Below are 68512 nucleotides of genomic sequence, written 5' to 3'. Positions count from 1 at the left end.
CCCTCATAGACCTCCAACCCATCATTCAAAATCTTTTAAACAAAAATTACCTCAGACCCACTCACTCCCCGTTTAATACCCCCATATTAGCTGTTAAAAAAACCAACAGATCTTTCCGCCTTGTCCAAGACCTTCGCCTCATTAACATGGTCATTGTCCCTATCCATCCCTTAGTCCCAAATCCATATACCCTTTTATCGCAGATCCCTGCCTCGGCCTCCCACTTCTCAGTCCTAGATCTCAAGGATGCATTTTTTTCTATCCCTCTGGACCCCTCCTCCCAAGATTTTTTCACCTTCACCTGGACAGACCCATACACAAGACATTCTGAACAACTCACTTGGACAGTTTTGCCACAAGGCTTCTGAGTCCACCTTATTACAATACGTGGACGATCTTCTACTCTGAAGTTCCTCGTGGGAACAGTCTCAACTTGACACTGCCTCCCTACTTAACCTTCTAGCTTCCAGAGGTTACCAGGTATCCCCTGTCAAAGCTCAAATCTCTTCCCCTTCTGTCACTTACCTCAGATTTCTTCTATCTCAACAAAGAAAGTCCATTACCTTAGATAGAAAATGGCTCCTCTCTGACATGCCCATTCCCAAAACCAAGACAGAAATCCTTTCCTTTCTAGGCCTGGCTGGGTATTTTAGAGCGTGGATCCCTAACTTCTCCCTGTTGGCAAGACCCCTATACGACCTCAGCAAGGGACCCCCTGAAGAACCATTATCCTCCTCACCCCGACACTCCTTCATTAAGCTCCGTGGAGCCCTTGTGGAAGCCCCAGCTCTCCATCTTCCTGATTTGTCGAAGCCCTTCTCATTATACATTCATGAGAGGTCCAGTCAAGCTCTAGGAGTCCTAGGCCAACATTATGGCCCATCCTTTGCCCCAGTAGCTTATCTTTCCAAGCAATTAGACCCCACAGTTCGGGGATGGGCCCCCTGCCTACGGGCATTAGCCGCTGGACAGCTCTTGCAGAAGGAAGCTCATAAACTGACATTCGGTGCACCCCTTACCATTCTGTCCCCACATCACCTAAGGGATCTCTTAACCTACAAAAGTTTACAGACTCTCCCTCCCTCCAGACTCCTGACCTTACTGTCCTCTTTCCTCCCAAATCCCGTTCACCCCCTTTGCCATCCATACCCGAATCATGACTTTTTCCTCCTTTACTGCTCCCTCGCTCTCTCTTGCTTTTTTCCCCTCATTCCTATTGTCTTCCCTGCCTCCCCAGCCTCCTTTGTATGGCGATTCAAAGTCAGACAGACTTACACACAGCATCAAACAAAAATTACTGCCCTCATTGCCACATCAGACTGCCCTCTGAAAGGCTTCTCTGAGCCTTTATACCTCCACTTTCCTCCCTCCACCGAAGTATTCACTAGCAGCTACCTTTATTCTCCCTACCTCTGCTTCCTCTATGACCAAAAACAAGCCTGTTGCAGGCAATGACCAGACACCTATGAAGAATGTCCCTACAAGTCTTGCATCATTCACTACATGGGTAACTCCTGGTACCCACAGTATTACTCCTCCAACCCATTCTCTTCAATACTAACAAACCCCTTCCTTACCTGGCTTTAGCCCATTGCAGGCCCTATAATAATCATTCTTCTCGCCTGTCTCTTCTTACCTTGTATAGTAAAGTTTATCAAATCCCAAGTCAGTAAAATTTCTAATCAAACTTTCAACCAGATTTTACTCAGGAACTACCAGCTTTTAGCCACAGAAGATCCCTCACCCTCACATAACCTCCTCACCACACGCTGAGATGGACCCCTCTCTCCGCTGGAAACTGTTCCTGGAAACAATGGCTGCAGACGCCTGGCTTCTGGCACCCGTATCCTCTTGGCACCATTAGAATCAACAAGTCCTCGACCTATGGTTACAGGGAACCTTCATTGATTTCCAACCTGAAGAAGTCCACATCTACTCGCCCTTACTGTGGGGAGTCCTATCAACCCTTTCCTCCCAGTCCTCAAGCCCTCACTCCCTTCTCTGCCCCCGTTCAGCAGGAAGCAGTCAGAGAGAAAGCAATGTCAACAACCCCATAGAGGAGAAAGGGGGGAATGAAGGGCCCCCACCCATAAGATGGCGTACCTCCTGCTTCTCTTCTGGGTCCTCAGTTCCTGTTGGCGCCACCTGAAGCCCAATGACCCCTCGCCCCCCTAATCCCAGCACCTAGCCAATAGCCACCAGCCCCGTAGAAGTAACACCACAATCACCTCATGCCCCTTCCTATATAACCCAGCACCTTTCCCTAATAAAGCGGAATTCTCCAGTGAATTGCTGCTGTGTGTCGCTCCTTTCCTTTCATTTATTGCTAGTTCGAACTAGGGTCTCAGCAGCTCGTCAACACAGGACACAATCTGAGACCCTGAACAAAGTTCCCTTTTTGCTTTTATACTCCTTTTGAAAAGTAGCAGATACAGCAAAACAGCTAGCGGATGTAGCAAAAATGGTCAGGGGTTAGGGGCTTTCCAAGGGGCTCAGCAAAAAATGGATAATTACTCATTGTTGTTTCTTTTCCCGGTATCTCTAGCTTGTGGTTTTTCCTGGAACGGGATGTTTTCTTTTCTTATTTTGCTTATGTCTGGGATCTTACTGATGTTGCTTAATTGGTTTTAAGACAAAATGGAGTTAGTTAGGCTAAGCTTGCAAAATGGGGTAGGTTAAGTTAAGCTAACTTCCTAGGGGTCCCACAGGAGTTAGGGATGGTGTTGTTAGAGTTCGGGACTCCAGGGCTTCTCCAGAGAATGAACCACACAGGCACGGAGATGTAAATCCAAGCAAAGTCTTTATTCAGCCAGCTAGCTGGGGCCGACAGCACCTCCCCTGACATGCAGGTCGAGTCCGAGCTGTCGACCCCCAAGCAACTTTAGGTATAGATTATATAGGATTTTCACAGCCGTTGCACCAAAGCCCACACATTAACATAACCAATGAATTTAAAACACATCCCATACTTTAACCAATAAAGTTGAAACGGGGACCCACCGCTTGCCTGACCTTTGCACAAGCATTCCTTAACGTCTTATCACGAGTTTCGTCCCCCTTAGGGTTGCCCACTCCTAGTTATCTAGCTTAGGGCAGGGGTCAGGGATGTTAGCCTCGAGTATTTTCTATGGAAACTGGGTGGCTCTCGCTCTAGGGTGTTTCCTGCATTCCTTTACATTCCCCCCTTTTCTTGACTAAACTGAGGAATCTTCCACAGCGGCATCTAGGGCCTGATACCTTTGACGAAGCACTAAAAGTTGGACAGTGTCAATCCTTTCCCGCACAAACCTAACAAGCCTGTTAATTATGCATGGGCCAATCGTAAGCAGCAACAGCAGGATGACCAGTGGCCCTGCAATGGCCGAGAGGAGGGTAGCGAACCAAGATTTGTATTTGAACCAAGACTCAAACCATCCTTTGCTACTTTCATATTCTCTAGGTCTCTTCTCTAGATCTTTCTTCAGTTTGGCCAGGGAGTCTCCTACTGCACCTGTTTTGTCTACATAGAAACAACATTCTTCTTTTAAGGCTGCGCACAGCCCACATTCTCTGAAGAACAGGAGGTGCAGGCCTCTTTGGTTCTGTAGAACCACCTCCGACAAGGAAGTGAGGGATTGCTCCAGGTATGACATTGTCTGTCGGAGTTGTTCTAGGTCCCTATCAATTGCCAGTCTCAGGGCTGTGAGCCCTTGTTCCTGAGTTACAAGGGCTGTGACCCCAGCGCCTGCCCCTGCTATCCCTAGGGAGAAGAGGGTCCCAATTGTCAGGGCAGTAACAGGCTCCCTCTTTCTCCGGTGGGGGCTCGGCACTTCTTCCCAAAAAGAAAGGAGGGATTCATGAGAACAATATATTAGGCGAGTAGAATGGCCACAAGCACACAAAACTCACTGTTAGCATTGAACACGAGGGTGGATAGGGCCGGGGTGAGGCCTGTCTTTGAACAGAGCCACCAACCCGAGGAGGGTATAATCCACTTTCCCGGCTCCCACGTGGTGTTATTATAGGAGGAGCATAACTGACTCTGGGCCGTAGGGACTGTGCCCACACATGTACCAGCGATTGAGACCTGAGCGATCGTAAGTCCCCTCAGTCCCCTGTCCCAAGGAGTGGGATAGGAGTCGTTGATAGTGTAGGACCCATAGAAGGGGGGTGAACCTGGGTAGCATAACCAACAGGGATCAGTGAAGGAGGGAGTGGTGTGGTTCAGAGTTTCTGCTACTGCCTGCACCATCTCCCACAAGGGGTTATCTAACCCGGACGGACCCAAACCCGGTCTTCCTGTGGGTTCTGGAATCAGCTTCACAGATGTGGTTCCCTCGAAAGTCCATATTAAGGCGCTTATCAGCAGGATCCCCTTCATCTTCGGCTTAGGTATAGTTTTAGAGGATTCGCAGGATGCTGCTGCACCTTCCACTCTTCCTCACGGGCTCCTGGATCCCTATGAGGCAGGACCTTCCAAACGTGGGTGTGATGCACCCAGGGAGCGATACCATCTACCTTGAAGGCAGTGGGGGTGGTAAACAATACAACGTAAGGTCCCTTCCACCTGGGCTCGAGTGTCCTCACTCGGTGTCTCTTGACCCACACCATGTCCCCTGGGACTATGCCATGTTCCGGGCTCGGAATCTTCCCGCCCTCATAATATGCTCTAATCAGGGGCCACATTTCCTGTTGCATTTTAGCGAGAGCTTGCAACACATTCAGGTAGTCAGGGGCCGGGTCCCCTGCCCTGGAAAGCTGTACTTGCCGAGTTATGGGTGCAGGAGCCCCGTACATGATCTCAAATGGAGTTAAACCTTGTACATAGGGGGAGTTTCGAGCATGGAAGATGGCTAAGGAAAGGAGGGTCACCCAGTCCCCGCCAGTCTCTAATACTAATTTAGAAAGGGTCTCCTTCAAGGTCCGATTCATTCTCTCTACCTGCCCAGAGCTTTGTGGATTATAAGCACAACGTAACTTCCAATCTACCCCTAAAGCCTGGGCCAGTCCCTGCAGGATCTTGCTAACGAAAGCTGGGTCGTTATCTGAACCTATGGCTTCAGGGACCCCATATCGGGGGATAATTTCTTCAATTAATCTTTTTGCTACTACCTGGCTTGTCTCATGCTTGGTTGGAAAAGCCTCCACCCACCCTGAGAAGGTATCTACCATAACTAGCAAATACTTGTACCCATACTTCCCTGGTTTTACTTCGGTGAAGTCTATTTCCCAGCTCCTCCCGGGAGCCCTCCCCCTTTCCCGAGTACCTGTCGGGTGGGGCCCTCTTGGGGCTGGTTTCAGCCTCGCACAGCTGCTGCATTCTCTCGTGATCTGACGAGCTGCCTCATTCTGGTGGGGAAACACCAACCGCGCAGAGTGGAAAAGGCTGAGCAGTTTTTTCCAGCCTAGATGGGTGGACTTATGCAGATTAGCAAGCATGTACTGTCCTAATGCTTCTGGCAGGATCAATCTACCTTCTTGGTCCCTACTCCAATTTCTCTCTTCAAACACTTTACCCGAGACTTGTTTCCTAATCCACTCAAGATCCTGAGGGGAATACTCAGGTTTGGGTGGCAAGGCGGGCAGTTCAGGTATGGGTACCTCGAGGGCTGCAAGTACAAGGGAGTCCGAGAGGGCCGCCCTCCTAGCTTCTGCATCAACATGTTTGTTGCTGATGGCCTCGGGCGTCTTCTTTGATTGGTGGCCCGGTACATATATAACTGCTACTGCCTTCGGTTTTTCGATAGCAGCTAGTAATCTTTGGACTTCTTGTAGATTCCTCATTTCCCTTCCTTCTGCGGAGCGGAATCCTCTTTCCTGGTAAATGGCACCATGGACATGGACAGTGCCAAAGGCATATCTGCTATCTGTGTAGATGTTGGCCCGCTTGCCTTCTGCTCTCTCCAGGGCCTCAGCAAGAGCAATAAGTTCCGCCTTCTGTGCTGAGGTGCCAGGGGGCAGGGCTACGCTCCAGACTACTTCCCCCTCTTGGGTCACCACCGCTGCCCCTCCTCTCCTGACTCCCTCCTGCACAAAGCTGCTCCCATCTGTGTACCAATTTAGCTCACAGCTTGGTAATGGTGTGTCCTTCAAGTCTGCTCGCATCTGGATAATTCCGGAGAGGATGTCTCTACAGTCATGGATGGGGGTCGACAGATCTGGGTCTGGCAGAAGAGTGGCAGGATTTAAGGTCACAGGGTCGGAGAAGGCAATTCGTGGAGAATCTAGTAGGAGCCCTTGGTAGTGGGTGAGTCTTGTATTCGTCATCCATTTCCTGGAGGATGTCTGAGGATCCCCTCCACAGTATGTGGGGCTGTTACTCTCAAGTTCTGGCCAAAAGTGAGCTTGTCTGCCTCTTTTACCAGTAGAGCAATGGCTGCTAGGATACGCAGACAAGGTGGCCATCCGGAGGCCATGGGGTCTAGTCGCTTGGACAAATAGGCCACAGGTCTTTTCCATGGGCCTAGCTGCTGAGCCAAGACTCCTTTAGCCACTCCCTTCTTTTCATCTACAAACAGGATGAAGGGTTTTTCTGGGTCTGGCAAAGATAAGGCGGGGGCCCGGAGGAGAGCTTCTTTTAGTCTGTCAAAAGCCTCTTGTTGTTCTTGCGTCCATTGCCAGCCCTGCCCTTCTTTGGTCGCCTCATATAGCGGTTGGGCTATTTCTGCGTACCCTGGAATCCAGAGCCTGCAGAACCCGGCTGAGCCAAGAAATTCCCTCACTCCCCGGGGTGAGAAAGGGACGGGGATAGTCAGAATAGTTCGTTTCATGGCTGGCATTAGCCACCTGGCTCCGTTAGATATTTTGTACCCCAGGTAGATCTCTGACCTTTGACAGATGTGGGCTTTCTTGGTGCTGGCTCGATATCCCAGTTCGCCCAGTTCAGCCAACAAGTTCCCTGTGGCTTCTTCGCACTCCTCACGGGTTTCTGTGGCCAGCAGCAAGTCATCCACGTACTGCAGCAATGTCACGCGGGGGTGGCTCCTGCAAAAGGGCTCCAGGTCCTGGCTTAGGGCTTCGTTGAATAAAGTGGGAGAGTTTTTGAAACCCTGTGGCAGTCTAGTCCAGGTAAGCTGCCCGTTTCTTCCTCCCCCTGGTTCCTGCCACTCAAAGGCAAACAAAGGCTGACTAACGTCAGAAAGGGGGATACTGAAGAAGGCATTTTTCAGGTCCAGAGTAGTATACCACACATGTGAGGGTGGCAGGTGGCTGAACAAGGTGTAAGGGTTGGGCACTGTGGGGCGGATGTCCTCGAACCTTTCATTAACCCTTCGCAAGTCTTGCACCGGTCGGTATTCTCTGCTGCCAGGCTTCCTTACTGGAAGCAGGGGCGTATTCCATGCAGATTGGCAGGATTTAAGGACTCCAGCCTCTAACAGTCTGTGGATATGGGGTGCTATCCCTTTCCTAGCCTCTTCCGGTATTGGATACTGCCGGACTCGGATGGGCAGGGCCACAGCTTTGAGCCGAACAACAACTAGGGGCAGATGTTTGGCGAGACCAATTCCTCCGGTTTCAGCCCATGCAGAAGGGAACTTCTGCAACCAAGAGTCTATTTCTCCCTGGCCCCCCTTTTCTCAATCTGCCTGAAACAGGTGATGCTCGTCGGCTAGGGATAGGGTTAGCATGTGCACCGGTTGTAGGGACTTCCCTTCTCTGTCCATGATCTTTATCCGTTCGGGTTCAAAATGAATGCGCGCCCCGACCTTGGTCAATAAGTCTCTGCCCAGTAATGGTGCGGGGCTTTCGGGTACAACCAGGAATGAGTGAGAGACCTGATGTCTTCCTAGGTCCACTTTTCTATTAGTAGTCCAGGCACATTTCTTGGACCCTGTTACTCCCTGGACTACACTTGTACGTCCTGGGTTTAGGGGACCATGGGCTTGGTTGAGAACTGAATACTGTGCCCCCTTATCTACCATGAACCCAATAGGAGTCCCCTCCACACACACGGTTACCCAGGACTCGGGGAGGGGTGTCAAGTCCCGTCCCCGTCAATTCTCCTCTCCTAGGTGTAGGGTCTTAACGGGGTTCCCTCCTCCTTGTTCCTTCCTTTTGGGGCACTCTCTTTTCCAGTGCCCATATCCCTTACACAGGGCGCACTGATCTCGTCCTAGCCGGGATGGGCGGGGTCCCTTTCTTCGAGGAGATCTAGGGCTCCCCTTTACTCCAGCTAAGAATATCCTAGCCATCTCCTCTCTCTGCTACTTGTTCTCCCTCTTCTGAAATTCTCTGTCTTCTTTCCTATTTCTCTCCTGCACTTCCCATTTCTCTTTCTTCAGCCTTTCTTCCCTATCTTCCGGAGTCTCTCTAGCATTGAAGACTTTCTCTGCTTGCTGCAGCATTTCTCTAATAGAGATCTCTCCTAAGTCATCCCGCTTGTGGAGTTTCCTCCGGATATCGGGGGCTGCCTGGTTGATGAATGAGAGGACTACAGCTGATCTGTGTTCCTCTGCCTCTGGGTTTATGGGGGTATATTGCCTGTAAGCATCAAACAGCCCCTCCAGATACGTGGCCGGGCTTCCCTTTTCTCCCTGAACAATAGTTTTTACCTTAGCTAGGTTAGTGGGCCGGCTGGCGGCCGCCTGGAGACCAGTCATCAGAGTCTGGCGGTAGACCCGGAGACGCTCCCTACCTTCTGCAGTCCCGAAGTCCCAGTTTGGGCGTGTAAGTGGAAACGCCTCATCAATGATGGGCTGGAGGGTAGTAGGTCTTCCATTTTCTCCGAGGACATTTTTCCTGGCTTCATTGAGGATGCGCTCTCGCTCTTCCATTGTGAAGAGGGTGAGGAGCAACTGCTGGCAGTCGTCCCATGTGGGACAAGGGGTGAACATAATGGACTCTACCAGACCTATAAGACACTTGGGGTCTTCCGAGAAGGGAGGGTTCTGAGTCCTCCAATTATAAAGGTCACTAGATGAAAAGGGCCAATACTGATATTGCTGAGCTCCGCCCGGGCCGCCTGCACCGATGGCACACACGGGCAGAACCGGCACTGCTACTTCTGAGGTGGAGGAGGGGGCCTCCCCTTCTTGCTCCCTCGCCCCTCGAGGCCTCAACTGCATTCCTCCCGCTCTACCTGGCGCCCAGCGTGGAGCCAGGGCGGGAGAGTGTGAGGAAGCTCTTTCCAGCCTCCTGCCTTCTCCTGCTGAAGAGTCTGGGGAAGCTGTGGCCGCCAGATCCCTGCTGGGCTCCCCAACCACGTTCTCTACCCCTCCGGCAGCTTCACCCCCTTCTCCTGCATACAGGGGTGGCCGCTCAATCGGCAGAGGGGGGAACTGTCAGGGAGAACAGGCAGTGCACTCGGGCGCACAGGGTTTCTGGCCCTATGATCAGGGGGTTTTAGATCTTCCTGGGCAACTAAGATGGAGGTTTTTAGTGGGTCAGTGTGAAATTTCCCCACCAAAAAAGGCCTCAGCCAGGAAGGGGGATTCTTGGCCAAATTTTTCCAGACAAGAATATAGGGAAGCTGGTCAGGGTGGCCCTCAGGGTCTGGCCAGGAGATGATGGCTTTGACCTTGCCAATAAGGTCCAGGGAAAGAGACCCCTGGGTCGGCCAGCCTACTCCAAAGGAGGGCCACTCGGCTGAACAAAAGGTATCAAGCTTACTTTTCTTGATACTAAGACTCATGTTTAGGGCCTGTTCCTTGACCTTCAGAAAGTGGGAAAGGATCAGACCTTTAGGAGTAGCCTGAGTCTGGCCCATGGTAAATAATGCAAGGAAGACAAAAGGCGAAAAGTAGAAGTGCCACTTTAAACAAGATGATGACTGGTGTATGTGCTTGTGGATGGGTGCCTGTCGTTGCACAGTTTTTCTTCTGCGGGGGATGCGAATTTATCTGGGATTCGTGGCTGTGACCCCCTTATCCTGTCACGGGAGTCTTCCAGCGGCGGGTGCCCTAATGGCCCTTAATCGCCCGACCCGTGCCCGCAGGGGAATGATTTAGTGGCAGAAAGGAGGAATGGAAAGAACAGGAACAGGAGAGCCTCAGAGTAAGAAAAACTTAAAGGGAAAAGCGCAAAAAGAAATATAAACCAATACACAATAAAACAATCAACAATAACACCAAACACACACACCACATTTGATCACACTCAATTGGACCGGTCCTTCTCTCACTCTGGTGCGCACCACGCTCACCACTTTCAGGATCCTCAAAGACTCTTGTGATTCTCCCAAAAGGCGTCCACTCGGACTGCCGCAGGGTGACGAGCTTGATCCTTTCCTCCTCGGGTGCCAGGTTCCTGCTGCTCGGACTTCCCTTCCTAAGGCCGAATCACTCGGACCTTAGGGCCAGGATTGGTTACCTGGGCTTCACCCAGGGTCACTAACCTGGGGGCCGGGACTACCAACCCGGACTTCCTTACTCGGGATCACTAACCCAAGACCAGACACGGGATGGCGACTCCCGCCTTATACTGGATTTATGCAGACACGAGGGGGTGAACCTCGAATTACACTGCCCTGTCCGGACAATCAGATCTTGCCTCCAGCCATCCCTTGTTCTCTGGGAAGTTGCTCTGATCCCGGACGAGCCCCCAGAATGTTAGGGTTTGGGACTCCGGGGCTTCTCCAGAGAACAAACCACACAGGCACGGAGATGTAAATCCAAGCAAAGTCTTTATTCAGCCAGCTAGCTGGGGCCGACAGCACCTCCCCTGACACGCAGGTCGAGTCCGAGCTGTCGACCCCCAAGCAACTTTAGGTATAGATTATATAGGATTTTCACAGCCGTTGCACCAAAGCCCACACATTACCATAACCAATGAATTTAAAACACATCCCATACTTTAACCAATAAAGTTGAAATGGGGACCCGCCGCTTGCCTGACCTTTGCACAAGCATTCCTTAACGTCTTATCACGAGTTTCGTCCCCTTAGGGTTGCCCACTCCTAGTTATCTAGCTTAGGGCAGGGGTCAGGGATGTTAGCCTCGAGTATTTTCTATGGAAACTGGGTGGCTCTCGCTCTAGGGTGTTTCCTGCATTCCTTTACAGTGTTGCTTGGTGTTTGGAAAGGGCATGGTTTGGAGAAGTTTTTTCCTTTCTATGGTAATAGCCTTGTAGCGCAGGGAGAGCTGAATTCCCAGATATGTATGTGACGTGAGTGGCAGATAGCTGAACTTTGGAGGGTGAAACGTGATAGCTGTGTTCTGAGAGAAAGTTTAAAAGGAGAATAGTATCCTGTTGAGAGGTTTGTAGGGAGGGACTGCACGGGAGATCATCTACATATTGAAGGAGGGTGGAGCTCGAGAGAGTAAGGGATTTGAGGTCTTGTGCTAGAGCCTGTCCAAAAAGGTGGTGACTTTCTCTAAAGCCTTGGGGAAGGACTTAAGTGTTCTCTGGATATTAAAAATTAACTTAACATAAGGAATTTCCTGCCTTGATTTTTCTCTGGTATACCGGCGTCTTGGTCTGGGAGCATATCAAAAGGCTGCCTGCTCAGCTCCCAAGGTGGGCTGAGGTATTGCCTATTTGCTAAAGAATCCTGCCTTTTACTATGCCGTCTACAGCTGGGTCTGCATGCTAAATTAGTTGCTCAGTTTGCAAAATTACCTCGTCAGATCTGAAGGAGGAAAGACGGCACATAGGCTTGGGCCTTTTAGTATGCTAAAATGAATCTTATACACTATTACAAATGATTAGCATAATAAAACATGTGCTACTCTTCTTTATCTGGGGAACATTAACTGATCTCACGGAAGAATGTTCAACAGTTTTAGGGGAGGGGGGTTCCTAGCATGTAGTTACATCACTGACTGCAAATATCCTGCTCTGCTTTCTTCAGAGGCTCTCACCTTATTCTAAGCCTATGGTCCCTGTCTCATTCCCCCTTCTACAGATAAGAGACTCTAGCTGCTGCTAGGGGAAGGGGGCGACGACCGCTCTGGCTGCTTCATGTAAAAGGTGCAGCTAGGTCTCCATCACTGGTCAGTTGAGAGCGGCCCGGAAGGTTGGCGTTTCTATTCTGGGTTTCATTTCTATTACTATTTGCAAATTTGTGGCTTTTAGGCAAGATAGAACAAATTGTTATTAGGTTAAGTAGCAACATCTGGAGTTGGATTTTCTATTCTGGAAGGACAAACTTGATGAGATTAAGAATGCATGGCTGAATATGAAAACTAGAAATACGAAAAGTCTAATTGAGAATTATAGCCAGGTAGCATTGGGAAACTAGAATTCTGGGATCGAGTTTATATCTCAATGACTAGTATTAGGATTTAGTATAGATAAGAGTGCATTATTGAAACAGTACTTTTCTCTAAAATCACCCTCATTTTTATTAGAAGTAGCCAGATTAAGAAAATAATTAATAATTGGCTTGATTATTTGCATAAGTGCAGCAAGAAGAGTAATAGATTACATAGGATCTTTTAAATGTGCTTTGCTGGAACTTTTTGCAAGGAATTTCAGTTTGAACTTTTAAGGGCTTCTTGAGGCCAGAAAGCCAAGTCAGGCTTGCCATCAGCTTGTGCCTGCAGTACCTGCAGATTTGGATGAATTCCTCTCTTCTTGGGGTTCCTGCACCTGCCAGGAAGTGACCTTCCTTACTCAGTGTCTGCAGTGTCTTCCGGGGACAAAGCACAAACAATGTAAGAGTTGAGTAGATGCTGACGTTATGAGGTATGACAGAGACTAGAAAACAGGGCGGCCTGGGTGAGTTCGGAAGGCGGCGCCGCGCCACATTTCACTCAGCTCTGCCAGACAATCTGCGCCTGCGCCTAATGACAGCGCTTTGGCTCGCAAGGCCGCCAGGAGGAGCTATCACGCTCTCGCTTTCCAGGAACCCGTAGGAACGAGAGACGCTCGCTTTTTCCGGGGTGGGAACTGGGGAGAGAATCACTTCCTGTGACGGGGGACGTCACTTCCTCTCAGACTCGGCGCTTGGCAGGCGGGCACTCACGAGGATTCAGCATGCGTGTAGAGAAGTGTTATTTCTGTTCAGGTCCCATCTACCCCGGCCACGGCATGATGTTCGTCCGCAACGACTGCAAGGTGACGCGACCAGGACCAGTGCGCGCCCTCTGCGCTCCCGCGGGCCTGAGGCTCCGTCCCGGGCTCGGCTCCCGTTTCCGCGCTGTTCGGGCGGGAGGGTGGAAGCTCAGTCCCTTTGGACTCTCCTTGGGGGCGTCAACGGAGCTGGCCGCCAGGCCACCCTGGGGCGAGGCTGGTGCGGGAGGTTCAGGGACCAACCAGCGCGGGAGGGGATTCTGAGGGTCTGTTAGGCCTGCTGTTGTACTTTCGCCAGGTTCTCAAATTCACTAAACTTTGTAGAGCGCGTGCCCAGTCAGGCGTCGTTGCTAAGGTCGGTGTCCATAGAGATGAGTAAGACTGGACCGTCTGCAGTGTGTAGAGGTTGACAGAACTGTTGTATATGGCTCCATAGCAGTTATGTATCACAGAGTTATTGGAGGAGTGCACGGTAGGGTCGTATATGAAAAGGCTCAGAAAGGAGATGACATTTATTCCGGATCTTTAGCTTTTCATAAGAAAATGAGAGGGCATTCAAGATGGGAGGGAATTGAACAGTTTGAGCAGAGGCTCATAGCGGAGCAATGACTTCTCTGTTTAAGGAAGTGACGAGTGGATGGTGGAAGAGGCTTGGGGGTACGGCTGTAAACACGAATGTAAGTCTGTGTACAAAAAGATAAGTCTATAAGCATAAGATACAAACATGTAATTATAAATCCTGGTTGTGAAAGACTTTAAATGTGAATAAATTTCTCATCAAAACAAATCTCGTTTCTGTTTAACACATTGGTTCTCAGAATTTGATCTTCCATATGTGCTTCTGAAACACCGGGCAACTTGTAAAAAATACAGGTTCCTGGTTTCCATCAAATCTATTGAATTTATATTTAACGAGGTGATTTTGATGTGCTAAAAATTACAGTTTCGGCTTCATCACCTTATATTTCTATTATAGCTGGAAGATACTAACCTCGTTAAATTTAGGAGCAAGGGTTCTTGTTGAAAGTGAGGGACCAAAACTAGAATTATATAGAAATAAGATTTTTTCCCTTTTTTAAATTGGAATAAAGTTGATAATATAATACTGGTTTCAGATGTACAATGTAGTGACTGATAATTATGTATTTACTAGATGCTTGCCACAAGTGGAGTTACCCCATTGTAATAATAAGACGTTACATTATTGGTTATATTCTCTACATTGTACTTCCATTCCTATGACAACTTATTTTACAATTTGTAGTTTGTACCTCTTTATCCTTCACCTATATCACCCATCCCTATGGTAAGAAACAGTCTGTTTCCTGTATTTGTGGTTCTATTTCTTGTTTCTTAGATTTCACATATAAGTGAAATTGTATGGTATTTGTCTTACTGTGCTTGGCTTATTTCACTGAGCATGATACTCTCTAGGTCCATCCATGTTGCAAATGGAACGATTTCCTTTTTTTATATAGCTGAGTAATATTTACTGTGTAAATGTACTACATCTTCTTTATCCATTCGTATACTGATGAGCGCTTGGGATGCTTCCGTATCTTGACTGTTAAATTATGCTGCCTTGAACATAGGTGTGCATATATCTGTTGAATCAGAGATTTTATTTTCTACAAGTAAACACCCAGAAGTGGAATTGCTGGGTTGTATTGTATTTCTACTTTTAGTTTTTTGAGGAACCTTCATATTGTTTTCTACAGTGGCTGCACCAACTTACATTCCCACCAACAGTGTAGGAGGGTTCCCTTTTCTCCACATCCTTAGCAACATTTGTTATTTCTTGTCTTGTTGGCTCTACTAGCCATTATGACTGCTGTGAGGTGATAACTTCATTGTGGTTTTGGTTTGCATTTCCCTGATGTTCAGTGATGTTGAGCATCTTTTCATGTGTCTGTTGGCCATCTGTATGTCTTCTTTGGGAAAATATTTATTCAAGTCCTCTACCCATTTTTTAATTGGATAATTTGTTTTTCGTTGTGAGTTGTATGAGTTCTTTGTATACATTGGATATTAGCTCCTTATCAGATACGTCGTCTGCAAATATATTCCCCCATATATTAAGTTGCCTTTTTGTTGAGGGTTTCCTTTGCTGTGCAGAAACTTTGTAGTTTGATACAGTCAGTCCCACTTGTTTATTTTTGTTTTTCTTCCTCTAGAAAGAAGATTTTGTATCCCTGCTATCAAGAACATGATAAAAGTTTATAGAAATGAACTAAATGATTGCTAAGTTGGTGTGTAATTCACAGAGGGCAGTACGCTTTTTAGATTATCTGGTCATCATGAATTTATGATTTTTCTCAAGCAGTGCTTATTAATGGGGTATTGAAATTAGAACAACAGATTGTGGGAGCTCTCTAGAGTTGGGTGTTGATCTGAATCTTTGAATCTTCCACTTTTTAATCCAGCTATCAAGTCCTGTCCATCTGCCTTTGCAAAAGATGGTGGTGTCTGGTTTCTTTCTGCTCTCTTGCCCTGGTTCTAGATTAGGCACTTGTCACTTTCTGCCTTATTCTCTTAGCTTTTGAGATTTTCACACAGCCCTCTCACACTTTTCAGGTACCTTTTTAAGGGTAGAATTAATGTTAATATTTACTATTTTCACATACTTTCCAAACATGAAAAATACATGCAAACTTAATGAGTGCTTTATAGTGTTTGTTGAATTAGTGGAATAAGAAAGGGTTGAATAACTTTGAGGCTGAGATATTAGTTGGATCATTTGTTTGCATGTTGAAGACTGAGAATGATGATAAAGGACTGGATTAAAAGGGAAACGTGAGCCGGCCTGCGATGCTTTGCCTCACACAAAGTCCATCCACCATCATTCCCACCTCCTTACTGTGTGTTTTCATGTTTCTTTGTACATGATTATTGTATTTAACTTTATCCCAATGTTTATATCCTAGTCTGATCTGTCTCTCGTTTGTAAAGTGAGACTTTATTGCAATGCTGGCCTAGGTTCTCAAGGTAGGGTGTTACATTTTCACTATTCTTGTATCCCTAGCACCTTTTAGAATATCAGACACATGGTAGATCTTTCTTATTTGTTGATTGAATACCTTCACATATCCAGTGACTCCAGTCTCTTCAGACACTTCATTGTGCTTTTTAGATAACATCTGTTAGAAGCAGAGTTCAAGTGGACTTTCTTATAACTTTCCACTGGGTCTCTTTGGAATTGAGGAGACACAGGAAAAGTTCAAACTTCCCATCAGATATATCTCAGAAATGGGGATTTGTCTAGGAATTATCTAGTAGGTATTAAATGTAGGAGATGTTTATTTAAAAGAGTAATAATACTTTGGGCTGAAAAGACTAAAAAAAATTTACTGATAATGAATTCATACTGGGTTACTCCAGGATATCCACTCATATTAAATTTCTAGTTGCTTTGAAATTAATTTAACAATATGTACATGCTTTCACACAAGTCTGTTAGGAGAGGGCTCCCCAGGACCTATATCAGGTTAAACTAGTATTGACCATTTCTGAAAAATATGTATATTATCTGCTTAAATTTCCCTGCAGAACAAAGCTTATATAAAATGAAAAATATTTTGGCTTGTGATACATACACACAATTTGAAATGTTAATAGTTATTTTGACCTATTTTTTTCATAGGTCACATATTCTAGGTATGATAATTTAATTTTCTTTGCCAAGATCCATACACTAAAGCATTATCTTTTCTCTTCAGATTTTCTGTAGTAACACACACAAATTGTAATGTATTTTAAGATGTTACAAAGTAACAAAATAATGTGGTTTTAGACTTACATAGTGAGTCCCAAATAAGCCATTTCATGAGTACATTGAAGTATTAAATTGGATGCTGTTAGCTCTATTAATGAACCACATCTTTTGGGATGAAAATAAAGTAGTGAAGGATCTTTTTAGTAGACCTGTGAATAAATACTTTAGAAACAAATCTATAGCCAGATTTAATTTTTTTTTGAAAATTACTGTGTGCTTTTAACAAAAAGGGTGAAGGAATCAAAGGAGATTTCAGAATGATTGTTTGAAACTGTACCACCACTAAGGTATATATAGGAAGTGAATTTTGAGGATTACTCTGAATTGAGAAGGGATTTAAAGAAGTGACTTTCCTTAAAACTATTCATTTTATTCAAGATTATTGTAAGGCTGTACTGTAATTCTCTAATAATGATTGGTTGTTTTAACCATATTTTTGGGGCACCCAGCCTTTAGTTGTGATGATGTTTGATAGTCAAAAAATCGTTCAGTTTACATTTAATCTGGTACATCTCACAACATTTCTAATGGTGACTAAGTTGAAGGAATTGTGAGAACTGTTATTTCCCAGACTTTATTTTCTTTGAGCAGGGCTAACATCCTATGATAGAAAAATCTTTAATGTTGACTTTTCACTACGTAATTTTCTTGTAGGTGTTCAGATTCTGTAAATCCAAATGTCATAAAAACTTTAAAAAGAAGCGCAATCCTCGCAAGGTCAGGTGGACTAAAGCCTTCCGTAAGGCAGCTGGTAAAGAGCTTACAGTGGTGAGTATAGTGAACTATCAATATAATTTTCATAGTTTAAAAATTTTTAATTTGGAATGGGGAATATGTCATTTAATTAATAATTTTGTGTTGTACAGTTATAGTTACATCTATAATTTTGGATAACATTCATTGGTTAACAGTAAAGTGACAAAAGGTCAAAAAAAAATTCCTAACATGATTGATGAGTGATTTATTTGTAGGTGGCTGTGATATCATTCTTACATGATTCTGAAGACTATAAATCTGTAGAATTTCCTACATTCAGTTTGTAGAAATGGTATTTCTTATTCTCAAAAAGCTATTTTTAGTTCTTGCAGACAAAGGGGAAAATCATTTAAGTGGATTGGGGTGAAGTTGGAAATTGCTACTCAAGGATTTTAAGAGGAAGTTGAGAGGAATTAAAGGATTCCTTAATAGCATGAGGGCTCTGACAAGATTTATAACAGACTCATTTATCAGTGTCTAGATTTTCTCTGCAGGACTTTGTGTCTGAGAGCAGAGAAATCAGTTAAAAGTGGTGGATATGAGGAGGAACAGTGGAAGTCAAGGGTTAGGGAATTTCATGTGTGAGTCCACATGATCAGGTTGTCATTTCTGAATTGGTGTATGTACTTGGTGAAGCTTGTCCACATTCAATCCTTGTAAAGTAAGGAGGTAAAAACTGCTGCACAGACTACCTTTGAGGAAGATCTTTATAAAGTGTCATCTGTCTTCCTCTGTGATGTCCTCTTTTCTAAAACCCATGACCTCTTTCTCACCTCTCTACTTAAAGGCAGTATCTAAGCACTTGTGATGAAGCCCTTTTCTGGCTTACTTAACAGTGGTTTTTGTGATGAGAAAGAATATTTTTTGGCAAGATGCAAGGTCAAATCACAGTTACCATCACAAAAATTGTTTTTTGGTGGGGGGATATATTGTGTAGTATAAAAAGAGAGTAAACATAGCACCTCAAGTGCAAATGACAATTGTATGAGTGAACAAAGGCTGCCAGTCACGGTCATTTGCTGGTAGCCGGTTTACCTTGTCATTGCTGAGGTTATTGTGATCTGAAAAGAGGCATGTGTATACAAATGATATTGGTGAATACAGAGTTCTTGGTGTTTCATGAATCTATGTCAGATAGATTTGTAAACCAAGAAATAGTTTTTCCAAGAAACCAGTAGCTTTTTGAAAGTAATTTTGCATGTTTTAAGATAAATAGGATTTAACTATCAAAATAACAACTGCATGTAGAGGGGACCTACGGATTTCCACACCACACCTATGTCCTACAGAGTAGCACCACATTTATTTGAAGATACATAGTTTCACACCTTTATGTTACAACAAAGGAATGTAGGTATTGAAATACATAAACACAATAGGCATTTAGTTTGAACCATATGAAACTCTCAATGTTTGACTTTTTTTCATCCATGAAAAATCGTAAGTCATGGTTCAGCCTAATACAAAGTTTTCTGGCTATAAGTCTCATCTAGGAATAGGAGGTTATGGAAGCTTTTTCAGTTTGTTTACAATTTCCGTGATTGTTATATGCCCCTCTAAGGGGTGGGGGTGATATTCTCCCCTCCTCTCCTTTTGAGAATTCACTCATGTACAGAAAGATGTTTTCAGCAGAGCTATCTTATACATCATGGTGTATAAAGGAGAAAAAGTTTGAAAATTTGTGTTCTCTGCAGTCAATGAATAGAGCAGGAAGGGAATAATGTACTTTTTTTGGGATATTTTTTATTGAGGTGTATGTAATTATATCATGTAAATGTAATTACAATAAAGTGGACAAATCTTAAATTTTGACAGATTTGTACATCTGAATTAAGACAGAACACTCTCATCACATTAGAAAATTAATCCCTTCCCAATTGATCCCTCACCTTAGAAAATCAACCTCTGTTTGGATTTATCCCCCCAAATTAGCTTTGCCCATTTGCCTCTTCTTGAAATCACATAAATGGAATCATGCAGTGTGGACTTTTTTGTGTCTGGCTCCCTAATTATCCTCTCAACACATTGTCCTTTAAACAATTCATCCATGTTCTTGTTATACACCTCAGTGTTCATTCCTTTATTGTTCAGTCATACTCTGTTGTATAAATGTACCGCATTTTTAAAATTCATTTTCCTGTTGATGGATATCATGTTTTTGTTTTTCACTATTATGAATAAAGGTGCAATGGAAGAAAAAAAAAATTTGTGTTCTCTGGTATCACCCTGGGGGGAATCTTAATATGTCTATGCTTTGAAACACTCAGAACTCTTGTGAAAGGAGAGAATAAGTTTTAAGAAATGCTTCCTCTGTATCTCTCTTAAAACTGTATTTTCTTTCCTGTTACAGGATAATTCATTTGAATTTGAAAAACGTAGAAATGAACCTGTCAAATACCAGCGAGAGCTGTGGAATAAAACTAGTAAGTCAGAAGGGCATACAAGGAATTTTCAGGAGATACTGATGTGGGATATTACCATAATTGCATTTCTTCTTTTCATTGGTTAACTTATTCTTTTGTCCTCATGTTAAATCACTCTGTAGTATTTGTGTCTTTTATTATAAGCTACCCAAAGTCCTTTTCAGAATTGGCCGATGTGGCCTTTATAAAAATAGTGTAGTTACTAGACTGGATATTTGAAGTGCCAACACAGATAAAAATAAAAATAAAAAAATCACAAAATAGAGATGGGAGAATACTTTTTTGGGGTGAGTGTGGCAAGGTTAAAATATACACAAAACACAACACACTTTACAAGTTTAGATACTTTGGTTTAGAATACATCTTTGTATTCTGTATACCTTATAAAATTTAGTGCTTTTTTTAAAACTCAAAAATGTGACCCATAGAGTGATAATTACAGATTTACCAAGACTACTGCTGAGTGTTTGACTTAGGTAAAAATGAAGCTATATGGTACTGGAATTAAAAGCAATGATAGTAGTTTTTGGCCTTTTTTTATCTGAAGTAGGCATACTTTAATGAAAATAATCCCATAATTAGTAAAATTTAGTTCCTTACACTAGCTTGGATTCCACTGTGTATGTGTGTATTTGAGGCTCATGGCCCTGCCTTTTTTTCTCTCATGGCTGTCTTAGCCGCCTTTAGTCATTTTCCACTCTTGAGTGTTGAGATGATGTACTTTGTCAACTAGAAGTACTGAAGGCCTAGAATTCTACAAACTTGATCAGTTTCTAGTGGATCACAGGCAGGGCATCCATTTTGACACTTGCCCCCTGTCAGTCACAAGACTTCCTGGGAGGAATTGAAAAGTTAGGAGCCTTTGTAGTAGTATTTGACACTCTCTGAAGCGTTGTTTATCTTCCTGGGTCATGGGGAGAAATCAAAGAGTTCAGGTTTAGCATTGCCTGTTCCACACAGCCCTAAGTATTCTGCCCCCTGGTATTTCGTTTTGTTTTGTTTCCTCCTCCTCAAAAAAAGCCTTTTCCCTCTGTTTTGTAGTTAGAGGAAGAGTTAATTTTCTAAAAAGCAGTGGCTTTCATTGGGCTTATTTGGTAAGCAAGTAATACTGAAACTCAAGGATTTCTAAAGAGATTAATAATGACTTCATAGGATTCTTTTTAAAATTGAGATTTAATTGACATCTAACATTAGTTTCAGATGTACAATATAATCATTTGATGTCTGTGTTTATTGTGAAATGATCACCACCTAATCTGGCTGACATCCATCACCACACATACTTAACATATTTTTCATAGGATTCTTAAAATCTTGTCAAGCACATGATTAGACGGTTCTAAAGCATATATGGATCCCATTGAATTCCAATTCATTTTGGCCTTTGTTTTCTTTTTTGTTACTGGTTGAAGATAGCAGCTCCAGATCATTTTTTACATATTTCTTAACTCCTTGTACTTGTTGGATAGTCAATTTGATGTTGAAACTGGAAGTACAGATCTTATTTTAGTCATATGTGGACATTTAGTTACTGTGACCCTCCATGCTGGTTTAATATTTTTACATCATTTGTGAGAAATACTCTTCTGTTCTGTAAGACTTCATATACCTTAACAATAAGTGCTTAGTCTAGTGTACAAAGATGAATAGGGCATACACAGTCCCTGCCCTCTCAGTGCATTTTACTGAGTACTCCTATTTATTGTTTCTGTTAGGCAGTAATTGGATCAGGTATTATCATAGCGTCTCATTCCCTTGGCCCACTCATTTATACACGTGTAAATTCTGTAAGAAGCAGTGCTCTTCTGAGTTTTTTCCCTGTACAGATACCGTTATCCTCTCACATTGGGATCTTAAAAATAAACTTCGAAGATCTGCTAGGTAGACAATATGAGGCTTTTGGAACTTAAAACTATTTCATACTGGTTTACACAATTATGAAAGTTTGTATTCCAGAAAAATATATTACTCTTCTAAAAGATTTGTTGATTCCCCATATATTCTATTTCAGTATCATTCTGTCTATAAACTAATCTGTTGATGAAAATTTTATATTCATTGCTTACATTATTTAATTGTGTGATGATACAGACTGAGCACCTTTTGTTAAGATACCAGTGTCCACAGAAACAGCAGTGGAACTTCAAAAGCAAGAATACTAGGAAGAATAGTTTGTATTTTATTCCTCATGTTGCTCTGTATTGCAGATCAGTTTTTAATAGCTGTTAGATGCCTCTTAGATCTGCGATTTTTCAGTCTTCTGGAATATTTGGAAATGCAGTGTCTTATTCTTTGGAAAGGATTTATCTGCCACTTGTGTGTTTATTTCCTTCCTGAGTAACTTTAAGGTGTGGAAATGCTTTTGAGTACTAGAGCTTGGCCATACCATTGTTGCTGAATGATAAAGAAAGTTATATATCCACATATTATTAATTTTAAGGTATAACATGTGCAGATTTAAAGTTGACATTATCTTAGAGTTATTCATACAAACTCCTAATACCATGGGACCTTCTGGGGAATACCAAGATTCTGGGGAATCTTGTTAAATGCAGATTCTGATATAGTATGCCTGGGTGGGGCCTGAGATTCTGCATATCTAAGAAGCTTCTAGATGATGCCAGTATTTCTGGCCCCCAGACTACACTTAAAAACTAGTTATTTTGACATAATTTCAGGCTGAATAGAAAAGTTGCAGGGGTAGAATTCTCTAGTCCTTTATTGGATTCCCTCAATGTTAATACTTAGTTACCACTTTATTAAATTTATCTTTTCTCCTCTCTCCCTTTCCTTCCTTGTATACATTTTTTATGAATTGTTTAATTTGCATACATAATGCTCCTTTATCCCTAAATACTTTTAATATGTATTTCCTAAGACAGAATGCAACCACATACAACCACGGTGCAATTATTAAAATGAAGAAAATAACAGATAGAATATTATGTAATCCCAGACCTATTTAGAATCGTCTAATGTCCTAGTAGTATCTTATATTGCAAAACGTCTAAGAATACCGGCATGTCAGTCTCTTCAGTCTCTTCCAATTTGGAATAGTTCCTGGTTTTTTTTTTTTTATATTTCATGACATTGACAGTTTTGAAGAGAATGAGCCAGGTGTTTGATATAAAATCCTTTGGCTGGGTTTTGTCTGATGCTTTCTTAAGATTGGATATGGCAGGAACACCATAGATGGGACGCTGAGTTCTTGTCATTGTGTCCTGTTAGGAGGCCCCTGCTGTCCATTAGTCCTATTACTAGCTGTGCTAACTTTGATCATTGCTTAGGGTATCATCTGCCAGGTTTCTCCATTGTAAAATTAATATTTTACTGTTTGTAATTAATAAGTGTATTGTGGGGAGATACTTGAAGACTATGTGACTATCCATCAGATCTATAGACTACACTTTAAGAAGCTAGATTGGAACTGTGCTGTCCAGTGTGGCAGCCGCTAGCCTCAGGGGTTACTGAGACCTGAAGTGTGGCTATTCGAAATTGAGATGTGCTATAAATATAAAATGGATGCTGGCTTTTGAAGACTTAGCATGAACATAAGTATAAAATAAATATTTTTTAATATTGATTAAATGTCGAAATGGCAGTATTTTTGATATGTTGGGTTAAACAAAATATATCATTAAACTTTAATTTTGACCTGTTCCTTTTCACTATATTTTAATGTGGCTACTAGAAAATTTAAAATTGCATATGTGGTTTATCTTATATTGGACAGTGCTGGTAGAGATTCCAGAGCACAGTTAGACTTAGCTTTTGTACCTGTTTTCCAAAACAGTTGAATTTTAGTGGTTGTGAACATTGCAAATTGATTGACTCATTCATTCTGTTCATATTGATCACCTGCTCATGATATTCTAGCATTTGAAGAAAAAGTGGTCTTTTTGACAGAAAATATGCTGTCTTTTATTTATGCAGATGACAAGCAAAGAATGGGATGAGGTGCCATTAATCTAAGTTCTCTGTAGAATAAAATCTGAAAAGCATTGGACTGGTTTAAAGTAGAAGGAAAATTATGTGGCTTTTGCAAAAAAAAAATCAGAGAAATGATAACTTGTGAAAGATAGAGTTAACAGTGATAATAGCCAGTGACACACATCTTCAGCTATTTTAGTAGGCATTGTTTCTGCAGTGAATTTTGCATTTAATCCATTTCTAAATCAGAATAAAGAAGTGATTGTTAAAGCTCTTGGTTGAATTACATAAATTTGCTAACTCTTACAAATTTTTTTTTGTAGTTGATGCAATGAAGAGAGTTGAAGAGATCAAACAGAAACGGCAAGCTAAATTTATAATGAACAGGTATGAATGCATGTGGAGAGTAACTCTTAGAAAAATAATTACTGGTAAAAATCTGGAAACATTTTTTTCTTTCACTTCTAACTTTCACATAATTTCAGAAAACTCGCAAGGGTATTATAAAGAACTCTTGAATGTTCTGTTAGCGTTTTACCACATTTATTTTATCCTTGTCTCTTTAATTTAATAAGTGGAAGACATGATGCCTTTTCCTCTTAAGTATATTTTAGTGTATATGTCCTGAAAGACATGCTCTTACATAATCATTGTGTATTTATAGTATAATACTATTACATAATCTACAGGTCTTATTTACTTATTTATTTTCATTAGAAATGGATGCCTTTAAAATTTTTAAATATTTTAACTGAAGTAGTTGACATACACTGTATTTGTTTCAGGTGTATAACAGTGATTTGACAATTTTATATATACATTACAAAATGCTCACCACAGTAAGTGTAGTTGCCATCTGTCATTATACAAAGTTACTACAATATTATTCACTGTTTTCCCTAGGCTGTATTTTACATCCCTGTGACTTTATTTACTTTATAACTGGAAGTTTGTACCTCTTTGTTCCCTTCATATATTTTGCCCATCTTCCCACCGGTCTCCCTTATGGCAACTACCAGTTCTCTGTATTTATAAATCTGTTTCTGTTTTGTTTGATCTTTTGTTTTTTAGATTCCATAATTAAGTTGTTTGGCATTTGTCTTTCTGTGACTTAATTGAACTTAGCATAATATCCTCTGGGTCCCTCCGTGTTGTCACAAATGGCAAGGTTTCATTCTTTTTTATGGCTGAGTAATAGTTCATTGTATATTTATACCAAGTCTTTATCAACTGGTGGATTCTTAGGCTGTTTTGATGTCTTAGCTATTTAAGTAATGCTGTAATGAACATAGGGAGACAAATATCTTTTTGAATTTATATTTTTGTTTTATTACAGTAAATATGCAGAAATGGAATTACTGGAATGTATAGTATTTCTGTTTTTTAATTTTTTGAGTAACCTCCATACTGTTTTCCATTTTATATTCTGCACCATTTTACTTTCCCAACCAAGGAACACAAGAGTTACCTTTTCTCTACCATCCTTGCCAATACATATGTATTTCTTGTCTTTTTCCTAGTAACTGTTCTCACCTGGTGTGGTGATATCCCATGTGGTTTTGATTTACATTTCCCTAATGATTACTGATGTTGAGCATCTTTTCATATATCTGTTGACAATCTGTGTGTCTTTGGAAAAATGTCTATTCAAGTTCTCTGCCCATTTTAAAAATCGGATTACTTGTTTTGGTGTTGACTAACATGAGTTCTTTATGTATTTTGGATATTAGCTCCTTATTGGATATGTCATTTACAAATATCTATTCAGTGCATTGCCTTTTTGTTGATAGTTTCCTTTGCTGTGCAGACGCCTTTTGGTTTGATGTAGTTCCATTTGTTTTTGTTTTTGTTTCCCTTGCCTGGGAAGATGTATCTAGAAAAAAATTGCTAAGGCCAATGTCCATGAGTTTACTGCCTGTTTTCTTTTAGTAGTTTTGTGATTTCAGGTGTTATATTTAGGTCTTCAACTCATTTTTAGCTTATTTTTGTGTATAGTGTAAGAAAGTGGTCCAGTTTCATTCTTCTGCATGTAGCTGTCTAGTTTTCCCAGCACTGTTTATTGACGAAACTGTGTTTTCCCCATTGTATGTTGTTGCTCCTTTGTCATAGATTAATTGACCATATTAGCATGACCATATTTGCATGGGCTTATTTCTGGACTCTTTAGTCTGCTCCATTGATCTGACTATTTTTGTGCTAGTAACATATTGTTTTGATTACTATAGCTTTGTAGTATAGTCTGAAATCTGGGATCGTGATAACCTCCAGCTTTGTTCTTTTTCAAGATTGCTTTACTCGAGGGTCTTTTGTGGTTCTGTACACATTTTAGGATTACTTGCTCTAGTTCTGTGAAAAATATCATTGGTATTTTGATGGGGATTGCCCTGAATCTATAGATTGCTTTGGGCATAATGGACATTTTAACAGTATTAATTCTTCCTATCCAGAGTATCTTTTCATTTATTTGTGCTTTTTTCAGTGTCTTTCATCAGTGTTTTACTGTTTTCAGAGTACAGGTATTTCTGCTAGTTCGTTGTTAGTACATAGAAATACAAAGATTGCCATGTATTGCTTTTGTATCTTGCAATTTTACTGAATTCATTTATTAGTTACAATAGTTTTTCGCGGAGTCTTTAGGGTTTTCTATATCTAGTATCATGTCTCCTGCAAATAGTGACAGTTTTACTTCTCAACCGTTTAGATGGTTTTTATTTTTTTTTCTTCTCTGATTGTTGTTACTAGCACTCCCAATACTATTTAAGTAAAAATGGAGAGAGTGGGCATCCTTGTCTAGATCCTGGATCTTAGAGGAAAAGCTTTCAGCTTCTCAGCATTGAGTATGATGATAGATGTGCGTTTGTCATATATGACCTTAGTTATGTTCAGATATGTACATATCTTTGGGGTATTTTTGAATTCAGTTTGCTAATATTTTGTTTTTGCCTGTGTTTATCAAGGATACTGGATTGTAATTTTCTATTTTCGTTATGTCTTTTTTCTGGTTTTGGTATCAAGGTGATGCTGGCTTTGTAGAATTAATATGAAAGCATTCTTCCCTCTTCAATTTTTTACAATAGTTTGAGGATAGGTATTAAATGTTTGGTAGAATTCACCTGTGAAGTCATCTGGTTCTGGTTTTTTATTTAGCCAAAGTTTTTAAATTGCTGATTTAATTTTACTAGTAATTGGTCTGTTCAGATTTTCTGTTCTTCCTGATTCAGTCTTGGAAGATTGCACATTTCTAGGATTTAGTCATTTCTTCTAGGTTGTCTGATGTGTTGGCATATAATTTTTCACAGTAATCTGTGTTCATTTGTATTTCTGCCTTACCAGTTGTAAGTCCTCTTTCATTTCTGATTTTATTTTAGTCCTGCCTTTTTGTTTAAGAGTCTGTCTAAAGGTTTATCAATTTTGTTTATCCTTTCAAAGAACCAGCTCTTTGTTTCATTGACCGTTTGTATTATTTTTTAGGCTCAGTTTCATTTATTTTCATTCTGATCTTTATTATTTCCTCATTTCTACTAACTTTGGGCTTTGTAACTTCCTTTAGGTGTAATGTTAGATTGCTTGAGATGTTTCTTGCTTCTTGAAGTAGGCCCCTATTGCTATGAATTTCACTGTTAAGACTACTTGTCCTGCATCCCAAAGATTTTGAGCCATTGTATATCTATTTACATTATCCTCCCAAGTATTTCTGATTTATTTGATGACTCACTGGTTATTGAGTAGCATGCTGTTTAGCCTCCAGGGTGTTTGTATTTTTTATATTTTTTTCTTGTGATTAATTTCCATTTTTATACCATTGTGGTTGGAAAAGATGCTTGATATGATTTCAGTCTTCTTAAATTTATTGCTTTTGTTCTAACGTGATCTGTTCAGGAGAATGTTCCATGTGCACTTGAAAAGAATGTATGTTCTGCTGTTTTTAGATATAATGTTCTATATATGTTAATTACATTTGGTGTAATATATCATTCAAATACACTGTTTCCTTATTTTCTGTCTGGATGATCTATTCATTGATACATGGAAGTGAGGATGTTAAATTCCTCTGCTATTATTGTATTACTGTCAATTTCTCCATTTGTCTGTTAATACTTTATATATTTAGGTGCTCCTGTGTTGAGTGCATAGATATTTATAGTGATTACATCCTCTTGTTGGATCAATCCCTTTATCATCATGTAATGCCCTATTTCTTGTTACTGTTCTTGTTTTATAGTATATTTTGTCTCATGTGAGTATTGCTATTCCAGGTTTTTTTCCACAGTCATTTGCATGGAATGTCTTTTCCTTTCCCTTCACTTTCCAATAATGTCCTTCATAGCAAAGGAGAACTGTGGATCTTGCATTGCTCATAGTAGTCATGGCTCTTCAGGCTCCTTTAATCTGGATACTTTCTCATAATTGTCTTAAATAACATTGACATTTTTTGAGAGTATAGGTCAGTTACAGAATATTCCTTAATTTGGGTTTTTCTGATGTTTTCCTCCCATATTCAGGTTAGGTCATTTGGCTAGAATATAGAAATGATGGTGTGTCATCTTAGGCATCTTATCAGGACATACATGCCATCCTTAGTGACTTTGATCACTTGGTGAAGGTGATGTCTGCCAGTTTTCTCCACTGTAAAGTTACTATTTTTTTCCTTTTTAATCAGTACATATTTTGAGAGAGATACATTGGGACTTTGCCATGAGTTACTCCTCAAATTGGTACCTACTGGTTTTAGCATCCATTAAACTCTTGTCTGAATCTGTTCCTGTTGTGATTGTTGCTGATGGTGATTTTTCTAATTCAGTCATTTCTTCTACATTAATTAGCTGGCTTTCTCATATAAAAGAGCTTTACCCTTTTCCCCCAATTTCAAAGTTTATTCATGTGTTCATATTATATCTGTGTGTATCAGTTATTCTTAAAGTATTCATTGGGTAATAATTCTTTGTCATTATATTGTTTATCATTTTGATAATTTCCCATCATCATTTGAGTGTTTAGCTTTATGTCTGATAAGATCTTATACTTCCTGTGCCCCAGCCTGTAACTGGTTATTTCCTTAGAGTAGGGGCATTTGATTTTGATCTAATCACTGTTTAAGTCTGTTAGAGAAAAGAAGTATGTGGCAACAGATTTCTGGCTTAAAAAAGGTTACAGCATTGTAAAAGTAGGGCCTAAATGTTGAAGAGAGCTGTTAGTAATTTTTTTTGACTGTCTTGTGTGTTTTGTGTTCTTGTAATTACTAAATGATTAAAAAATTTAGGGTTACCAAAGGGAAAGGGAGTGGGGAGGATGGGTGGGAAGGGAGGGATAAGGGAAAAAAAAAAGGGCATTACTATTAGCAGACATAATGTAGGGGGGGCACAAGGAGGGCTGTACAACACAGAAGACAAGTATTGATTCTATAGCATCTTAATACGCTGATGAACAGTGACTGTAATGGGGTATGTGGGGGGGAATTGGTGATGGGGGAGTCTAGTAAACATAATGTTCCTCATGTAATTATAGATTAATGATACCAAAAAAAAATTAGATAAAAAACAGAGACTATTCTCTATTTAAGGAGAAGAGACCTAGACATTTTAACAAGTATATGTTAATGGATGTTGATCTCTGAGACTTATTAATTCTTTGCTTCGATTACATGCCTTCATTCACTCAGCAAACACATATTGAACCCCCATTTTCTTCCCAGCTAGGCACTATGGGTATAATGAATGAGCAGGTTGGTATTTGTAGGAATCCCATTAAGCTAATGAGGAACTTTGAGTTTCCATTCCTCATCTGTGTGGCTAATCAATAAAATATTAAAAATTATGAACTAATGTCTTTTAAAGAAGTTTTAGTAACTGAAATTTTGGTCTTGGTATGTATTATCCTAGATTGAAAAAAAATAAAGAACTACAAAAAGTTCAAGACATCAAGGAAGTCAAACAAAACATCCATCTTGTCCGGGCTCCTCTTGCGGGTAAGTTCTGTATTACATAGGAGTTTTTTGCTTTAAGTAGAGAGATGAAGAATCTAGATTTTCCTGATCTGTTAAGTGGGTGTGAACCAACTTTTAAAGGGTATTTTTTCATGTAAATGTTCTCTCTCAGTGCATTTATAATATAACTTGGTTTATAAAAGTATAACTTACTCAGTGTATTTCCCAATATCAGTCAGTTTACTGCATGTAGTGTTTCTTTTCTCTTTTCATAAATTCTTATCTTCCACATAAGATCTCCCCCCAAGCTAGTCAGAATGAGTTGAATAATAATTTAATATATTTTGCTACATACTAGTTTTTATTAAGGGACGATGTTTTATATTAATGGTTTTCAAATTTTGGTTGTTAAGAAATTACTTGAGGAGCTCTACAGAGGCCTAGGCCCTTGAATCTGAGCCTGTGTTCTTTGGCAGCTCTCCATGTGATTCTCGTACTTAAGTTTGAAAACTTCTGTTTTATTGTAAAACCTTCTCTTTGTGCTCATGTAACTTATCAGTAGTCACTTATTTGGGTAGTTTGTGTGTATAGTTGCTTTTGTCAGGTACTAGAAAACCAGTCTGTACTCAGCTGGTGCCAAGTACAGTTTACTTTTGCAGATTAAAGGGAGAGAAATTTTGGTGAGATTTAGTTGGAAGATTTGATTCATGAATGACTCCATGCCTAAACCTTAGTAAAGGCCAAATTCTGTAACCACGTATAGAACAAATTTATATAAAAGTCTTATTACCTGGGTTATTTTTGTACCAAATTTTATTAAAATAATATCGACAAAATCCTGAAGCATGTGTTTCACATATAAAATGATAGGAACTGATGACTAAAAAAAAATCAACAAGAATGAACCATTGTTATCTAAGTCTTCAGGTAACCCTCTGAGGTAGGTTACACAGTGTTAAGAGCAGAGGACCAGGGTCCTTATCCCAGCTCTTTCCCTTACTAGATTTACTGAGTGATGTGGGGCAAGGTCATCTGTCTTTGTTTCTCAGTTTTCCCATCCTTGAACTTGAGGTTGTTCTAAAGGTGAAATGAATTAATGCATATAGAATGCTTATTTTCTGCATAGCATATCATAAGACCTGTGTAAGTTTAGTTACTATTTTTAAATGTCTTAGATATGTCTAATGTTATTTTAAAATATCTAAGATCCTTTATAAAGTCTTGATGTGAGTTTTGCAAGTTCAAATTGATAAAAGTTTTTTATTTTTACCTATTTATTTTTAAAGGCAAAGGAAAGCAGCTGGAAGAAAAAATGGTACAGCAATTACAACAGGATGTGGACATGGAAGATATTTCTTAAAAATCTCACTCTCTGTAACCATTTCTATAAGTGTATTTGGAAATTTGGAAATCTCCTTTGGAGACTTAGAACTTCTAAATTATCAACTTATATTTTACATCAGGTCACTCAAAGGTAATTAAAAGTACGTCTCTCCTCCATTGCTATCTGCAAAATACTACATATTTTGGTTGTTAGCTTGTATCTAAAACCTTCACTGATCAGTAGAGGTGTAAATTATGAAAATTCTTCATCAATTCAGAAGCAAGTTGTAGACATAAAATGGTCATGTCATTTGGATAATGACACTAGGCAACATTTGTATAATAACTAATGACAAAAATTCATGGCTAGTGATCCATAAAATAAAGTTTCCTTTGTATTAAAATATTCCGTTTGTTAATGTTATAGAAGGGAGGCATACAACAAGGAACTAAAACTGTGGTAATTAGTCTCAAGTAATACCTTGTTTGTTTCAGTTTATTAGCATTATCTTAGAAGAGCATGATGACCTCATTTATTGAAGTGTAATTATGTTGGACTTTTTGACGTGGTTTAACTGTTCTGATAGGCAACTATGTATGTTGGGGTGAGAGCTGAATAGTCTGTTCCTGAAATGGCACTATACTCTATAATTTCCATTTTGGAGAATACTCAGTTCTAATTTGAGATTCCTGACAGAACAAGCTTTATTTTTCCAGCTTAGCAGTCATTTAGAAGCACAAGAATCTGAGTGCCATTTAAGGTTTGCTTTGTGGTTTTCTTTTAAGAAGCTTCTAATTATTTTTGGAAAATAGAACTTAGGGTTTGAGCATCTGCCTATTATTTGCATATAAAATGGAGTAGTTTTCTAAAGTAAGTACCTACAAATTATTGTTTTAAAAAGGAATGAAATGTTTATTACTTGGAAGCAAATAATTTCTCCCATGTTTAATACTGAAGGAGGAGATATTTAAGAAAAATCTATACTGAATACTTAATGTTTCTACATTTTTACATTACTTATGACTAAGGATACATGCAATCAAAGACATTTATAAATTTACTTGAAGTTTTTACTCCATACTATGTACACATTTGTTTTAATATAAATATGTTTAAAGTTATATATTGTTAGTAACAAGTTTCCTACTTAGCTAAGGAACAACTTGGTATTGGCTTGAGAGGATTGACTTGGGGGATGTTGAACTGAAAAGAACTGATAATGTATCTCAGGTTTAACATCTAGACAGTTCTCTTAACTGTCAGGATTTCATAGTATTTTGAGACCCCAGATCTCATTACAAGCTATATGTATGCAGTTTTATCCCCTAGTTCTTTAAGCGTGGTTAGATCACTGAGATGAGTTGTCTCTTTGAAATGTTGCTTGGGAAGTGTTGTGGTATAATGCTTTTAGGCTACTTTTGTCTCCCTTTCTCTGACTGAGACCTCTGTAGGTAGTTAGCATAACAAAAAAGCATAAATTTTGCAGACATTCACTACGTCAAATTTTTATATTCTCTAATTGTTTAGCAGTAAGGATTAGAAGTCACAGAAAAGAGTTCTCTTACACATAGATCTTATACAACCTTTTAGAAAGGGAGGAAAAAGACTAATTAAAAAACCTAATTTCTTACAAATTCTAGGAGATGTTTATCCTTCAGAAAGGAGTTTGAGAAGGACTGGCCTATTTCACAATATCCCATGAAGTAGCAGTATTATTCTTTTTATAGATGGAAATATTTTAGGTAACTTTTCCCTTTATCACATAGCTAGAAGCCAGGAGGGATTTATTTTCATACACGTCTGTCTCCAAAGTTACCCTGTGTATATGTAGAAGGGATTTATCCAGAGCCTCCTAGATTAAGTTTTGATAAGTCCAGTCATTTCAAGGCAATCAGGCTAGTAAACTAAGTGTTAAAATGTTAGTTGTTAGGACTGGCTGTGTGACCACATAAAACTCATTAATAGCAATGGCCTTTGACTTGGAAAAAAGGGGAGGGTTTAGGGATTTGGGGGTAGTTATATCTAAATTGAGTAGTGTACTGAGTCCACAAGTACAGGGACAAGTATAGTTTAAAATGTTAATTTTAGTTATGTCAGCTGGAAAGTTCATTCCCCATTCTCTGTTGCGGAGATTGGCAGGGGGAAGTACATTTTTGGTTTGTCAGCTAGTATAAATGATGAATCATAACCCATAATTTTAAGGGCTAATTTGTATAATATAAGGAAATTAATTTTTTCCCCATGTCCTGTAGCTTTACATTTTAAATGGCGATCTGGGAAATGACAAACTTGAGTCACTCAGATTTATAGTGTAAATTCTAATATTGAATGAAGACTATTTTGCAAAAATTAACATGGCAGCCTGCTGAAAAATGTTGAATGGGGGTGGTTAGAGTCAATATTTTTAAAAAACCAACTAAATTTGAAAAGTTGTAAGAAGAATTTTCCAAAAATATATATTCCTCTATTTATACATATACATTAAAGAATTCAAAAGGTAGTTCACAAATTTTTTATTTTTTTATTTTTTTTATTTTTTATTTTTTATTTTTTATTTTTTATTGAAGGGTAATTGACAATTGACAACAGTATTGCATTACATTAGTTTCAGGTGTACAACACAGTGATTCAACATTTATATACATGATAATTCTAGGTACCAGCTATCACCATACCAAGTGGTTACAATATTTTGACTGTATTCCTTATGCTATACATTACATCCCGGTTACTTATTTATTTTACAATTGGAAGTGTGTTTATATATATATATATACATATATATATTTTGTGAGGGCATCTCTCATATTTATTGATCAAATAGTTGTTAACCACAATAAATTTCTGTATAGGGGGGTCAATACTCAATGCACAATCATTAATCCACCCCAAGCCTAATTTTCGTCAGTCTCCAATCTTCTGATGCATAACGGGTAGTTCACAAATTTTACCCAGTATGTCTTTATACTGAATATCAGTCAGCCTCATGTTGGTTTGAATTATTTTTGTGTCTGTTGAAAAGCTCCTTTTTTTTTTTTTGGTATCATTAATCTACAATTACATGAGGAACATTATGTTTACTAGACTCCCCCCATCACCAAGTTCCCCCCCACATACTCCATTACAGTCTCTGTCCATCAGCATAGTAAGATGCAATAGAGTCACTACTTGTCTTCTCTGTGTTGCACAGCCCTCCCTGTGCCCCCCCCACACTATACATGCTAATCGTAAGGCCCCCTTTCTTTTTCCCTGCCCTTATCCCTCCCTTCCCACCCCTCCTCCCCAGTCCCTTTCCCTTTGGTAACTGTTAGTCCATTCTTGGGTTCTGTGATTCTGCTGCTGTTTTGTTCCTTCAGTTTTCCTTTGTTCTTATACTCCACATATGAGTGAAATCATTTGATACTTGTCTTTCTCTGCCTGGCTTGTTTCAGTGAGCATAATACCCTCTAGCTCCATCCATGTTGCCAATGGTAGGATTTGTTTTCTTCTTATGGCTGAATAATATTCCATTGTGTATATGTACCACATCTTCTTTATCCATTCATATACTGATGGACATTTTTGTTGCTTCCATTTCTTGGCTATTGTAAATAGTGCTGCGATAAACATAGGGGTGCATTTGTCCTTTTCAAACTGGGCTGCTGCATTCTTAGGGTAAATTCCTAGGAGCGGAATTCCTGGGTCAAATGATATTTCTATTTTGAGCTTTTTGAGGAACCTTCATACTGCTTTTCACAGTGGTTGAACTAATTTACATTCCCACCAGCACTGTAGGAGGGTTCCCCTTTCTCCACAATCTCGCACATTTGTTGTTTGTCTTTTGGATGGTGGCGATCCTAACTGGTGTGAAGTGATATCTCATTGTGGTTTTAATTTGCATTTCTCTGATGACTAGCAATGTGGAGCATCTTTTCATGTGTCTTTTGGCCATCTGAATTTCTTCTTTGGAGAACTGTCTGTTCAGCTCCTCTGCCCATTTTTAAATTGGATTATTTGCTTTTTGTTTGTTGAGGTACATGAGCTCTTTATATATTTTGGACGTCAACCCTTTATTGGATCTGTCATTTATGAATATATTCTCCCATACTGTAGGATGCCTTTTTGTTCTATTGATGGTGTCCTTTGCTGTACAGAAGCTTTTCAGCTTGATATAGTCCCACTTGTTCATTTTTGCTTTTGTTTTCCTTGCCTGGGGAGATATGTTCATGAAGAAGTCGCTCATGTTTATGTCCAAGAGATTTTTGCCTATGTTTTTTCCTAAGAGTTTTATGGTTTCATGACTTACATTCAGGTCTTTGATCCATTTCGAATTTACTTTTGTGTATGGGGTTAGACAGTGATCCAGTTTCATTCTCTTACATGTAGCTGTCCAGTTTTGCCAGCACCATCTGAGCAAGTATTAAAGGCAGTCCATCTGATTAAAAGGATTTGCCATTCAAAAACAAATGATAAAATATACTTATACTATGTTAAGAATGTAGGTTCCTATATTGCATTGTCTGCTAGTTTCTCTTCACTACTCCCAGATCCTGTGTGCTGCCAGAACACCAGAGCTAAGTAGCCTTTTGACTACGGTTTCCCCATTTCTGAAAGATATACAACACCAGAAGGTAGAACGATATTCAGTGGAAATAAAAGTGTGTAGGGGAGAACATTTCAAAGGAGGAAATTTCCAGGTCACAACGTCTTAGTATCTTTGATCACACGTTTACAGGCATACTTACACAGTCCCAGAGTTGTGAAAATCTCATGATACAGTAATTACTACAGCCAAGTACATTGCATATATTATCTCATATTCACAGTCCTTTAAGTCAGTTTTTGTTTTGCAGGTGAGGAATGTGAGGATAAGAAATTGAATGGCTTAACTAGCAGGGTTTAGATTCAAGCTCTGTCTGACACTCCTAAATAGCATCTAGCATGATGCCTGGCACAGAATTGGTGCTCAATGTTTGTTTATTCGTTCAAGGAAAAAATCCAGCAGGAAAAGAAAGTATCCTGGAAAATTGGATAGATTTTATGGAGTAGTTTAAATTTTCTAGTAACTCTAAAATGGATACTTTTTCTTACCAGTTCTTCCAGGACTCACAGGTGGTCATCTGTCCCAGGAAGATTTATAGTTCATGTTTATGGGACTGTTTAAATCTAATAGCTATTTATTGCTCTTGTGACAATTTGTTAATACTCCAAGACTGTTGGGATTACTGCCTACAGGAGTTTATCTTTGTTCCAAGGGCTGAAAGTGCTGATGTTGACAAGTCTCAGGGTTCATCTAGAGGTGAGAATTGGGTTTTAAAGGTGCTCAATATGCTATTTGAGTTGTCTTTTTAACAGCTGATGTGGAAAAAAAAAAATCTAAGATCATGTTCTCACAAAACATAACACATACATTACATTCCCACTATTCAATGGAACCTCACATATAGCATGGGCTCCACTGAGCAACTCCTTTTCCTTTGACTTCATGGGAAGTTCCCCACTAGGGATGAGGCATCCAGGGAGATTTGGGCCAAAACAATTGAGGATGAGTTACAGTAGCATCTAGAGGGCCTCAAACCTGATGGCATATTAGAATAATCTGGGGCAGCTATACAGTTAACCATACCAGGGCCCTGCCCCAGACCAATTAGATGAGAATCTCTGGGATTGAGACCCAGGCATTGGTATTTTTTAAATGAATGTTACCAAATGAGGGTTGACCAAGATGGCAGCAGAGGAGGCTCCTGAACTCCCATCTTCCCATGGACACCCTGAATGTGCAGCTATGTATAGAGGAATTACCTCTGAAAGAAAGAAACTGGCCAAGTGACTCAGCATGTTGGGTGAATGAGGAAATAGCCACATTGAAACAGATAGGAAAGTCTGAGAAAAACAATAAACTCCACCCCCAGCACAATGCTATACAATAAGGAAGAAACTTAGAACTCCCTGCTTCTTGCTGAGGAGTGAAGGGTTTGGACTGTTCACCTGGTACCCCTACTTATAAGATTTCCACCTGAGGGATAAGCCCCCCAAACACCTAGCTCTGAAAGCCAATGAGGCTTGTATCTGCAAGACCCACAAGACTATAGCAAAAAAGCAGTTGTAACCTGCCAAGTGAGCACTTCCTGTGGCAGTCCCCACTGGGCTCATTGTAGAGGTAGGCAAAATCACCCATCTCCCATTCTTTCTCTGAAAGGAGTTCACCTGCATACTTTGAAAGATGCCTAATGATGCCTAATGCGTACTTTAGCACATATCTAGAGGTTAGTTGCATTCTCAAGAGACCAGGGAAACTTGGATATCTCTCCTGCTGTCTGCCTGTAGCCCACTCAAAGTTGCCAGTATCACTGTGGGAGAATGTTCTATACACCTTTGTACCCCATTAATCTGGCTCTGATAGTAACAGGGCTTGCATTGATGAGTCCTGCAGGACAGAAGCAAACAAAGGAGCAGCTTTTAATGGGCACAGGAGCACCCACTTGTACCTGTACAAGTAGGCATAGAGCAGGGGGAGCAGGTAAAAATGCCCATCTCCCAGTTTTCCCCTGAAAGTGGCTTAACTACTTACTTTATCAGCTGTTGCCTGAGGGTTTGCCTTCTAATCAGCCTGCATCTAGAAACCTCTTCCTCTTTGGGATACTGACAGGTCCTGGCATACCTTCAACTACTGGCAGTCACTAACAAGAAAGAAGCCAGCTTGGATAATCAGGAAAGTTTGAGACATAACCCAGGTGCTGGGACCAGGCTGACAGACAATGTTCATCTGTATAAGACTGCTCTGTAAAGACAGAGGTGGCAGTTTAACTTAATACACAGATATCAGCAGGGAATGAAGGAAAATGAAAACGGAATATGTTCCAAACAGGAGAACAAGGTAAATCTCTAGAAAAAAGATTTAAATGAAATGGAGATAAGTGACTTGCCTCGTAGAGTTCAAAGTAACAGTTATAAGAATGCTCTCTGAAGTCAGGAAAGCAGTACATGAACAAAATAATGTCAACAATGAGGAAATACAAAAATGTGCCAAAAGAGAAATCACAAAGCTGAAGGGTACAATAATTAAACTGAAAAGGTCAGTAGAGGGATTCAATAGCAGCCTTGATCAAGCAGAAGAAAAGATAAGCAACTCAAAGGGCATGGAATTCATCCAGTCAGAAGAACAAAAGAAAAAAGCATGAAAAAGAGACGATAGCTCAAAGGACTCATGAGATACCAATAAGAGTACCAATATTTATGCAGTATTAAGGGTCCTAGAAGGAGGAGAAAGAGACAAAGGGGAAGACAGGTTATTTTAAAAAATAATGACTGAAAAGTTCCCTAACTTGGGGAGAGAAACTGATATACAGGTCCAGGAATGACAGGTTTCCAATTAAGATGAATACACAGAGACCCACCCAAAACATGTTGTAGATTAGTGAAAGTTAAGTACTTACACTCTTAAATGTAGCAATAGAAGAGCAACTTTTTATGTGCAAGGCAATTCCCATAAGTCTATAAGTGATTTTTCAGCAGAAACTTTGCAGGCCAGTAGACAGTGTTACGATATATTCAGAGTGCTGAAATAAAAAAAAAACCCTGTCAACCAAGAATACCTGGCAAAGTTACTCATCAAAAGTACATAGTTGTACAGGCAAACAAAAGGTAAAGGAGTTCATCACCACCAAACTGTCCTTAAAAGAAATATTACAGGAAGTTCTTCAGGTGAAACAAAAGGAGGCTAATTACTACCAGGAAAACAAGAAACTATAAAGTTCACTGAAAAGTAAATATATAGTTCAACTCAGAATACTGTAAAGTTGTAATAGTGGTAGATAAATCACAATTATAATATGAAGACTGAAAGACAGGAATATTTAAAATAACAAATGATTTATTAAAGGATACACAAAATAAATGAAAGTTGTGAAATGTAGTTGGGAAAATGTAAAAAATGTAAAGCCTTTATTTGCCCTTAAAGTTATGTTGTTAGTTTAAAATAGACTGATAAAAGGCATTTTATGTAAGCCTCATGGTAACCATAAAGCAAAAACATAGTAGTAGATACACAAAAGATAAAGGGATCAAAGCATACCAAAACAGGAAAATGATCAAATCACAAAGGAAGGGAGTAAGAGAGAGGAACAAAGGAGCAGAGCAATTACAAAACAACCAGAAATTAACAAAATGACAATAGTAAGTCCAACCCTATCACTTTTTTTAAGTGGATTAAATTCTCAAATTGTAAGACATAAAATAGCTAAATGGGAAAAAGAAGAAAAGACCCAACTTATATGCTGCCTATAAGAGACTCATTTCAGGTTTAAGGATACACAGAGACTGAAAGTACGGGGATGAGAAGAAATATTTCATGCAAATGGAAACAAGGGTAACTAAACTTACCAGACAACAGACCTTAAGCCAAAGATTAACAAGAGACAAGAAGGTCATCATATAATGATAAATGCCTCAATTCATGAAAAGAATGTAGTAGTAGTAATATGCAGCTAACATAGGAGCACCAAAATACATAAAGCAAATAGTAATAGATCTGAAGGGAGAAACAGACTGCAATATAATAACAGGGAAGTTCAATACTCCACTTTCATTGAAGGATAGATCATGCAGACAGAAAAATCAGTAAAGAAACATTTAAATTACAAAAAAGTTCAGGGGAAAGATGACAACACAGAAAGAGCCTGAATCCACCTCTTCCCACCTACACACTGAATCTACACCTACAGACAACTTTTCATCCTGAGGATGGTCCAAGGCTTGATCACATAAAGGGATCACATGAAAAGTGGTATGAGCTATCTGCAGTAGGGAGGGATACTGTGAAGGGACTTGGGCACATATTCCCTGCCCTGGGGCATAGAAAAAGAGCCACACCTTAAAGTGCATCTAGAGTATAAGTGAAAACACCCAATCTTTAGACTAAAGCACCCACTGTTTGGTGGGGGAATTTTGGAAATCTCTCCAGGATCAGAGGTACTGGGGAGCACTATTGTTTGCATTCCTTCTGCACATTGATCCATGGGGAGCAGGGTCTGGGTGCCCACACTAATTTCATACTTGGTTTAGGTGGCCTCCCAGCTCCAGCTCACCCCCAGAAGTGCCCAGTGGAGATCCAGCAGTCTGGTAGGGAACAGCAGGGGTAGTCCTGCCAAACTCACCCTGCCCAAGCCCACCCATCACCTGACACCCATCCAGAAGATCCCCAGAGCACACTACCCTGCCACCTGTTGCTCTTTGCCAATGTGGCCCTCATCAGCAGTACTTGGGAATTCCCCGGGGAGGGTACCATCCTGTTGCCTCTCTGCTGGTACAGACTTGGCCACTACTGACATGGGGGTTTCCTAGACGGCACACATGGGCCACTGCTGCTCTCCTAGTGCAGTCCCACTGCTGCTGATGCAGGGTTTAGTGCCCTACCTGCATACACTTGGTCACTGTCATTGCTGTTGGGATTTCCCTGGAGAGTACACTGGCCTCTTGCCTCCCTGCCAGTGTGAAACCCACCAATATTCACACAAGAACTCCTCCAACTTGGCCTCTCTGACTGTGCCTTCACCACCATGCCCTGTGAACCCAGACCCTGCGACACTCCCATCTCATGCTTACTTGGTCTACAGCCAGCCAAGCAAAACCACCAGGCACACGCAGACTACCCAGGGGACCTTAACAACACAAGACCACTCCTTCAAGACTAGGAGAAGTAGCCCCTTTGACTAATTAATAAAGTCAAGCACAGAAAGTCAACCAAAATGAGACAGAGGAATCTTGAAAGAACATGACAAAACTTTAACAGAACTAAATGAAAGAAGCAATCTACTGGATAAAGAGTTCAAAGTAATGGTTATAAAGATGCTCAGCAAACTTCAGAGAAGAGTTGATCAACTCAGTGAGAACCTCAACAAAGAAACACGAAATATATAAAAGAACCAATCAGATGAATGATGCAATAAATTAAATGAAAAATGGATATGGTAGCAGATTAGAGGATGCAGAAGAATGGGTCAATGACTTGGAAGGGGTTAATGGAAAACAAGCTGAATAACAGAGTAAAAAGAAATGAGGATAGGTTAAAGGTGCTCCAGGACAACATCAAAAGTCCTGACATTTGCAATAGAGGAGTACAAGAAGAAAAGAGAAGGGGGCAGAAAATTTACTTGAAGAAATAATAGATGAAAACTTCCTTAACCTAGGGAAATAAACAGATGTCCAGTTTAAGGAAGCACAGAGAAACCCAAACAAGATGAACAGAAGGAGGTCCACACCAATGTAATTAACAATTACAATGCCAAAGATCAAAGACAGAGAAAATCTTAACATGAGAGAAAAACAGTAAGTTCCTTAAAAGGGAAACTCCATAAGGCTGTAAGTTACTTTTTCAGCAGAAACACAACAGGACAGAACAGAGTGACATGACATATTCAAAGTACTAAAAGAGAAAAACCACCAACCAAGAATACCCAGCAAGGCTGTCATTCATAACTGAAGGAAAAATAAAGAGCTTCATAGATAAACATGTTAAAAGAGTTCACTACCACCAAACCAGCCTTACAAGAAGTACTAAAGGGACTTATTTGAGTGGAAAAAAAAAAAATGACTAACCAGAAGCAAGAAAATTATGAAATCAAAAATTCACTGGTAAAAGCAAATACGCAGCAAAGGCAGAAGGGAATCACAAAACAAAATGATGTAAAAGAAGATGTCATATACATAAAAAGAGGAGTAAAAGATGTAGTGCCATTAGGTAGTGTTCAAGCTTAAGTCATGATCAACTCATCATAAATTGCTGTATATGTAGGATGTCATATATGAAGCCCATGGTAACCACAAACCAAAAACATATAATAGATACAGAAAAAAATTAAAGGGAAGGGAATCCAGCATAACACTGAAGAAAGTTATAATACACAAGGGGAGAGCAGGACAGGAAGAATCAGTAAAGAACTACAAAAATAACCAGGAAATATTTAACAAAATGACAGTACATAACCATCAATAATTACTTTAAATGCAAATGGACAAAATGCTCCAATCAAAACGTATAGGGTGACTGAATATAAAAACAAGACCCATCTATTTGCTGCCTATAAGAGACTCACTTCAGACCTACAATCACACAAAGACTGAAACAAAGGATAGAGAAAAATCTTCCATGCAAGCAGGAATGAAAAAAGCCTGGAGTAGCTATAGTTGTCTCTTAGTGTCATAGAGAAAATAGACTTTAAAACAAAGACTGTAACAAGAGACAAAGAAGGATGTTATATATTAATTAAGGGCAATCCAGCAAGGATATATAACAATTTAAAATATCTACACACCCGTCAGAGGAGCACCTAAATTAAAAAGAATTTTTAGCAGACATAAAGAGGGAAATTGATAGTAATGAAATAATAATAGGGGACTTTAACACCCCATTTACATCAATGGATAGATCATCCAGACATAAAATCAGTAAGTAAACTGTACTTGAATCACCCATTAGATCAATTGGAATTAACAGTTGCATATATAGAATATTATATCCATAAACAACAATACACATTCTTGTCATGTGTGCATGGAACATTCTTCCAAATAGATCACACATTAGGACACAAAGGAAGTCTCAATAAATTTAACAATATTGAAATCACATCAAGCATCTCCAACCACAATGGTATAAAATTACAAATTAATTGCAAGAAAAAAATGTAAAATACACCTAGAGACTAAACAGCATGCCACTAACCAACCACTTGGTGAAGAAATCAAAGAGAAAATTTAAAAACATGGGAAAATAATGAAAACAAAGTGGTTCATAATCTTTGAAATGCAGGAAATGCAATCCTGGAATAAAATTTATAGCAATACAGGTCTTCCTCAAGAAGCAACAAACATTTCAAATAAACAATCTAACCCTATACCTAAAGAATTAGAAAAAGAAGAACACACTCAGCCCAAAGTTAATAGAAGGAATGAATAATAAGGATCAGACTGGAGATAAATGAAATAGAGACAAAAACAATACAAACGATTAAGCAAAGAGTTGGTTCATTAAAAGATAAAATCAACCTTTAACTAGATTCATCAAGAAAAACAACTCATATAAATAAAATAATAAATGATAAAAAGCTGCAACTGACACCACAGAAATACAAATAATTATAAGAGGCTCCTATGAAAAATTATACGCCAAAACATTGGACAATTTAGTAGAAATGGATGACATCCTGGGAATATACAATATTCTAAGACTGAACCAGGAAGACAGAAAATTTGATGAGACCAATAACTAGTAATGAAATTGAATTGGTAACCAATCAATTCCCGACAACAAAAGTCCGGGAACAGATGGCTTCACAGATGAATTTTACTGAACATTTAAGGAGGAGTTAATACCTGTACTATTCAAACTATTCCAAAAAATTGAAGAGAAAGGAAAGCTTCCACATTCATTCCACAAGTCCAGCCAGCATCACCCTGATACCCAAACCAGAAAAAGACATTACAAAAAAAGAAAATGTCACACTAATATCCCCGATGAACAGGATTTTTTCATCATCAAAATATTAGTAAACTGAATTAAAAAACATTTAAAAAGATAATTTACCATGACCAAGTAGGATTTACTCCATGGATGCAAGGATGGTTCAGTACCCTCCCCAAATGAATCAATCACCACATTGACAAAAGGGAGGACAACAACCACACAATCATCTCAATAGATGCTGAAAAAGCATTTGTCAAAGTTCGATATCCATTCCTGATAAAAACTCTACAAAGTGGAGATGGCACGTATTGCAAAAAAATTAAGGTCATAAATGACAAAACCACAGCTAACATCATATTAAATAGTGGAAAACTGAAAGCTTTTCCTCTAAGATCATGAACACAGCAAGGATGCCCACTCTCATCACTTTTATTCAGCCTAGTATTAGAAGTTCTAGCTACAGCAATCAAATAAGAAAAAAATTAAAAGCATCCAAATTGGTAAGGAAGCAGTAAAATTGTCACTATTTGCAGATGACATGACACCATACATAGAAAACCTCCAAAACTCTACCGAAAACTGTTTGAATTAATAAATGGATTCAGTCAAGTTGTAGAATACAAAATTAATACACAGAAATCTGTTGGATTTCTATATACTAATAATAAACTAGCAAAAAAGAAAAAAACAATCTCATTTACAATTGCATCAAAAAGAATAAAATACTCAGGAATAAATCTAACAAAGGAGGTGAAAGACCTGTACTCTTAAAACTCTAAATCATTGATGAAAGAAATTGAAAATGGCACAATTAAATGGAAAAATATCCATGGTCATGGATAGGAAGAATTAATACTGCTACAATGGCTGTACTACTTAAGATAATCTAGAGATTCAATGCAATCCCTATCCAATTACCAATGACTTTTGACACTAGAGAAAATAATAGTAAAATTTGTATGGAATCAGAAAAGAACCTGGATAACCAAAGCAATTTTGAAAAAGAATTAAAATGCTGGAGGTATCACCTCTCTGATTTCAACCTATGCTATAAATCTATACTAATTAAAACAGTATGGTAGTGGTACAAAACCCAGTACACACATCAATGGAACAGAACAGAGGTACCCAGAAATAAACTCATGCTTACGTGGTCAATCAATCTACAACAAAGGAGGCAAGAATATACAATGGGAAAACTGTTACTAAATGGTGCTGGGAAAATTAGCTATATGTAAGAGAATGAAACTGAATCACTGTCTTACACCATTCACAAAAATAAACTAAAAATGGATTAAAGACCTAAATATAAGATCCCAAACCATAAGACTAAAAGAAAACATAGGTGGTAAACTCTTGGGCATCACCCTTAGCAATTATTTTCTGGATACATCTCAGGCAAGAGAAATAAAAGCAAAAATACATAGGTGAGACTACATCAAACTAAAATGGAAACCATCAACAAAAGGGAAAGGCAACCTCCTGAATGGGAAAATATTTTTGCAAATGATGTATCTGGTGCTAATATAAAAAATATATAAATAACTCATATAACTCAACACCAAAAAACAGTCTGATTAAAAACTGGGCAGAGGACCTGAACAGATTTTTTTCCAAAGAAGGCACACATGACCATTCAGATGGTGGACACACATGAAAAGATGCTCAATATCATTAAATATCAGGAAAATGCAAATCAAAACCACCATGTGAAACCATCTCACACCTGTCAGGATGGCTAGTACCAAAAAGAATAGAAATAGCAAGTGTTGACAATGTTGTGGAGATGAGGGAACCCTCATGCACTATTGGTGGGTTCGTAAATTGGTGCAGCCACTTTGGAAAATACTATGGAGATTCCTCAGAAAATTAAAAAATAGAAATGCCATGCAATCCAGCAATTCTACCTCTGGCATTTACCCAAAGAAAATGAAAATAGGAATTTAAAAACATAATGCACTCCTTTATTACAGCATTGTTTACAATAGCCAAACTATGGAAGCAATCTAAGTATCCATCAGTAGATGAATGGATAAAGAAGAGTTGTACATTTTCACAACAGAATACTATTTAGCCATAAAAAGAATGAAATATTGCCATTTATGACAACACAAACTGACCTAGATAATATTATGCTAAGTCAAATAAGTCATAGGGAAGAAGACTAATACTGTATGATTTCACTCACATGTGGAATCTAAAAAAAAAAAGCACAAATGAACAAATAAAACAGAAACAGGATCCTAAGTACAGAGAAAAAACTGCTGGTTTCCAGAAGGGAGGGGAGGTAAGAAAATGGGCAAAACAGATGAAGGTCATTAAGAGTTACAAACTTCCAATTATTAATAAGTCACAGGGATGTAAAGTACAGCAAAGGGAATATGGCCAATGATAAAGTAATAATTTCATGTGGTGACAGATGGCAGCTACATTTACAATGGTGTGCATTTTGTAATGTATATAAATGGTGAATGACTATGTTGTACACCCGCAACTAATATAATATTGTATGCCAACTACAGTTAAAATAAATGGGTTGATGTACTTGTCTGTTTTATAATGAGCTGTATCCATCAAGGGAAATCATCTGTTCTGGGTGTTGGTGAGTATGTTCTGAGATGTCCATGGTTTCTATTCTAAGGAAGCAAGGGGACTATCATCTTTCAGCACAGGTCCCAGAAAGGTGAGAGTGCACAGTGAATGCCTCACTGCCCAGAACTCTGATCTGGCAGGAGCAATCCAGGCACATCTCCAGAAAAACTGTAGTGTAGTTAATTGTTTCTTATTTGTTTGAAATATTGTGGTTTTTAAGGGTCTAAATGAGCTTGGTAATTTAGCTACCTCTTTTTTAATTCCACCTTGGAAATAAAGATTAGTCATAAAGTAAGTACCTTTAATGAGCCCCTGATTTTTATCTGCATAGAACCCAGGGTCAGGGGCATTATGTTTGTTTGTGGAAGGCTATTGTGGTCTCTGCAGAAACTTTCTCAAGATTTCTGTTACTTTAGATGTGCACGTTTTGATCATGGAATTAATTGTCTCCATTCTCTTTGATTAAAAGTTACATTATCTTGGTAGGACAAGGATTGTGAAATGAGCAAGGCAGATCATACATTTTCTTTTTCACTGGAATCCTCATTTTTCTAAGTAAAGCCTTTATATTTTGTTAGAAGAACTTCTTGTAATTAATTTATTTACTGTCACTTTTGTAACATACCCATTTATTGGAGTGTGAATGTGTGTGTACTCCACGTGATTATACTGAACATTCTCCCCCAAATGAGTACAGTAAATTCATTAGTGGTTGGTTTGTTTCCATGGGTAAGTGCAAGTTTTTATGACGATTCCATCAACACTTGGGCTACATTAATTTATTTCCCATTTAATCAGTGTTCAAATTAAAATGGAATCAGGCAGAAAAAAAAACGTGGTTTGCATTATAATGGAGCAAATTGAAATAGTCACAGGATTTTAGCATTAGGAAACACTGCAGAAGCATAGACGGGTTAGGAGGTGTTAATAAAAAATATGCCCAGGAATAATTCTGTAAGCACTGTATTAAATTCCTGATGCCTGTTTGAGCATTAACTTTACATTAGTTACTTTAAATTTTCTTAATCAGCTCCAAGTAGGAATTCTACAGACTGAGCAAACTGGAGGCGCTTGTCATGTTCTGTTTAACTTAAATCATTAGATTTCAGAAAGGTATTTCTTTCCAGACTTGTCTAGGTGATAAGTTCAATATTTAGGAGTTGTCCCTTGGTGCTTCTCTAACCTTCTCCAAGACTGTTGAAATATGGGTTTACCTTGCGGGAAGATGGGCTACCTTGGAAAACTGATTTTCAGATTGAAGCTTGTCTAGAAATTCTTACCTCCCTTGCTTGTTTGCTTCATCAAAACTCCTAGAGAGAGGGGAGCGGTGTTCTCCTGGCAAGGACTTCAGGACATGTAGTCAGTTTAACTGCCTTTTTTGTCTTGGAATTTTTTTCCTCCCGCTTTTCCTACTCTTCATCTTCATTAAATTATTGAAAATACTGTTTTTCTCCCTGTCTGTTGTCACTCCATTTCTCTCCTTCCATCCCCAGAGAACCCTTATTCCCAAGTGGTTGTATAGTTTTTCAGGCAAGACTTTATAATTTCACTTGAGAGTGTATATCCACAAACTATATTATGTTATTTTACATGTAAACTTTAAAAAAATGGTCTGTTACTAAAGGCTTCCTATTATATAATACCTTTCTTGTTCACTAAACTTTTTAGTTATATCCTTGTACACACATGTAGATATAGTTTGTTCATTTAAGTGATGTACAATATTCTATCATGTGAACATAACACAATTTATCCATTACCCTAGTAAGGGTAATTTTGAAAAATGTTTAATTTTTCACTACTACAAACAACTAATTAATGAAGATCCTTCTATGTATTGTTTTGCTTGTAATTGAATTTGAGATTGTCTGATGATAAAGCCTGTGCTCTCCTTGCTATATCAAATTGACTCAAGTGCTGTACTTCTATTATAATCCAGTTTGATTTTGTAGAACACATTAACTAAGCATTAAAACTCAGTAATGCCATTTCATCTCCAGATGGGAACTGTTTTACTTCTATAAGACATGAAGAGTGGATTTAATGTCTAAGTTAAGATGTAGAATACAGTGGCCACCAGGCATATGTGGTTACTGAGTATTTGAAATGTGACTAGTACAAATTAGGATGTGCTATTAAGTATAAAATACATGTCAGATTTTAATGACAAATGAGATAAAAGATCTCAATACATTTTTGGTATTGCAATAATAGTTTGGATATATTGGGTTAAGTAAAATGTATCACTAAAATTTCATCTGTTTCTTTTTGCTTTGTTGATGTGGCCTCTAGAAAATTTAATTTCAAACATGGCCGCTTGACAGTGCCGGTAAGGGATTAATTAGGCTGAAAGGATGGAGGGCCAGGTGGGGGCAGCAGAGAGTCGCTAGAATCAGGATTCCACGCAGGGCATCACCTGGTAAAGGTGCGCCACGAAGCTGAGCAGCTCAGAAAGGCAGAATGTCAGCAAGGAGGTAAATGGGGCTGCAGTCCGTTAAGGACCCAGGGATTAGATCCTAAATCCTGGTTGAGGGGATTGGAGCCAAGGCAGTCTTAAGGAGAAAGGGCAGCTAAAAAACCAAAGTTCTAATATAGCACTTCTTGATGTCACAATTCTGTTTGAATCCTAACTGTGAATTCAGTCAAGTAATTTGACCTCTGTAAGTTTAAATTTTCACATACGTAAATTGGGGGTGATATTACTTGTGTTTTTCATTGGTGTATGTAAAGAGCTTATTGCATATACTGGATGTTATCATTTTTGTTTTTCAATGAATCATTGAGAAAGCATAAGAAGTGGTTTCTTTTGAAGCAGTAAACCCAGGCTGCAGGTCTTGCCACACACAGGTTTAAAGTAAACTCATATAAAGGTCAACATGAAGTTCTCTCAGCTGAGAATTGATACATGGGAATTATTACCATTTATCTTTTGCCAAGTTAGAGCTTAAAAGTTATATCTTTTTCTGACTCTAAACTGGGATAATGCATGCTTTTGTTCAACAGAATTTCCATGCTTTGCTGAAGAAACACTGGTAATGCAGAGATGAGTGAAATATGGTTAAAATCTTTACAGAAAGTGAGAGAGAGAGATGAATTATCACCTAGTTGTGATGCAATGTGATGGGAGACAACATTGGGTTATGAGAGTTATTAATCCCATGGGGAAGATACAGAGGACTTCATTGATGGTGTTGAAAAGTGGAGGATGTTACTGAGTTACTCATCATTCTATCCTCTAGTAAATTCCCCAGGTCCCAAGGTCCAATGTCCTTTATCTCTACCAATAAACTCTATTACCCAGTGTATTGCTAATATAAACTTCTGGTTTTCTTCTCAGTACTGCCCAACCATTCCCACCTTCCTAACTCCATTCACACAGTGGTCTCCAAAGTGGGATATGACTATTCAGGGGCCTTGGAAGACAATTCAAAGGAGTTCAGAAAGGAAATATTAAAATTTTTGATTATATTTAGCTTTTAATCATTCTTTTATAATGTATCTATTTTTTTATGTTCTTTATAATCACATTATGTTAGTACAGCGATACAAGTATGTAATAAACACATGCATATATATATATTTTAAGACAGTAAATTTTTTTAATGATGGGGTACACATAATCATAGAAGTCTGTAGACAAATGCCTAAATGTTTAATTCAGAATTTGTTTTTCCTAGTGAAAGAAAACTGAATTATACTAGCTAGTGGGGAGAGGGCACATATTGGCACTCTGAACTGAAAAGACAAGCTGTATGGCTACCTCAGGTATGTGGGGTCACTTTGCAATGATATTGTCAAGATGCCCTCACTTGTTTCTTTTCTCTTCCTCTGTGTTGGGCAAGATGGCAAATAGAGGCCTGAACTCACACTCTTCCAACTTAACACCCTGCAAAAGATTCTTCTGTGGTAGCTGAAAAGTCCTAGGGGAGACCTTTTGGTTGGGTCTAATGCCCGTATATGAATAAATCACTGAAGTCATGGGAATGGAATATTCTGACCACGTGGATTAGATTATGTTCTTGGGGGAAAGGGGTTAATGTGGATTAACCCACATGAACCATGCAGTAAAGATTTCTCCCAGGAAAGAAGGGGACACAGGGAAGTGGGTAGCCAGGGTATGTAGCAGCCTAGATGAAAGGGACTGATTGCCCTGCGACAGGTCAGAATGGGACAGGTTCCATCCAAACATATTAAGATCCATAACCCAGTAAGTACTTCCTAAAATTGTAACTGGGCATGAGAAACTGAAGTAAGCTGCTGACTCATTCCTAGGCCAAGGGAAGGTTTTTGTTAAATGTGATGAAGGTGACACCACCAAATCCAGGTGAACATGGTTTCTGATACCCCCAAATTACAAAAAGGCCGAGATGTAATTTCTCTCTAGAATTTCCAGTGTACGTTCTCTGAGTGTGTTGTACGGTATTCATTAAATTATAGGATTTGGGGTCAGAGTGGCCTTGCTTTTGGTCTTGACTTGGCCGCATACTAGCTATGTATATGCTGGTTAATTTACAGAATATCTGAATCTCACTTTTACCACCTGTACCTCCCTCACAGATTTGTAGGGAAGATGAAATGCAAACACCTAGCATAGTCCCTAGTGCTTAATAAATAGGAACTATTATGCTGATGCTGCTAATTTTTTCTTTTCAACCAGTTTGGTTAATTCCTCAAGTTAAGGATATAGGGCTGGTTTATCTGTGGAAACTCCACTGAGTCCCCATAGAATCTAGCATGTAGTAGGTGTTCAATAAATACTTGCTAAATGGTGAATGAAGGAATGAATGTATTTTGCTTCAGATCATTCCCAACAGCCTCTATTCTGAAATGCTGCTCAGGCTTTCAGCTTTACCAAAGAACAAATTATTCTTTGAATAAGAAAATTATTTCTTAGTACTTTCCCTCTAGCCTTCTGAAGTGTGGAACAACTTACTTCAGGGAAACATTTCAGTGTACTAGGATTTTAGCACTGGCTTTGTGGTAAAGTAGAGAATTTTTCATGGCTTATTCTACTATGATGGAAAGTATTTTGATCTCTTTTCCTTAACTGACCACAAAAGGCCTGAGTGAGATGTTCTCATTGATCTTTCTAAACACTTTTCCCTACTTGGAAGGGTTGAAAATGCTGATATGGCCTGGGATTGTCTGGGCTTCTTAAAAGAATGACTTGGGAATAAAGGTTATTGGTTTCTTTGGGCCAGCTTTGGACTGCTGTGACTCTCAGTGTGGATGAAGTTTCCATGGAAAAGTTATTTAAAAAGAGGCTTTTCTTTTGGGGAATAACGATCAAGAACATTTGCCCATATGCTACTGAGGGACTCATTTTTGATAGCTTTTATTTGCCCAAGAATCTGGTATACCAGAGTTTTGCCCATGGTGAAACAAAGTGGTCACCTTCCCAAAATGTTATCAGAACTTCCAGCACCAGAAAATTATTATGGAGTCACCAGGGCTGTCATCTCAACCCCAAAGTGCATGGTTACTGAAGACAGAACAATGATACTGGACAGGCTGGCTTAACTGCCAAGAGAACACTTCTGTCACCTTGAATTTGAGAGTAAAATAGACAAATGAAGTTGTAATTTCAGGGCTAATTACTTATAACCAAAATCACTTTGGACTTTTTGTTTAAAGATCAGAAAGATTCTACTGGGGTCAAGGAAGCTCCTTGATCCAGTCTTTATAGATGCAGTAGGCACTGAGGAAGGTGAAAAAGACTGAATAAATTGAAACAATGAAGATGATGTGACAGTTTTCAAAACTACAATTCATGAGTGATGCAGCCAAAATGGAGGCATAGGACACCCCAGCCTCTGTCTCCCAAAAAAGATCAATAATCAGACCGCTACCCATGAACAAAACAACTCTGAGATCTCTGAAATTCACTTAAGAAACCAACAACACAATGGAACAAAGCTGAGAATAACTGTATGAAAAGAGAAGGAAGACAGCTTCATTTTGCCTGCATCATCCCATCCCCCAGGTTGGCATTGCTCAGCAAAAAGAGTGAACTTCCCACCTAGAAAGAGTTTCCCTCCTTCAGAAGGGAAGAGATGGGTGAGTGACCAGCTTCCAGTTTCCCCAACTTTTCAGGGCACTGCATGAAAGTTCTTTATGGGCTCCACTGCACTCCAAATGGCAAAGCTGAGAGGATAGGGATGATTAGGAACAAAGAAGAAAAGTAGGGGCTGCAAGTAGCAGCCATACAATGGGAGTGATTGTGGTTCCCAGTGACCTGCTCTGCAGAAAAACCTGGCAGCTTTTACCACCAGAGAAACCAATGGCAGCACAGCCACCATGGACTCCTGCAGATTTCACCAGCTTTTGCCTTACAGGTATTCATATTCTCTGATACCAGCAGCCTGAGTCCCTCTTTACTCTTGGCCCTCCCCCAGCCCCTGCTGGAATCCAGGCCTTAATGGTTGCACTAGCTAAAGACACTAGTCTAGATTCCTGTGGCTGGCCATCACTACTGTGTGTGTACTCAGGGCCAGCCCTCCCAGCTGTGCATTGGCCTCCACTGCAGTGTGCATGTCTGAGAGGAGACTGCAGCCATGGGAGAACATACCGACAACCAGTGCTCCTATCTGTTTGTGGGCCTGGATAAGGCCCTGCCTTCTGTCACTGACTTGCATCACTGCATTCACCTGCACCTAACCCCTCTAGCTGTGTACCTGTACAGCCCTGGCCTAATCCTTGTAACTGGCCTCTCCTACTGGGCACCCATGGTGAGACCCAGTAGCCAAAGTACTGCATACTGATGACCAAGGGCCTGCAGCTTCCAGTGGGTCCACAGTTGGCCCCAGCCTTTGCTTCCTGAGTTGGCCCACCACCATGTGTGCCTGCAATTGCCCCTGCCATTACACAGGTACCTGCATTTGGTCCCTGCAGTTGAGTTTGTGCACACTACCAGCTCTGGCCACCATTATTGCTTTCTGTCACTGCTACTGAGGATCCCAGTAGCCCTTGAAGCCACTGCAGACACCTATGGTGCCCACCAAGCCATACAGTTACTTATGCTGTGGACCCCAGCACCTGAAGAAGAGACATTACACCTGTGGACCCAGTGCTGCAACATGCCTCCACACTTGGTGCCCTGTGCCACTAGACCTGGTTGTAGCACGCTCCAGTGTGCCCCTCCCCACAGGTAAAAGTCTTCCCTGACCATAGTTAGTCTGTAGAATCTAGAGGAGGTGACTGCTTCTTCAAATGTGCAGATGCCTATGCAAAGCTACAGGGATCATGAAAAATCAGGGAAACATGACTCCACCAAAGTATTACAGTAGACCTCCAGTAACTGGTCTCAAAGAAAGGGAGATCCAACTATTTCTCAATAAAATGTTCAAAATAATTGTTCTAAAGATGCTCAGAGAGCTACAGAAAAACAGATAAACAATTTAACAATATCAGGAAAAAAATACAAGACCAAAATGAAAGCTCAACAAAGATATTAAAAACAAAGAAGAACCAAATGAAAGTTTTGGAGCTGAAGAATATAATGACTGAAAATTCAATAGAAAACTTCAAATCAAATTTGACTAACCAGAAAAGAATCAGTGAGCTTGAAAACTGATCAATTGAAAATACCCAGTTAGATGAACAAAAGGGAAAAAAAACAATGAAAAGGGCTGAAGGAGTTCCATATATTAAGATGGCAATGTAGGGAAATCCTGAACTCACCTCCTGCCATAGACATACCAAATCTACAGCTAAATGCTGAATAGTGGCCTATGAAAGAAATCCAAAAACTGATGGATCAACTCCTGCACATTGAGTGAATGACTTAAAAAAGAAACCCATATCAACATGGATACAAAAGGCTAACATGGGTATGAAAGGCTAACACTATCTTGCTAAAAACTCCCCCTTTCACTCAGCGACCCGTAATCAGGAGGGAACTTACAACTCTGAGATTCTCCCTGGGAAGTGAAATGTTTGAATTGGTACCCCAACTTTGAAGACCTAAGAGATGGGCCCCCAAGACATCTAGCTTTGAAAGCCAGTAGGGCTTGTGTTCATGAGACCCATAAAGCCATGATGAACTGAGGATCAGTTCTTAAAGGGCTTGGGCAGGGCACCCCAAAACCCCGTAGTGCTAAATGCAAACCTCCTTCTCCTCTACTGCTGGCTCCTTGTGTGTTCTCCTGGATGGCTCCAAGAGAGCTGGTGTCAGTAAGCTGGGAGAATGCTCAGGAAGTGGGCAAGGGGCAGTGGGCAAAGGAGAAACCACAAACTTGTGGTATAGCATTACTTTCTGGAAAACAAAAGACAGGTCCTTAATAGCCATCCTGGTGAATAATAAGAACCAAAGAAAATATAACAGCTTAGTAAGGAGTTGTCTCCTTACTATTCAAATGGAGGAACAGAAGCAGAAGCGCATAACTAAAGACAATATGAAAAATCAAGGAAATATAGTATCACAAAAAGAAAATGATAGTTCTCCAGCAACTGAACTCAAAGGTGTGGAATATTGTGGTCTGATAATGATTTCAAAATTGCTGGTATGAAGAAATGCAGCAATTTACAAGAAAACTCAGAAAGCAATTCAGTGAAGTCAGGAATAAAATTAATGAACTGAAGGAGTACTTTACCAAAGAGATTGGTATTATAAAAGAAGATCCAAAACAGAAATTGTGGAGCTGAAGAATTCAATGAATGCAATGAAAAACTCAAAACAGCATTTGTAGCAGGGCAGAACAGATAGAAGAAATAAGTATGGTGGAGTGTAGGAGTATAGAAATAATAAAGTTAGAAGAGGAGAGGGAGATTTAAAAAGAGTGAAGAAAGCCTACAAGAGCTATCAGTTTCCTTCAGAAAGGCAAATATACAAATAATTGGGATTCCAGAGACAAGGAGAATGGGGCAGAGAGTTTATTTAAAGAAATAATAGCTGAGAACTTACCACACTTGGGGAAGGACATGCATGTAAAAGTTCATAAAGCTAATAGGGCACTCTATTTAATGCAAAAAAAAATGCAATCCAAAAATATTCTAAGACACGTTACAATAGAACTGTCAAAAATCATTGATAAGGAAAGAATTTTAAAGGCAGTCAAAGAAAAAAAGAAAACCTACAAAGGAACTCCCATTAGGATATCAGCAGATTTCTCAGAAGAAACTCTACTGGTCAGGAGAGAGTGGAATAACCTTCAAAGTGTGGAAAAATAATGCCAGTCAAGAATACTGTGTCTGGCAAAGATATCCTTCAGATATGAAAGAGAAATAAAAACTTTCCCAGACAGACAAGAGGTAAGGGAGTTCACCACCACTGAATCTGTATTGCAAAAAATGCTGAAAGGATTTATTCAAGTAGAAATGAAAAGATGCTAATTAATAATATAAAAATATAAGGAAGTACACAACACACTGGTAAAGGTGAAAAATGGTATTAGAAAGTGTAACTATAATAGGATGGTGTATTAACCAATCAACAATAATTTAAAAGTTAAAGGCAAAGAATATTAAAAATAATTATAGCTATTATAAAATGTTAGTGAATATACCACCAAAAAAAGGAAAGAATAAAAGAGTGATGTTTTTATAGGCATTCAAAGATACTGCTTTTAGCATAAGGTGAACTTCATAAGATTTTTCTTGTGTGCAGGTGAAAGCAGCAAAGGGTTTATTAGACAGAAGCAAAAGTACACTTGGAGGGGTTCAAGCAGGCAACTTGAGAAGACTCAAGTGCCTATGTTTTATATAATTCACAAGGTAACCATGAAGCAAAAATCTAGACTAAATCTGCAAAAGACAAAGAAAGGGGAAAAAAGAACATGTCACCATGGAAGTTAGCTTATAAATGAAATTAGGAAGAGACAGGTGGGAAAGAAGCAATGGAAATAGAAAGCAATTAATATGGGTTGCTTGCTAACATAGTAACTCCTTACATATCAATAGTTACTCCAAATGCAAATAGATTGAATTCTCTAATCAAAAGGAACAGCATGGCTGTAGGGATAAAAAAAAAGACACCCAACTATGTGCTGTCTACAGGAGACTCATTTCAGCTCTGAGGACACACATAAACTCAGAGTAAAGGGATGGCAAAAGATATTCCATGCAAGTAGAAAATGGAAGTAAGGGTAGCTATGCTTATATCAGATGAAATAGATTTTAACTCCAAAAATGGTAACAAGAGACAAAGAAGGACATTAATATAACAAACATCTTTAGAACATTCCACCCACTAGTAGCAGAAAACACATTCTGCTCAAATGCACATGGAAAATTCTCAAGGATAGATCATATGATAGGACACATAATGTCTCAGCAAATTTAAGATGGTAGCAGTCATACCAAGGATCTTTTCCAACCACAACGATATAAAACTAGAAATCAACAACATGGGTAAAGGTGGAAAACCTACAAATATGTGGAAATTAAACAGTACACTCCTGAATGACCAATGAGTCAAAGAATAAATTAAAAAAAAATCAAAGTATATATAAAAACAAATGAAAATGGCAACATAACTTATCAAAGCATATGGGACACTGCAAAAGCAGTTCTGAGAGACAAGTTTATAGTAAATGTATATATTAAGAAATTACAAAGATCAGAAACAGAAAGAAACCTAACTTTACACCTCAAGGAACTAGGAAAAGAACAAAGTAAGCCAAAAGTTAGTAGAATAAAGGAAAGAATAGTAGAATAAAGTTAGTAGAATAAAGATCAGAGTGGAAATAAATTAGGTAGAAACCAGAAAAATAAAGTTGACAAACCTTTCACAAGACTAAGAACAAAAGAGAGAAGGCTCAAATAAAATCAGAAAGAAGTAACTGACACTGCAAAACACATAGGATCGTAAGAGACTATGGTGAACAGCTATATACCAATAAATTAGATAGCCCTAGAAGATAATCTAGAATCCTACAACCTACCAAGGCTGAAACAGGAAGAAATATCATGTCTGAATAGACCAATAATAAGTAAGGAGATAAATTAATGAAAAATTCAACATAAAGCATCTCAGATGGTTTTACAGGTAGATTCTACTAAAGAATTAAGGAAGAATTAAATAAGTCAGACATAGGAAAATAGATACTGTATGATACCACTTATGTGTGAAATCTATAAAAGAGCCAGACTCATAGAAACAGAATAGAATGGTAGTTATCTGGGGCTGAGGTTGGGGGAAATGGATTGGCCAACAGGTGCCAACTTCCAATTATAAGATGAATAAGTTCTGGGCATCTAATGTACATCATGATGATTATAGTTAATAGTTATGTGTGGTATACTTGAAAGTTGCTAGGAGAATATTCTCAAGTGTTCTCACACAAAAGAGAAATGGTGATTACATGACAGTATGGTGGTAATCATTTTGTTATACATAAGTGTATCAAATTGACATACTGTACACCTTAAACTTACACAATGTTATATGCCGATTATATCTCAATAAAGTATGTATCAAATTGACATACTGTACACCTTAAACTTACACAATGTTATATGCCGATTATATCTCAATAAAGTTAGAAACTCTCCTTCCTGAAATCCAAAAAAGAATGAAAGTACAACTCAAATCATATTTTATCCAATAGGGTGGGGAAGAAGGAAGATTCTGCTGGAAAGATTAGCTATTCCTTAGGTCTGACCTGCAGGATTTTTGTTGGAGTATGGGAACTTATATTTGTTTCACTGCTGGGGAAGAGAAAAAAATAAATGACAGGGCTTGTGTGTGCTGGGCAGAAAAATAAGAGCCTAAAGCTCCAGACTGAGGCTGAGGAATGGGAGGCAGAGGAGGGCATGAAGGGGGGAGAAGCCTGTAAGTACAGTGGAGAGGTTACACATGTCTCTGGCTGACCTTACTGTGGCAATTTGGATGGATGTGAAAGACAATACAAGCAGATATCTGAGCCTGTTGAGGCTGCTGGTAACAATGTCATCAGCCTGCCCATTGGGGTGATCTGTCTCCAAGGCATTGATGAAATCTGGAACAGAAAATATTTCTACCAGTAAGAAAAGCTAAGAATATTAGGATAGATTCTGGTCAAGGTCTCTCACAAACATCTTTAGAACAAAAGGAATGGCATACTCTTTCTTCTGCCTTCTTTCTTCCCATCTCTACTTTTAGCTCTGTCAGAGAGAGGCAGTGGGCTGATAGACATGGGTTGAATTACTCAGCTGTTGATTTGAGTGAAAAAACTGTGTGAAAGAAAATAGTGAAATGAACTTATTTATACAGATGATTGGAATATTTTAAATCATTGAAGTATCAAGGAACTAATTCAGATTATACATCTAGGAATGTGGCAAGATGATACAGGTTATGAAGTCTTTGGAACTAAGTGATTGTCTCCTCATTACCATGAGATTTTTACTTAGTGGTGATGGTCATCTGGTATTTGCACAGAGATCTAAATTTCTCAAAGCACTTTGATATGTCTCTCTCATTTGAGGTGCATAATAGCTCTGTAAAGTCTGTAGAGCACATATTTTTATTCCCCTTAGATAACTGAACTGAGACTCAAATGTGCAATAGCCTTTGGGGGCTGTTTAAGATGAAAAAATATTCATGACTGTCTCTTTTCTCAAGACCAAGAATTGGTTTCCATTAGCTATTTCACCACACAACATAGGCGGGGACCTAGACCCTCACTATCTCAGTCATTTGATCTGAATCAGGCTTCAGATTTTCTCCCTCATCTGCTTAGTGAATTTAAGGAAAGCTTTAAAGGATTTCTCTTTCTTGGCTGGATTCTCAGTATGGTATGAATTCTACTTGTGGGCTGACCGAGTAGAGACACAGGTCATAAAAACCTAAAATACATCTCTGAATTATACAGAGTATTTCCTGAGAATGGCAGAAAGAACTGGGAGTTGACTATCAAATCATGGTCTGTGGTAAAACTGGGTCTCAGAGATGAAGAAGTAGTTTAAGGTCTATGAGATGAAATGACACCATAACCAATAAAGAGAATCTTCTGACTGGGAGTAAGTTGGGTAGTTGCGTAGGAGGTGGGTTGGGGGTGTGTAGTTCAGGATAGAGGCCATGAATAGGGAGAAGCTCTGGAAGCCTATAGAGGCATCTTAAAGAAAGGTACTGTTCAAAGAAAAGGCTAATTGCAATGAAAACAAAGAAAACATTTTCTAAGGAGAAGGTTAAGAAACACCTCCTGCATGGGCTCAAGAGTGGACAATCCATCAAGTGGATGATGGGAGACACTCTTTCTGAGTTTACTGCAACCAGGCATCTGGACGAGGTTAAATACAAGAGAGCCAACCTGATGGTAAAGACAAGCTGTGTATAAACACTGAAAGAAACGAGCCGAAGTGTTTTGTTGTTCAGGTTCTGTGAGTAAATGTGAAAAACTCCACCCAGGAACTTAGGCTTGGGGCTTTTCTAGACAAAAAATTTACTAGATTGGAGTTGCTGTGAAATACATGATTGAGTGGTTTCAACCTTTGGGAAGGCAGATGGCTGTCTCTCTCTGGGTCTAATGTCTCTCCACAGCCTGCCCCCTGCAGCAGAATTTCCTTTGGCCCAGAAAGACTGGGTGCATACTCCTTTAGGAGAAAAGAGCAGCCTTTTCAACATTAATGTTTCTCTCTCCTTAACTCCTAATCTCTATTCATTTTGTTCAATTTTAACACAAAGTACCTTAGTTCTAGATTATTTCTGAATTTTTGTACAAGGAATTTATCTTGGAGTGTTAGAGCTGGAAGGAACATGAGAAATCATCTTGTGTAAGGACACTGTTTTATGGATTAGGAAACTGAGGTCCATAGCATTTACCCCTAGTGATAGACAGTGGAGCGGTACCTAGAACCCTGGTGTCCTGACTTCATTACATCATATGGAAGATATAATAACTTATTTTAAAGATAAATTATATAGAGGTGTACAACAAATATGAGGATGCCATCAAAGTGTTGAGAAGGTGGTTATTTTACTATTTTAAATTTGGATTAGTGATCTTGATATGGGAATTAACTTTTCATAGCTAGTTTAAAAAGCAACAGATACAATGTTAACAACAATTAAAAGGCAGCTCTTGTCTTCCTTTACAACTGGTCAGTCTACTAATGAGTTAAAATAAGTTATGTTAAAAAAAAAGGTTTGTAAGTCAAAGATCAATGAATCCACTTTAATAGTTTAACTGAATTCCTTTATTTCATAACAGAAACCATTGTTTCCTCATTCCTGTTCTATTTCCCCCCAAACCCCTCAGGTTTGAGAAGTCATCACCTTGAAACCAACTGAATCACACTGCTGCCTCCTTCTCTGTGACTGCCAGCACTGATGCCCGTTCCCATTTCTAGTTGTTTATCTTTGTTTTTATGCTGTAGCTTGTGTAACAGGAGTTCAGGAGGTAAGCAAATTAATTCTGAGCCTCTACTGCTGGGAGTGGGCAGAGGGTAGGGTGTCAGGCAGCCATGTACCCCTGTAAAAACACTGAGGTTTTTAACCAGTGATCTTTTTTGAAACTTCCCCTTTGCTTCTCTTGTTGATATGACTACACAGTAGGTCATGTTCGTTCCTTTGTGGAGGGGTGGGGCAGTTCTCAGGAACACATGCCGTTCTTCCTGGATTTCGTTTCCAGAAGTGTGGAGAGTAGATTGAGATTGTGTCTTTTAAATTATTACAAATGTTTGATATATACCTACCTATAGTTTTATATGAATGTAAAACTGTGATCATATCATACATGCTTTGAGGCTTTACAGGACTTAAAAAGTCCTGTAAAGCTTGGCCATGTAAAGAATTTCGGGGGTGATGGAGACCTGGGGGTCCTCAGTTGCTCATACAGAATTTAAAGCAGCCATCCTATTTTCAGCCTCCTCTGTAGTATTTGGTAAGTCCAGTTCCTGATTCTTTAAGAAAATCAAATTTTTGCTTCTCACCAATATTTATCTTCTCACCACCCTTGCTGCTGAGTTATTTACCATTTCTCCATCAGATTTCCAACTTTATGTCAGTGGCACCTTAGAGGTTCATTAAGAGGGAATGTGTGTGTCTGTTTCTCATTTTTATTATTTTGGGCCTTAGATTAAATCCCTCGTGAAGCATGTTGGGTTTTGCACTTCAGGCCACTTCACCAGAGGACAAAACATTAGACTGGAAGGGACATTAGTGGGCACCTGGGCCAGAATTTACTGAAGATGGCTGGATTATCCCTGGTGGCACAGGAAATAACATACAGGTGGCACATAGCCAACTAGGTTTTTTTTTTAAATTTTATTTTGGTATCATTACTCTACAATTACATGAAAGACATTATGTTTGCTAGGCTCCCCCCTTTACCAAGTCCCTCCCACATCCCCGTTCACAGTCACTGTCCATCAACGTAGTAAAATGCTGTAAAATCACTACTTGTCTTCTCTGTGTTGCACAGCCCTCCCTGTGCCCCGCCCCACACTATACATGCTAATCGTAATGCCTCCTTTCTTTTTTTCCCGCCCTTATCCCTCCCTTCCCACCTATCCTCCCCAGTACCTTTCCCTTTGGTAACTGTTAGTCCATTCATGGGTTCTGTGCTTCTGCTGCTGTTTTGTTCCTTCAGTTTTCTTTTGTTCTTATACTCCACATATGAGTGAAATCATTTGGTACTTGTCTTTCTCTGCCTGCCTTATTTCACTGAGCATAATACCCTCTAGCTCCATCCATGTTGTTGTGAATGGTAGGATTTGTTTTTTTTCTTATGGCTGAGTAATATTCCATTGTGTATATGTACCACATCTTCTTTATCCATTCATCTACTGATGGACATTTAGGTTGCTTCCATATCTTGGCTATTGTAAATAGTACAGCGATAAACATAGGGGTGCATCTGTCTTTTTCAAACTGGAGTGCTGCATTCTTGGGGTAAATTCCTAGAAGTGGAATTCCTGGGTCAAATGGTATTTCTATTTTAAGCATTTTTAGGAACCTCCATACTGCTTTCCACAATGGTTGAACTAATTTACATTCCCACCAGCAGTGTAGGAGGGTTCCCCTTTCTCCACAACCTCGCCAACATTTGTTGTTGTTTGTCTTTTGGATGGTAGCCATCCTTACTGGTGTGAAGTGATATCTCATTGTGGTTTTAATTTGCATTTCTCTGATGACAAGCGATGTGGAGCATCTTTTCATGTGTCTGTTGGCCATCTGAATTTTTTCTTTAGAGAACTGTCTGTTCAGCTCCTCTGCCAATTTCTTAATGGGATTATTTGCTTTTTGTTTGTGGAGGTGTGTGAGCTCTTTATATATTTTGGATGTCAACCCTTTATCGGATCTGTCATTTACGAATATATTCTCCCATACTGTAGGGTACCTTTTTGTTCTATTGATGGTGTCCTTTGCTGTACAGAAGCTTTTCAGCTTGATATAGTCCCACTTGTGCATTTTTTGCTTTTGTTTCCCTTGCCTGGGGAGGTATGTTCACGAAGAAGTCACTCATGTTTATGTCTAAGAGATTTTTGCCTATGTTTTTCTCTAAGAATTTTATGGTTTCATGACTTACGTTCAAGTCTTTGATCCATTTTGAATTTACTTTTGTGTATGGGGTTAGACAGTGATCCAGTTTCATTCTCTGACATGTAGCTGTCCAGTTTTGCCAGCACCATCTGTTGAAGAGACTGTCATTTCCCCATTGTATGTCCATGGCCCCTTTATTGAATATTAGTTGACCATATATGTTTGGGTTAATGTTTGGAGTCTCTATTCTGTTCCATTGGTCTGTGGCTCTGTTCTTGTGCCAGTACCAAATTGTCTTGATTACTGTGGCTTTGTAGTAGAGCTTGAAGTTGGGGAGTGAGATCCCCTCCACTTTATTCTTCCTTCTCAGGATTGCTTTAGCTATTCAGGGTCTTTGGTGTTTCCATATGAATTTTTGAACTATTTGTTCCAGTTCATTGAAGAATGCTGTTGCTAGTTTGATAGGGATTGCATCGAATCTGTATATTGCTTTGGGCAGGATGGCCATTTTGACAATATTAATTCTTCCTAGCCAGGAGCATGGGATGAGTTTCCATTTGTTAGTGACCTCTTTAATTTCTCTTAAGAGTATCTTATAGTTTTCAGGGTATAGGTCTTTCACTTCCTTGGTTAGGTTTATTCCTAGGTATTTTATTCTTTTTGATGCTATTGTGGATGGAATTGTCTTCCTGATTTCTCTTTTCTATTAGTTTATTGTTAGTGTATAGGAAAGCCACATTTCTGTGTGTTAATTTTGTATCCTGCAAGGTTGCTATATTCCGATATCAGTTCTAGTAGTTTTGGAGTGGAGTCTTTAGGGTTTTTATGTACAATATCATGTCATCTGCAAATAGTGACAGTTTAACTTCTTCTTTACCTATCTGGATTCCTTGTATTTCTTTGTTTTGTCTAATTGCCGTGGCTATGACCTCCAGTACTATGTTGAATAACAGTGGGGAGAGTGGGCATCGCTGTCTTGTTCCCGATCGCAGAGGAAAAGCTTTCAGCTTCTCGCTGCTCAGTATGATGTTGGCTGTGGGTTTATCATATATGGCCTTTATTATGTCGAGGTACTTGCCCTCTATACCCATTTTGTTGAGAGTTTTTATCATGAATGAATGTTGAATTTTGTCGAATGCTTTTTCAGCATCTATGGAGATGATCATGTGGTTTTTGTCTTTCTTTCTGTTGATGTGGTGGATGATGTTGATGGATTTTCGAATGTTGAACCATCCTTGCATCCCTGGGATGAATCCCACTTGGTCATGGTGTATGATCCTCTTGATGTATTTTTGAATTTGGTTTTCTAATATTTTGTTGAGTATTTTTGCATCTACATTCATCAGGGATATTGATCTGTAGTTTTCTTTTTTGGTGGTGTCTTTGCCTGGTTTTGGTATTAGGGTGATGTTAGCTTCATAGAATGAGTTTGGGAGTATCCCCTCCTCCTCTATTTTTTGGAAAACTTTAAGGAGAATGGGTATTATATCTCTCCTGTATATCTGATAAAATTCCGAGGTAAATCCATTTGGCCTGGGGGTTTTGTTCTTTGGTAGTTTTTTGATTACCGCTTCAGTTTCGTTGCTGGTAATTGGTCTGTTTAGATTTTCTGTTTCTTTCTGGGTCAGTCTTGGAAGGTTGTATTTTTCTACGAAGTTGTCCATTTCTCCTAGGTTTCCCAGCTTGTTAGCATATAGGTTTTCATAGTATTCTCTAATAATTCTTTGTATTTCTGTGGGGTCTGTCGTGATTTTTCCTTTCTCATTTCTGATACTGTTGATTTGTGTTGACTCTCTTTTCCTCTTAATAAGTCTGGCTAGAGGCTTATCTATTTTGTTTATTTTCTCGAAGAACCAGCTCTTGGTTTCATTGATTTTTGCTATTGTTTTATTCTTCTCAATTTTATTTATTTCTTCTCTGATCTTTATTATGTCCCTCCTTCTGCTGACCTTAGGCCTCCTTTATTCTTCTTTTTCCAATTTCGATAATTGTGACATTAGACCATTCATTTGGGATTGTAGTTCCTTTTTTAAATATGCTTGGATTGCTATTTACTTTCCTCTTAAGACTGCTTTTGCTGTGTCCCACAGAAGTTGGGGCTTAGTGTTGTTGTCGTGATTTGTTTCCATATATTGCTGGATCTCCATTTTGATTTGGTCATTGATCCATTGATTATTTAGGAGCGTGTTGTTTAGCCTCCATGTGTTTGTGAGCCTTTTTCCTTTCTTTGTACAGTTTATTTTTATTTTTATGCCTTTGTGGTCTGAAAAGTTGGTTGGTAGGATTTCAATCTTTTGGAATTTACTGAGGCTCTTTTTGTGGCATAGTATGTGGTCTATTCTGGAAAATGTTCCATGTGCACTTGAGAAGAATGTATATTCTGTTGCTTTTGGATGTAGAATTCTATAGATGTCTATTAGATTCTTCTGCTCTACTGTGTTGTTCAGTGCTTCTGTGTCCTTACTTATTTCTGCTCGGTGGATCTATCCTTTGGGGTAAGTGGTGTGTTGAAGTCTCATAGAATGAATGCATTGCAGTCTATTTTCCCCTTTAGTTCTGTTGGTATTTGTTTCACATATGCTGATGCTCCTGTGTTGGGTGCATATATATTTAGAATGGTTATATCCTCTTGTTGAACTGAACCCTTTATCATTATGTAGTGTCCTTCTTTATCTCTTGTTACTTTCTTTGTTTTGAAGTCTATTTTGTCTGATATTAGTACTGCAACCCCTGCTTTCTTCTCGCTGTTGTTTGCCTGAAATATGTTTTTCCATCCCTTGACTTTTAGTCTGTACATGTCTTTGGGTTTGAGGTGAGTTTCTTGTAAGCAGCATATAGATGGGTCTTGCTTTTTTATCCATTCTATTACTCTGTGTCTTTTGATTCATGCATTCAGCCCATTAACATTTAGGGTGACTATTGAAAGATATGTACTTATTGCCATTGCAGGCTTTAGATTCGTGGTTACCAAAGGTTCAAGGTTAGCCTCTTTAGTATCTTACTGCCTAACTTACCTTGCTTATTGAGCTGTTATATACACTGTCTGGAGATTCTTTACTTCTCTCCCTTCTTATTCCTCCTCCTCGATTCTTCATATGTTGGGTGTTTTGTGGTGTGCTCTTTCTAGGAGTGCTCCCATCTAGAGCAGTCCCTGTAAGATGTCCTGTAGAGGTGGTTTGTGGGAAGCAAATTCCCTCAGATTTTGTTTGTCTGGGAATTGTTTAATCCCACCATTATATTTGAATGATAGTCGTGCTGGATACAGTATCCTTGGTTCAAGGCCCTTCTGTTTCATTGCTTTAAATATATCATGCCATTCTCTTCTGGCCTGTAGGGTTTCTGTTGAGAAGTCTGATGTTAGCCTGATGGGTTTTCCTTTATAGGTGACCTTTTTCTCTTTAGCTGCCTTTAAAACTCTCTCCTTGTCCTTGATCTTTGCCATTTTAATTATTATGTGTCTTGGTGTTGTCCTCCATGGATCCTTTCTGTTGGGAGTTCTTTGTATTTCCATGGTCTGTTCGATTATTTCCTCCCCCAGTTTGGGGAAGTTTTCAGCAATTATTTCTTCCAAGATACTTTCCATCCCTTTTCCTCTCTCTTCTTCTTCGGGTACCCCTATAATACGGATATTGTTCCTTTTGGATTGGTCACACAGTTCTCTTAATATTGTTTCATTCCTGTAGATCCTTTTATCTCTCTCTATGTCAGCTTCTATGCATTCCTGTTCTCTGGTTTCAATTCCATCAATGGCCTCTTGCATCCTATCCATTCTGCTTATAAACCCTTCCAGAGTTTGTTTCATTTCTGTAATCTCCTTTCTGGCATCTGTGATCTCCCTCCGGACTTCATCCCATATCTCTTGCGTATTTCTCTGCATCTCTGTCAGCATGTTTATGATTCTTATTTTGAATTTTTTGTCAGGAAGACTGGTTAGGTCTGTCTCCTTCTCTGGTGTTGTCTCTGTGATCTTTGTCTGCCTGTAGTTTTGCCTTTTCATGGTGATAGGAATAGTTTGCAGAGCTGGGACGAGTGACGGCTGGAAGGACTTCCTTTCTTGTTGGTTTGTGGCCTTCCTCTCCTGGGAGAACAGCGACCTCTAGTGGCTTGTGCTGCACAGCTGCGCACAGACAGGGCTTCTGCTTCCTGCCTGGCTGCTATGGAGTTAATCTCCGCTGTTGCTGTGGGCGTGGCCTGGCTTGGCCTTCTGCTCCAAAATGGTGGAGTCGCGTTGGTGGGGAGCGGCCTGGAGGCTATTTATCTCCGTAAGGGGCCTCCGAACTCCCTGCAGCCCCGGGGTTAGGGTGCCCAGAGATCCCTGGATTTTCTACCTCTGGATTAAGTGTCCTGCCCTGCCCCTTTAAGACTTCCAAAAAGCACCCACCAAAACAGAACGACGACCACAAAAAAAAAAGAAAAAAAAAATTTTTAAATTAAAAAAAAAAAAGGCCTCTCGTTTTTCTTTATTCTCCGGCGCCAGCCTCAGGCATCTGCTCACCAGTCTTGCTGCCCTGTTTCCCTAGTATTGGGGTCCCTATCCCTTTAAGACTTCCAAAAAGCTCTCGCCAAAACCAAACAGAAAACAATGGCCACTCGCTTTTCTTATGTCCTCTGGCGTCAGGCGTCCGGTACCCACTCACTGTTCTTGGTGCCCTGTTTCCCTAGTATCCAGGGCCCCCCGCACACGCACTGTGTGTGCGCTCTGGCCCGGATGCCTGGGGCTGGGCGTTCAGCAGTCCTGGGCTCTGTCTCCCTCCCGCTCTGCCTACTCTTCTCCCGCCGGGAGCTGGGGGGAGGGGCGCTCGGGTATCTTACCCCCTTTACGAGGCACTGGGTTCTCGCAGGTGTGGATGTGGTCTGGATGTTTTCCTGTGTCCTCTGGTCTTTATTCTAGGAAGAGTTGTCTTTGTTATATTTTCATAGATATATGTGGTTTTGGGAGGAGATTTCTGCTGCTCTACTCATGCCGCCATCTTGGCTCCAACTCCAGAAATTATTTCTTGAAAGACACTTTCTATCCCTTTTTCTCTCTCTTCTTCTTCTGGTACCCCTATAATGCGGATATTGTTCCGTTTCGATTGGTCACACAGTTCTCTTAAAATTCTTTCATTCCTGGAGATCCTTTTATCTCTCTCTGCATCAGCTTCTCTGCATTCCTGTTCTCTGTTTTCTAGTCCATTAATGGTCTCTTGCATCTCGTCCATTCTGTTTTGAATTCCTTCCAGAGATTGTTTTATTTCTGTATTCTCCCTCCTTAGTTCTTGCATATTTCTCTGCAAGTCCATGAGCATGGTTATGACTTTTGTTTTGAATTCTTTTTCAGGAAGACTGGTTAAATCTATCTCCCAAGGTTCCTTCTCACGGGAAGATGTAGAAGATGTCGAAGCTGTCTGGGTTAGTCTTGTCTGGTTCAAATTTTTTGCCTTTTCATGTTGATAGGTGCAATGGTGAGCTATTGACTTGTCTGTCAGCTGGGAGAGCCAAGACTTTCCACTTGCTCCTGGCCTTTCTTTACTGGGACAACTGCGACCCCTAGTGGCTTGTGTTGGGCAATTGCATGTAGACTGGGTCTCTGTATCTTGCCCAGCCAGTATGGAGGAAGCTTCCTTGCTGTGGGCGTGGCCAGCCTCAGGCGGCTGCTCTGCTATGGTGGGAGCCCTGGAGGGGTAATGGACGGGGGTCTGTTTGTTTACCTCTGTGAGGGGTCTCAGAGCTGTTGCCCAGGGGGTTAGTGCGCCCGGAGTACCCTGGAATTTCCAGCTGCTGGACTGTGACCTGGGATGCTTCCATCCAGCCGTGGCGTCCCTGTCCCTTTAAGACTTTCAAAAAGCACTCGCTTTTCTTTGTCCCAGAGGCGCGGCTGGGAGACCCGCTCACAGGTCTTACTGTCCTGTTTCCCTAGTTTCCAGCACCCCATGCATGCACTGCGTGTCTGTGTTCTGGTGTGGATGGCTAGGGCTGGGTGTTTAGCAGTCCTGGGCTCCCTCTCCATCCCCGCTCTGACTCCTCTCCTCCCGCCGG

At 39.6% G+C, this 68512-nt stretch overlaps 1 protein-coding gene across 1 annotated transcript; it reads left to right on the top strand.

The window, feature by feature from the left end:
- The first annotated feature begins 12820 nt into the window (after positions 1-12820).
- On the top strand, positions 12821-31461 carry RSL24D1 (ribosomal L24 domain containing 1). The gene is made up of 6 exons (XM_036929721.2): positions 12821-12975; positions 17357-17470; positions 19809-19881; positions 24135-24198; positions 29691-29776; positions 31021-31461. Exons 1-6 carry the CDS (start codon positions 12895-12897, stop codon positions 31092-31094), a joined length of 492 nt encoding a protein of 163 aa, XP_036785616.1. The 5' UTR covers positions 12821-12894; the 3' UTR covers positions 31095-31461.
- The last annotated feature ends 37051 nt before the right edge of the window (positions 31462-68512 follow it).

The sequence above is a fragment of the Manis pentadactyla genome, chromosome 11, assembly GCF_030020395.1.
Source record: "Manis pentadactyla isolate mManPen7 chromosome 11, mManPen7.hap1, whole genome shotgun sequence".
Taxonomy (NCBI): Eukaryota; Metazoa; Chordata; class Mammalia; order Pholidota; family Manidae; genus Manis; species Manis pentadactyla.
Note: the sequence above shows the minus strand (reverse complement) of the source record. Positions and strands in the feature narration are given on the sequence as shown.

Coding starts and splice junctions, on each gene's coding strand:
- RSL24D1 (XM_036929721.2), top strand. CDS start 12,895: ATGCGTGTAGAGAAGTGTTATTTCTGTTCAGGTCCCATCTACCCCGGC. Junction 24,199..29,690: donor GCTAAATTTATAATGAACAG/GTATGAATGCAT, acceptor GTATTATCCTAG/ATTGAAAAAAAATAAAGAAC. Junction 29,777..31,020: donor TGTCCGGGCTCCTCTTGCGG/GTAAGTTCTGTA, acceptor TTATTTTTAAAG/GCAAAGGAAAGCAGCTGGAA.